We start from the raw sequence: 63,414 nt of genomic DNA on the forward strand, positions 1-63,414 counted from the left end.
CTGAAGAAAACATTTTGTTTGACCCTCCACTCCCCGCCTTCCCCTTCATAAAAAACATTTAAAAAAAGTTTTGGAAATGAATAATTATCCATGACACAGAAGCTCTGTGCTGGAATTCAGCCCAACATGGAAGCCAAATGATAATCTTTTTTGTTAAATCTCTGATGTAAAGTAGAAGTTCCTGGCTCTTGTTTTATTTAATAAAGACGTTTTTTGTCTCCCTGTGCCTGCCTTTTCTCCAGCTCTGGAGGACATTTGCTTTGCATGTACATCAGGCTATTGGCATCTTTATTGTGATCCCCCAAATTGCCATGATTATTAAGATTAGGCCTGATTCACTGTGACTCTGCACTCTGTCTAATCATCATTGACACCTGTGCAAAGTGAGTGCAATGCTGGTGCAAAACAGTTCTGATTTGGTAGCTTTTTACACCCAGTTTACAGCAGTGTAAAGGACACCACAAGGTGCAGGGCAACCATGCCTCAAGGCCATATTGTCTATGAGCCTGATTCTGCAAGCCAGGGCTCATGCAAGGAGTCCTTACTGATTCAAGTGGTCCCACTGGTTTCAGTGCAACCAGAAGTAAAGAACATCACTAACACAAGTTAGCATTTGCAGAACTGAGGAAAAGAATAGGCAAAAGGCTTGTAACACTGATGACCTAGCACTGCAATTTGTTTTTGTTTTTTAAATACCTTTTATGCATTCATGTGCGTTGTGATCTTGATTGTTATAATGGCCCTTGGGGGCCATTTGCAGCTGCTGTAAGTCAGAGGGACCTTCTTGCTGCTCTAACTTGCTCTGGGGTATCAGTCTGGTGCAGAATGGCCAGGAGCAGGGAAGTGCAAAGATGCTTTCAATCTTTATTTTTATCCTCCTCCACACATTGCTCCGAACACTCCCTAACCAGAGCCAAGAATCAGGCTCTGCATGCCCACCTAATGCTTGGTCTCTGCTGAAACTACCAATAAGGGATCTGAGTCTCAGATGGCTTGTACTTTGTGTGGTCATTTACCCCAGTGCAAAGTGGGTGTGAAATGTTACCAGATCAGAATGGTAGTGCTGCATACTCACTTTGCACAGGCATAAATGGTCTTGTCTACATTATGAAAATTCTCACTGGTGTAACTACCCAGGGGCACTTACACTAGTGCAAACCCCTAATGTAGGGGTGCTGAACCAGTGCAAATGGGGGCTTACAATGGGGCAGTTTAATTCAGCAAGTGATCAGTAATCAGTTTTACAGTCCTTTTTTTCTATTTTTTTCCTGGACCCTGCAAGCACTAATCCATGCTAATTGTTTTTACTCATGGTTGCAACTTGGTCAATGGAGCAACTTGAATCAGCGAGGACTATCTTTGTGAAAAAGGAATTGCAGGACATGCCAGTGGACAATGACCCTGTCTAAACTAGGACATGACACATTATGCTATCCTGGTTAAGCCCCACTTTGTGCCAATATATCATGTCTACATTAGGGCTTTGCACTGGTGTAGCTCCATTGACATAAATACACCAGTGCAACTTTTATTAATGTTGATAAACCCAATGTCTTCTAACAAAACAAAACTTCTATATTTAAATTTCTCACCTATCATATATATTTTTAATTTTGCATGTGTTAACTTGGAACAATGAAATGCTATCTGTTCGGCAACTCGCGCGTGTCCTTTTTATAGAAACTCAATGTTAGTCCTTAGAATTCAACCTACAGGCTAAGCCTGTACAGTAAATAGAATTAAGGCAGTATGGACTAGTGGATATGGCATTGGTTCTAGTTCTGGTTCTGCCACTGATCTTGGGTTTGCAGAGATTTGGAAAAATCTCTGGTCCTCTGTTTCCCCTCCCACCTTTAGTATCTCTAGATCCTAAGCTCCTTCGGGCAGGGACTGTCTCTTACTGTATGTATATACAGTGGTAAGAATTTCGGGTCCTCTAAGTGTTACCACAATATAAATAATAATAGTTGGTCTAGAGAAGGAGAGCTCCAGGACAGATAAACCAAGGAGCAAACAAATAATAAACCAAAGAAAGTAACTTTATCAAGAGATCTTCATCTACTTCAGACTTAGCAATACCAAACCAACAGATGTTTCATTAACTCTTCCAGCACTGGGATTGACAGCAAACTGCCCAGCTGTATCTTTTAGTTCTGTTTCATCCTCAGATTCTAGAGGAATAAAAACCAGGAGTGTAGGAAGGTTTAGTAAACTCTTTTTTAAAAAGTAGTCTGACTCTTTTGTACTTGGCGCCCGGTGGCCACTGACTAAGAGGACCTTTTCAGAGGTCAAGTCTGCTGATTCAGAGGGTCTTAACGTGAAAGCTCATGAAAGGCCCTGGAAAGTGTTTAAACCTGCCATATCAGCAGCATGATGGGAATAAGATGATGGGGATCAGGGATTAAAACACAAAAAGTTGTATTAAAATTATACAAAGCCCTAAACTGACAATAGAATTTAAGATTTTATAAGGTACACAATAAAGCTAAGCAAACTAGATGACATCTTCCATTATCAAGTCTTCCTTCCCTTAACTAAATATCCAACTATATCCAATTACACTTACTGGAGGGAATTTTATTCTCTTTTTTCTATTCGTTCAGTTTAATCTGAAGCAAAAGTCCTATTTTTATTCTGAATTCAAAATTGACGCCATCTAAGTTGTAATGTGAAATGAAAGTGATGCTTTCATCTCACCCAGAGAACCAACACTCATCAATTTGAAAAAATGGCTCTAACTTCAAAAGAGTCGAATAGTGCTAACGTTAGAATCTGAGGGCGACTGGTTCTTTGTAACTGTCTCACACAGCAGTGCAGCAAACTCTCCGAGAAATTCATCTCTCGTGTGACACTACTGAGTACACTGGTGGTGCACCAGGGAAGGATTTGGCCCTTCATTTTCCCGAGCTACCTTTACATTGGCTAGCTCTCTGGCATATTCTATATGTCATAATTGGCAGTTTGGGTTTGCAGAGGTTTGTGACAGAGTTTTTTGATTTTCTCACATTTAGGTTCACAGTCCTTAATGTTTTGCATCTCAATCCTGCAATGAGCTATATGCAGGCCCCCGAAAGACATGCTTGGGACAGGCTTTTGGGGTTGACCCTCTTGTTATGTTAAACTTTAAACAGACACCCTCACTTGCTGGGTTTAAGTAACTTTCAAAGGTATGTTTTATGAAGGTTTATCAATGTGAAAAGAACTGAAGTTGTGACCTACTTTCTTCTGATTCTGCAAGCATTACCAGGTATAGTGCTTGCTACCAGGAAATCATGAGATTCGTGCTGTCTTATAAGGAAATACTGTGCTTTTAATTAAACACACGTTTTAGTTATGCATCTTTTTGATCTGGAATGTGACATGCTGTATTGAGCACTTCTGTGATAGTTCCATGAATTTCTGAAGAATTTAAAGTGCAGTTCTTATACTGTGTCTATCATCTGTCTAATCCCATTGTCTTTGACAAATGGGCTTTCATTTTAGCTCTATGACAATTTTACCGGAATTCAGACTTAAATGATCAAAGATGAAAGAAAGATCAAAACTAAAGTGGGTCACATTTTTTCCTTTTTTTGGTCAAAAATGAAACCTGTTGCCAAAACTTGTCAACATTATGGTAATTTTCTATTTGTTTCAATATTTTCTGTGATTTTAACTGCATATTTTACAAGTATGTATATCAAAACCATATTAGAAAGTTCGTTTTAATCAAAACATGCTGTTCTTTTTTGGGTAAAAAATTGAAAATCTTGATAAAAATGAGGATTAAAATATGGAAAATGTCACAAAATGTGGAAAATGGATCCATTTTGAACACTGATAAATGGAAACAACTGCAAAATTTCAAAAAGAGTCTGCAAAATATTTCCCCCGTATTTCATTTAGCTCTAATCACAACTTATAGTGGAGGATTGTGACTGATATAATATATGTATTAGCCTTGAGTAAGAGATCTTCAAAGGAACAGGAACAGTGACAGATGCCTATATAGAAACCCCTGGAAAAGAACAATTCTTTAACCTGAAGTAATAAGTAGAGTTGGCTGGAATATTTTTTAAAAAGAACGAAATTTCAATGAAAACTGAAAAGAAAATGTTCAAAAACATTTACACACTTTCTTTTCCATGTTATGACCACCTTTCTTTATAAGTGTATTTCTCTGAAGATCTCTTTGCACTTCCATATGACTGGTTAATCCAAAGAGTGTTATAAATTTGAACTAGAAATCTGTCACCGATTATCCTAGTTGTTTCTTAGATGGAGAATGAGACAGGTCTTCCTTACATTTAGAATTAAGACATTTCATTGATTCCCAGGGACTACACAAGAGAGAAAGACTCACAGTAAAACACCTGCTGTCCTCTTCTACCCATTTGAAGCCTGATCCAAAGCTGTCTGAAGTCTAAGGCTTAACACAAATAAAATAAAGTTATTTTAAAATGCTTTCTCTGGACAGGTTTCACAGCACTCCAGGGTCTATCTAGCTTACTATGGGCACTCACTGGGTGCTGAGGGAGTATGGGTTTTATAATTTCCCACTGCAAGCAAAAGACACAGACTCACTGTAAATTAGTCCTGCTCTAATCTTCAAACAAATTGTCTGCCCAGGATGAAGCTGTAATTGAATGTGCTAACTCTCCTACCAGCCAATGTTTTTTAATAGTACCAGAGTTTGTCATCATTTCACTTAGCACTTCAATACTTTTCACTACTGTTTATTCATATACAACAGCTGTTTGCTCCTTAAATATTTTGTATATTTTTTTTTGCTATAACTACTTAAAAATATGCCTTAAACTTAGTTTTGATTTTAGATACCAGCTTTCTGGGTATTGGCAAGGAAATGAACTGGTAAAGTATCTCACTTTACATCAGAATCATGTAATGGTACAAAGTACTTTAAAGTCAGCCTTGCCCAATCCTGGCATATAAACAACCATTTTAACCTACCATAGATGAGAAGAATTGTAAGGAAATCTATTCTTCTGAAGACAAAGCTGAGTAGGTCCACTGCAGTCCACACTCATTACAGGAATGGAGGCTAAAAGTGGAGCAAACCGTTTCTCAGTTTTGGTTAGCAGAGCACCCAAAAAGTGACTCTGTGCATCCAAAACAGCAGCCAAACCTTTCCATTTTTTATTCTAGAGTTACGACACTACCATGAGAGCACTCTGACTTGGAAGAGCATTCTGGGTATTAACATGCAAATGATCACAAGAAGTGTACCCTCTTGCTACCCATTCCCACATCTGTACCATGAGTGTTCTGTTTCATGATTATCTCATAGCAGTGATATGACTTTGGTGGTTGCACTGAGCACTAAGAATGCTAGATATTCACACTGAATCTTCAGTGGATCAGGGGGTTGGTTCATTAAAGAGGACATGTCTTTATTTTGAATTATTTCTAAATATGACATTCCCAGGGAAAGGGTGGGGGGCAGGAGGAGACAATGTATAAAACAAGTTAAATGCACGCAAAGGGCTTCTCTGAATTGGAATCTAGTGGAGTGCAAATGTGAGCTACTTAACTGTTTTTGCACACTTGGAATACAGTATGTGAGACAATGGGGAGCTACAGAAAACACATGGAAAAAATAACTAATGTAAAAATATAGAACAAAACTGACCATCCAAAACCCCACACATCCACGTTTTGTGAACCAACCCCTTAAAGTTTGACCTGAAAAAGTAACCTTATTTTTTCATATTAACTTGTCAGTAAATGACAGACAAGTGATATGTAAGGAGTGTGTAAAATGCTTTTATTTTGTACATCAGCTACCTTCCTGATTTCCCAGTTTTTGCTATTTAAATAAAAAAACAAATTAGGCTGGGGAATGGGTTAGTTGGCTGTATGAAGTTAAGTGTGGGGGGGGGGGGGTTGGGGGAGATCAGGGCCTACATTTTTACTCAGAACTTAGAGGTCACCTACACAGGATTTTCTAAAAATCTGATTTGTGTCCCCTTCTTTTTCTTTATGGTGTAAAAAGAAAGCCTAAAAAGGTTTTCCATTCTGGATTTTACCTTAAAAATATTCTGAATGTCGAGCCTGGTTTTTCTGGCAGACTCTCACAATGTCTCAGGTCATGCATGGTAGCAGATAGAGCACTGGACTGGGACTCAGGAAACCTGCATTCTATCACTGGCTCTGTAGCTGGGTGATTTAGGGCAAATCAGGTCAATGCTCAGTACCTCAGTTTCCCTATCTGTAAAATGGGGATAGTGGCACTGACCTCCTTTGTAAAGTGCTTTGAGATCCACTGAGAAAAAGTGTTATAAAAGATTTTTTTTTTTACATTGTGATGTCTCACACTTCTATGGTAGAGTCTTACACAAAAATATTTAGGTCCACAATAAATATTTACTGTGGCATGCACAGTCTTCCCAACACGAACAGCAATAATGCTGTGGCATGTCAGTAGTGTTGTAATAATCGAGTCTACAAATTTACCCTAATTGTGCCCTCAACTGAAAAAGTATGCAAAATGTCATAAGATGTCACAATAACCTATAGTAACAAATGGGGATGGGAAAAGGTATGAAAGGGAGACAGAAAGACTGAATTAGTCCAAATAAAAAGGCCCACTGATATAACCGGGGACTGTGTTAAGTCAGTAAACAAAAGAGTAAAAAAGTGTGGAACCAGAAATCAGTGAACCAAAATTGGTGTGTCAGAAACTAGGCCTAACTGGTGGACAAAATAATCAGGGAATAGGCTATTCCATCCATCACTCCCTTTGTAGGTCATTAAAGAAACAGACTTTGGGGAGAAAAATTGGCTACTGGAGTGAGCTTTGCCATCATGGCTACAACCTCCACCATCTCCTGGGACCACAGACTTTCTTGATCCTGAGAGATGTCTTGACCAGACCTGGCCAGAGAGAAGGACCCAAATGACATTGCTATCTCCACCAGCGCCAGTTGAATCCCAAACACCAACTGGGATATGAGGCTTTGTTTCCCTCCCACCGTGTGTCCTTTTCAATCCTGCCTTATTTCTCCTTGCCCTGTTGTTTTCCTTCTGTCTAATAAGAGTCCGGCTTAGCCAGGCAGGATTACATATTTTGCTGTCTTGCTATAAGACTATGATCAGAGAGGGGCAAATGAAAGCAATGCCCTAAACAGCCCAATGCTGGTCCAAATTTGCCAAGTCTTAGAGTGGCTGATAAGACTGTGCCTTGCCTGTGTTTTTCCAGCAGTGAGGTTGCAAGTGTAAGTCAATACCAGAGACAGAAGCTGCATTTTCTATCTTTGCTGTTCTTTTCTCTCCTCACATATATGTGTTTGTCTTGTTTTATCTTCTTAGGAAATGGGGTGAGACGTAAACAACAACAGCAACAATAATAGATCCAGCCCATCTCAACTAACTTCTTTTTTCCTCACAGAGCACAGTTATTACCATCTTTGATACCATCTAAGATGGTCAAACAAGGGGCTTTTTCCTTCTAAAACTCTCCAGCTAAAGGGATGTTAAAATGTAAGCCTGATTTAATACTTTATTTTTCCAATGCTTTAACTCAGTGGTCCCCAAACTTGTTCCACCACTTGTGCAGGGAAAGCCCCTGGTGGGCCAGGCCAGTTTGTTCACCGGCCGCGTCCACAGATTCGGCCGATCGCGGCTCCCAGTGGCTGCGATTCGCTGCTCTAGGCCAATGGGAGCTGTTGGAAGCAGCTGCCAGTACGTCCCTCAGCCCATGCCGCTTCCAGCAGCTCCCATTGGCCGGGAGCAGCGAACCGCAGTACATCTATAAGATAATACTCGCTTCTCGCATCTAGAGGAGATCCTGGTAGTTTAAGATTGAGGCACACAAGCATGGAAACTTGTACAGATTCTGCCCATGCTGTAACTCTACAATAAATACTGGACTTCAGTCTTTAGGACTGTCAGTCAGGCAACTGTCACATGCATTAAATTCACACACACACAATTTAAGTGAAAGTAAAGTGTTACCTTAACATGAGAAGGGGAGACTAGAATTATTAGCAACGGATTGCTGTTCAAAATAGCTATCTAGAATCTATGTTGTGACACAGGAAATCTTGCTTTATTTTCATTGCTTTGTTTTCCTTCAACATATAACAACTCTGCCATCAGATTGTTTCTCCCCACCAGAGCAAGCTTTTCTCGCTATAATTTATGTAATGACCCATTACACAGTCATTAAGTGCAGTAGAGAATGGCAGAGATATATGAGCCATAGGGAGAGTCTTTCATTTTCATGTCAGCACCTGGTCACACCAAGTAAATGTATCAGAGGGAGCTAGTGCTACATTATTCCACTGTCTTAATGTAAATATGTTTTGGTTTGGGCAATGCAAAGCATTCTGATCTGAAATAATTTGTATGTTCTTTTGCAAGCAGCTGGTGTTTAAAATATATTTGTAAGCAAATTGCAACTGATTTCTTCCCTAGTAATTTGGTGTCCTGGGACAAGCTTGAAAATGAGTTCTAAGTATGACTAAGGAAAAACTGTAGCATAATGCAATTAGCTAAACAGAGATAGACTTTCATAAACGGACATTAAATGTACAAGGTGTCTCTCACAGGCCTTGAATCATACTGTTTGCATTATGATTCATGCTCTATAAAGCTACCTTATAGTCCCTTGGATGAGAGTTCGTCACTCACGTAGTTTATTGAAAAGGTGTTACTGCGACCTCTAGTGGAAAAAGAAAAAAATGAGCACAGAAATCCAGAGTTTCAACAAGTAACAACAATTATCATACTAAGCAGTTATATAGAAGGTTACAATATTCATTGCTCTTTCCATACAATAATCTATTAAGTAAAAACAACATAAAATAAAAGACAGTGCTCAAGACTTTGGCAATGCATGATGATAGGCACTTTTGAAATGCTTAAATGCAAAGGCAGACAGAAAATACAAATTACACGCTAAACTTGGTTAAGGGAATGATACACCAGTGTTTGGGGTAAATTCCCTGATTAGAAAATTACACAAAGGCAGTACGTTAACTTGAGGAGTCAAATGATTTGTTTTATCCTCTTCCTTAGTCCTATCAAAGGAAAATGATTTCTTCCTCACACTATAACTGATTGACTTGATCAAAGGGTACACACAAGTTCCCTTGATTTAAGTACTGTGATATAATAAGATATGAAAATTAGCCCTATCTAATAATCTATGCTCTAATTTAGTGATGATTCGAGCAGCTCAGAAAATGAACATTTTTCAATTAAAAGTTGAAAGCCAAAACATTTCAGGTCTGAACTGCTGCCTTGGTGTCTTGTGGGAATTATAGTTGGGGTGTCTTTATGCTCTCATTCTGCTCTGTATGATGGGCTTCCTGGGCAGACTACATCTCCCATCTTCACAGTCTCTCCTCCTGGTGGAGGGAAGTGGTTGCATCATGGGAGATTTGAACAAATAAAACTATGGAATTCTGAAAAAGGGGGACGAAGGTAGCAAATATGGTATAAACTGCAGTTTGCTAGGAAGAGCTCAGATCTTACACAAATCTTTCCCTCACAGACCTCCAGAAATATTGGCTGGTTAGTATTTCAGAAACATCATCTGAAATACATCATGTAGTATTCTTGAGGAAGCAGGCAATCTCAGGTGAATTACTTTTGTTTAACAATTACATCAACAGCATAATGAATGAATCTGAATTCAGTATGTTATTCTAAGAAGTGCTTATCTTAATCTGCCTCCATGGCTCTGTCCAGCCTACTTCCTCTTTCATAGCTGCGGTGTCCATAAGATGGCATTTTGATACAGAACATGTGTGCACAAGCTGGCTGTGGTTTGGACATCAGCTTACTTCCTCTTGCCCGCCTCCATATTTTTGTTATGAAATATTAAACTCCTATTATCCAACACAAAACTCACTCTTCCAAGAGTATATTTTAATGCACAGAATTATAAACGAGTATGTACCAATACAATGGAACTAAGAAAAATAAGTGAGAAAAACTTAAAATTTGTAACAAAAATATTGCAATCAGGCAACAATGTTGTCCTAAGAAATATACTAATACAGTAATCCTAGGAGGAACTATCTCTAACCATAAGAAAGCGTAATAAAGGCTCTATTGACTTCCAGAGAGCTATAGTTGACACCATCTTAGGACCCAAGCCTTTGCTTGTGCTGTGCCTTTTACTGCTTCTTTACGTGTAAAGACAGGATCAAAGATCCTCTGCTTATTTTGTTTTATGTTACAAATATCAGCTCTTGACTTTTCTGCCTTTGCTACAGTGCTCTCTGGTAGACTGGAGAACTACAAGAGAGGGATAATGATGAATTGAGTGACGTCTGAGCTGCTGTTTCTCCAACCTCAGCTAAGAGGAAAAAGGATGTGTATGTAGCCAGAATACACAAAACTAGGACTTCTGTTTGTTTTTGTAGAAACTGATTTAATTCAAACTCCTGAAAACAGCTGGAGAATCCCTCTGGGTTAGATTGAACAAACAGTGCACACTGGTTGTAGCCCATAGAGAGAAGCACCACCCTGGAGGGATTGTCAGGAGGCATTTTGTATCAGGAAAGCAGACTGTGTCCCTGAGCTTCTTCATGTGCAGAGAGAGTGCACACACACTATTATCCCCATCTGGGGTCCAGCAGACTCCCTTCCTTTGAGTGCAGATTGCAATTCTGCCAGACTCTTAAATAGCCCATGTGGTGATAGGAGAATCCTTTCTGCTTTTGAAACTTATTGGCTAAGGTTGCAGTATCACCTGATGCCTCTTTTACCCAAAGACTGAAGTGTCCCAGAAATAAAAGAAAACATTGTTGAAATTGTAAAATACTTTGGAATAACCAGTCTGCATCAGCTTCTATAAAACAGCCAGAGGGTCAAAAATTTCCTACCCCAAGATGTAGAGTGGAATCTGGTGGCTGTTTGTTTTGATCACTTTGTTAAGAACTGGCCTATCATGATGATACTTTGTGACTGAAATTATGACAAAACAGATAGCACCATCACTGCCAAGAAGTAAACAAAGCACTGGGAGAGAAATGTAGGAGACATGCTCAATTCATGGAAACCCATTTCAATTGCTTCCATCTAACTGCAACCAGACAAGCAGTTACATTGTTGCTGGGGCTGAAATTTGGAAGGAATTTTAGGAACCACTACAGAAAAGAATACATAAGGACAAAGTTACATTGCAAGCAGTGAAAAAACTGATCAGCAAGCACTTACTCCACCTCATATTTTACCCACATTCGCACCTCAAACACATGTTCAAGTACAAATAAGTTGGATGCTGCAATGACATGGGTAACTACAGATCAACCATCAGTCATGCCCACCATGATATGCTTCAGGGCTGGAGAATTATTCAAAAATATATTTGCTGCTGAAGATATCTGGAAAGGTAAACAGCACTGATGAAAATTGCTGATCAGCCCTATCAATATAGAGTTCCTAGAAATTAATAAACCAGCTAACTTCTGCAGTAACCTCTACTTCTAGTATAAAAAGAATACTTTCTAAAGTTGAACTAAGAAAAGGAGGACTTGTGGCACCTTAGAGACTAACAAATTTATTTGAGCATAAGCTTTCGTGAGCTACAGCTCACTTCATTGGATGCATTCCGATGAAGTGAGCTGTAGCTCACGAAAGCTTATGCTCAAATAAATTTGTTAGTCTCTAAGGTGCCACAAGTCCTCCTTTCCTTTTTGCAGATACAGACTAACACGGCTGCTACTCTGAAACCTAAAGTTGAACTATTTCATTCTAATTCAAGAAACTATGTAGGGAAAGCAGAAAACTAGTCTTCCTCTGTTAAGCAGTGAACAAAATTAAGGTAGCAAATGAAGATACTGTATCCTGGAAAAATCTCTCAATTACTTGCTTATTCAGTTTATTAGTGAAACGTACTTTACCAGCAACTTATTGACTTTTATTATACAGCACATCAACAAGTTTTGATTTCAATGTAGTATTTTACAAAAATCAGTGAAAGAAAGGAATATTCCAAGGAAGCAGAAACCATCTTCATGGGATAAAAAGTGTTTGCTGTTTGAAAAAAATCCATATGACGATGTAGCTATGTGGAATATTTTGTTATTGAGAGTATAAAACCCTAATAAAGGTAACTGTAAAAAAAAATCCACATCTTCTAACATGTGCCTTTTACAGATTTTGTTTGTTTTAACTTGTTTGTTTATTTAGGGCTATATATACATACTAAATAAGAATGTCTATCCATGTGCTATCCGTGCCCTTGACATAACTTAAAAGTACAACAGAATTAATACCTGAACATAAGTAAAGTGCATCGGTACAATTCAATATAACCCACTCCGAGCAACAAAGACGGCAAAAGCTCAACTCCTTTTCCCCTTCCATCAATTCCCCACCTTTATAAATTCCCCCTCCTTACCATTTTTAAGTGCCTTGTGGGGGCAGGGAAGAGCTTTTCTTCATACCCCACAGGCCATCTGATTCAGTCTATGTTGCACTGTGGGTGGGGACTGATTTCCAAACCTGAGAGCACATGCACATCACAGAGTCTGCCCAATCCACAGCACCTTTTTGTACATACCACGTGAGCCTTTGGTTCAAGTGTCTCTGCTGATTTCATCTATGGCAGTACGGCACAAAGAGAGAGGAACTCTGTCAGCCCTCCTTAGCCATTTAGGGCTTTTTCGGTCAAAACTAACACTTCCGACATCACTCAGAAACAGCCAGTGTAATGCTATTATATAGCTTACGTGAACGTTGAATGAGTGAAAGCCAAATAAAATAGAGATATTCAGTTGGACCCCAGGCCTGGCCAAGCTGCACTTGCTGTGGGACATGAAATGGGGCAGGGAAGGAGCCAGTTTGGCACACAGCATAAGATACAGCAGCCTAATGATCCTTCCCCCTGCTTGTCCCCAAACACCCACTGTGCAAAAGACGGTGAGCAGAGCTGGGTGAAATGTTTAGCCCCAAACTTTTGAATTTTACAACTTGTTTTGATAAAAAACGATCAAGCACAAATGTTAGAAAAATTGAAACATTTTGCTTTGACATTTCCAAATGAAACATTTTAATTTTTCTATTCAAAATGGATTTTGTTTTTAAATTTACTTCAGTTTTATCTTAAGGATGTTTTTAAAACCTCAAAAGCAAAATGAGCCATTTCATTTCAGACTGAAGAAAACATTTTGTTTGACCCTCCACTCCCCGCCTTCCCCTTCATAAAAAACATTTAAAAAAAGTTTTGGTTTGGTGAAAAATCAGTTCTTTGCACAACTCTAGTAGGGAGTCAGCCGTGTTGGGCCAATTCTTTATTATTCCCACGCCCTTCTGAGCTTTTCACTCCCTTTGTGTCTTCAGAGTGGTACAAAGGGCACAGAGCTGGGGGCCAGGACTTGGCCCATAACATTTAGTAACTTTTGTGGTAACAATGAAGTTTCTGAAGAAATTTAATTTTAGTAGAGCAAGTCACTGCTTGAATAAGATGCACACATTTTACCAAACAGCACTATTAGCCTTTTACGTAGGTAGCCTACAGCACTATTAGCCTTTTAGGTAGGTAGCCTACACTTTATCAAATAGAGATAACAAAACAGGATTGCCTCTGCTATCAACAGTTGAGAATGAACATTACTTTTGGAACCAAAGATTAAAATCAGAGCTTAAATTCAAGTTTGTTTGTTTGTTTGTTTGTTTTAGCTATTGATTTAAAATTAATACTCTGAACACTAATTTTTGACTGCAAAATCCATATCAAGTTAATGATCAGTTTCAATGCCATCAGTCTATATGCAAGGAAAATGGATTAAGAGATTCCTGATGATGCCAGCAAAAGGAAGTTTATGAAACTGACTTTGTGCAATGTTTCAAGAGCACCATCTTGTGGTTTTCCTTTTGCATGGCACATTTTAGCTTTAAGAATGCTTCAATATAGTATAATTGCCAGGAAGGGAAATTCTAGTCTTATCCGAGAGTTTCCTTTCTTGGACTCTTCATATCCCACAGTCTCACATGGGTTTCTTCTCCTGTTATGTGATTTGACAGGCAGACAAAACCTTTGGTCCTGATTGGAGCATACTGCCTTTGAACCTTTCCCAGAATGATAATTTCCAAAACTATGAAAGATTAATTTTTTTTTGTTAACCAAAATACTTCAGCATGTAAAATTTCAACCATTTGTAACTGAGCCTTCAGCTACTGGCATCATGACTGAAGTATAGCTTAATTCTGCAATTTCTTAGACAATCTACCAAGTGAGGGTCAGAATAGGTTGTGAAACATGAAGGGTCCAAAACCCAAATTGATCAGGTAAGATTTTCTCTTATGTTTCCTCCACTGCAGGAGAGGCCATTCCTCACAGGTGGATTACACTGATAGCTTAGATTCTGAGGCAATATGCTTTTGTTTGGAGTTTTTGTTTACCTCTGGCTGCTGAGGTTAGAGGTACAGGAGAAGTCTCCTGGAGTGTCATCTTCCTCAATCTCACTGGGACAGTTCCCTCTTCTTTTGGGAACAATAAACTAAGTGACAAAGCCTTTTCTTGCTTTTTGATTTCTGAGACTTGTCTTGAGGTAAGTGACTTCTTTGGATTGCAAAGGTCTAGGGATTAAAAACCCTTTCTAATTTTAAGAGGCTAGTCTGGGTCAAAAGCAGAATTAGGGCACAAGATTATCTGTCTATTCTTTTTATTCCTATTATTAGATCTTTAATGTTGGGGTGGGGTGAGTTCTGGGGATAAGTGAAACTCATGGGAGGCGTTTTTCTTTTTGGTTTACTTCTTTGGGACAGGCTGAACATCCATCTGACTGAGGATTGTGGTTCTCAGCCCTTTCAGGTCGATTCTGACAACTGGCAATCTGGGATTGAGGCTGGGAACCTTGGACGGCAATAGAAGCCATAGAAGCAACATCCCATGAATTGGGATGTAATGGTCTTTAGACTGGGGTTCCCAAACTTGGTTCGCAGCTTGCTCAGGGTAAGCCCCTGGCAGGCCGCGAGAAGCTTTGTTTACCTGAGCGTCCATAGGTACGGCCGCTCGCAGCTCCGAGTGGCCGCGGTTCGCCGTTCCCGGCCAATGGGAGCTGCGGGAAGTGGCGTGGCCCGCGCCACCACTTCCTGCAGCTCCCATTGGCTGGGAACAGCGAACCACGGTCCCTGGGAGCTGCAAGTGGCCGAACCTACGGATGCTCAGGTAAACATAACGTCTCGTGGCCTGCCAGGGGCTTACCCTGAGCAAGCTGCGAACCAAGTTTGGGAACCCCTGCTCTAGATATAGCGGTGCTGGAGAACAGAAGACACATTGGCCCAAATCCTCAAAGGTGCTTAGACCCGTGGTTTTCAAACTGTGGATCGTGACCCAGTACTGGGCTGCGGAATGTAAGGTGCTGGGTCGCAGTGGCTCTGGTCAGCACTGCCAACCAGGCCGTTAAAAGTCCCGTCGGCGGTGCTAAAGCAGGCTAGTCCCTACCTGTTCCGACACCACGCTGTGCTTTGGAAGCAGCCAGCAGCAGATCCAGGTCCTAGTTGGGGGGGAGGGGGGCACAGGGCTCCATGCGCTGCCCCTGCCCCGAGCACCGGCCCCGTACTCCTATTGGCTGGTTCCTGGCCAATAGTAGCTGGCGGGAGGCGCGGGACAGTGCCTGTGGGCAAGAGCCCTGCGCCTCTGCCTAGGAGTCGGTCCTGCTGCTGGCTGCTTCCAGGGTGCAGCAAGGTCCACGATGCCAGGACAGGCAGGAAGCCTGCCTTAGCACCCCTGCTGAGCCACTGACTAGGAGCCATTTGAGGTAAGCCTGTGCCCCAATCCCCTTCCCCAGCCTAAGCCCCCCCAAACCCAGAGCCCCTTCCTGCACACCCAGCCCAGAGCCCTGACTCCCTCCTGCACCTCAACACCCTGCCCCAGCCTTAAGCGCCCCCTGCACCCCTTATCCCCACCTGAGCCTGCACTCCCAGATCTGCCTGTCCCACACCCTGAGCCCCTCATTCCCGGCCCCAGCCCTGAGCCCCTCCCACACCCCAAACCCCTCATCTCCAGGTCTGTTGGGTCGAGGGCATCAATTTTCTTCAACTGGGTCACCAGAAAAAAATGTTTGAAAACCCGTGGCTTAGACATTGACCAGTTCAATGTTGCAATGCCTGCCTGCTACATGGCCTGTTGTCTAGTAGAATCCTCAGCCACAAGCTAGGCACTCATGCTTCCCAAACAATTCACGGTGAGGGTTAGGTCTCTAAGGACTTGTTTACATGATGCGTTAGTGCACACCAGCTGAGTGGTAAATTCTAGTGCACACCAGCATGTCGTACACTCACTTGTCCATATGGACCCTGCTGGCTCATATGAAAAGTTTCCCAGTGTGTACTGACCTAGCACTGTGAAACTGAACTACGTCAACACACACTAGGAACTTTTAATGGAAACCAGCAGGCTCCACATGGCCATATTGGCACACAACACGCTGGTATTCACTAGAATTCACACCCAAGTTGGTGGGCACTAACAGTGTAGACAAGCCCTAACAAAGGAATCCTCAGAAGCCAGCAAGCTGAGCAGGGAGCTGCCCAAACTAGCCATGAATAAAATGCTGAGAAGGGTGTAGGCACCTAAACAGCTGACTGACCTGGTTTGTGGGCTAGATAAGCACTGCACTCCACTTGGAATCCTCAGCTGTGAACTTCTCCTGGAATTAGACATCTGAGCCAGGTCAGCCGCTTAGGTAGCCCATGTCTAATAGCCAAAACTGCATGGCACCTGCTCATTCACAACACCTCATGATTGCCTATGTTTCCCTGTTTCCTGGCTGTCTTCTTGAGTGCTGTCCTGCACCCAGCCTATCAGTGGCCTGCATTAGAGCACATCTACAGATCTAGGTCCTGCTGGCAAGATAGGTGTTCCCCTACTTAGTCTGACCTGCTCCAAAAAAGCAAATTTGCTGGCTAAATAAACCTAAGTTCCAAAGCAGGCATAGAAAAGTTTTGAGTTAAGACATCTGAATGTTCTGCCAAAAAGGTCCGAGACTTAATGCTTGGCTCTGTTGGCAGAGATGTATAGAAGAAGGGGAAGTCCTACGGCCCCAACCAAAATGTCTGTTCCGCAGAAAGTGTTACAACTGTGAGACATGATGGATACAACAAAATATATTTTACAATCCATAAGCTTGTTAACCTATAAATCTTTGTAATGAGCTCAATGTATCACCTTACAACTATATGAAAAAGCAATCACTAAAGTAACCTTATCTTTTCCAGTTCCCGGCAAATGGCACTGGACACCATTTTCCCCATCCTCAGGGCCATCTCCCTTGCAAACACTATTCTTCCCCGGCCAGAAGAGCACGTCTGCATTAGACTTAGAAATAGTCTTACCATTATAGCGCCACTTGTTGGAGCACTAGTATAGACAAGGCTCAGGCACACACTGGCATTTTAACCACATTTAGGTCTGCACTAACCGATGTTAAGACAGTGATTAACATGATAGAGGTTGGTCTGCACTACTATTCCCAACTTGGTTGCAAAATTAAGAAAAAAGCTGAGCAGACAAAGCCAGGATGGAGCATTCTGACAGAATAATAAGAACAAGCACTAAGAACAGGAAGTCAATACGACCTACTGTGCTGCTCTCTCGTTGTCTGAAATCTACCTACCAAGGCTGTAGGGGCCACAGCGGTTGCCAATACTCAGGTAGTTACATCTGGCAGCAGTCGTTTCAGAGTCTTCTGTTTCAGAGCCTGCCTTTAAACACCACAGAACAGTAGTGACAAGTTGTCTGTGGACTGGATCCAGAAAATTAGAACCACAAACTACTGAGTCCACAGTAGATCTTCACTGATAATGGGCTTGTTCTTGGAGTGATGAGCACTCACCTCTCATTATCTTTCATGGGAATTGCAGATGGCCTGAACCTCAGGAACAGATTCAATGCGAGTTTTACACAAAAAGGGAAGGTAGAATTTTTTTTTTTATAATTAAACTTTTAGGGATTGGAAATCCCAAAAAATGTTAGATGTGGACTAATGTTAGAACTGATATTATGATGTAACAAAATCAAGAACTACAGAGCATCTACATTAAATTCTGTTGAAAACATTTTAATTTATTTTCACATTTACAGTATAAAAGTTAGACTGACAAATATTTAAAGTCATATTTACATATATACAAACATCTAAAATTTAACATACAATTTGAAGAAAAGTGACAAATCATTTCTTTAGCAATGTCACTATATACTTTTTTTTTTTTTTTTTTTTTACACACACTTTTTTGGAATGGAGTCAGTATGGCAAGAGTCCTAGGTCAGTTTGTAGCTCCTTGATCATACCAGCAAGGGAGGAATGAAGAAACACCAGTCAAATCCAAGATTAATTTCAGGTAAATCATCAGACCAGCTAGTGTTTTGAAAATTTAACTTAAAGTTCCAATTTTAGACTGATGAGGCTCAAATGCAAAGCATGTACTCTAAAACAAAGAGTCCCACAACTTTTTGTATATAAAAGGACCTCATTAATATGCACACTCCAATTCAAATTTCCACTGTAAACTCATTTAAAAGACTTTTCTGGAACAATAAAATCAAATATTACTTAATTAAAACAAAATTCAATCCTTAAAACAATTCTTCTTCCACCCCCCCATTGAAAAATGCTAGCTTCAGACACGTAGGAATACTTGCCAAAAATGATCATTTAACCTTGCTTTTTTTTTTAATTTAAGTTAATAGTTAAGAACATTCTTTAAAAGATACTGTAGAATTCGTATCCAAATTTTTCTTTTAAATTTTATAAATCAGTAAAAAAACATGTTTGGGTATGGACAAATTTCTGAAAATTCTCAAAAGTTTTTTAAAAATTGACTACAGCTGAGAAATGGATCTAGAATACATTCAACTTATTTTAAAAACAGATATTTACTAAGAACCACTCCCACATTCACTTTTCTTTAGGATAACTTTCATCTCTGAATTAACCTCTGTGATAGAATAGCAGGTGCTGACAGCACAACAGATCACAATCTCCGCAAATTCTGTTTGCTCTTTTTGGTGCCAGGAAGAAGTCCTAGCTGAGAGCTTGATTTCACAGGTTTGCCACTTGCACAGTCTCTGGAATTGTGGTAGCAGCACAGGCACTTGGTGCAAAAGTCAAAGCTACAGCTTTCACGGCTGCATGTTGCCCTCTGTAGATAGGAGTCATATTTTGCAGGTGAGCTGCAGCGACTACAAACCTTAAGATTTTCAGTGTTTTTCAAGGTCTTGGCAGCCTAGTGGGAAAATATACATTTATTTTTAGTGAAATAATCACTGGAACAAGTAAATACAAAAACACCAAGTCTTCCCCCTTGTTTTATAAGAGCCTGACTTTGTTAGTCTCCAGGGAATGTTGCAAGACTCTTCTTTTCACCCTTCTCTCTAAGGATGAGTGAAAGAGCTGGAGAGTGGTGGTATGGAACTCTGGTGGAGATTCTGTGGTGAGGTTAATCAACTTACTAGAGTTATACTGTTGATGAGCTATTGGATATGTACGGTTTTATGGAAACAGCTCTAAGACGCTTTCTAAAACATTGTCAAGGGTAACCAGAACATTGGACTAAGTCTCTCATTGCGGAGTAATAAATATGTAAGTAACTGCAAATAAGGCCTGGATCCCTCAGCCCTCATCTAAAGAACATATATGATGGACCTCAACTACATTTACTTTCATAAGGGACTACCATCCATTTAGAATTACATTCAACTTAAAACACTATAAATAGAACTAATTTTCAGAAGTGGTGAGCACCCACTCTCTGAAAATCAGCCCCCCTACTCTCCCCCCACCCCAAAAAAGACGCCTCAAGTTGGGCACTCAAACAGAGGCAGTCAAAAATCACTAATCAGTACACTCAGATTACATTTCCATTTTAGTCTTATGGATTTCATGGAAAACATACTAGAGTTTGATGTGGAATGGCTAAAAGCAGCAGCCAAAGAACAGCAATGAATGTGGGTTTACAGAAACTTTATACTTGTTTGTCTTCGTGAAGTCAGTATTGAATGTATTATCAGATGAAGTAACAGATCTGCCTAACCTGGATACTTTGCTGTGGACTGTAATATTTGTAACTTATTCCAACTATGAAGCACTTGTTTAACCTCATAATCATCTCTAAACAGGTAAAACACTGAATTTGCAGCAGCTATTAGCCAAGCAACACACCCAACTAAAATGAAGTCAGAAACTACTCTGATTTGAAAGACACCAGGCAAATGAACTGAACTGGAAAATTTGGAGGTTAGTAAATTGTTGAACAGCAAAAGCCATTGGTCCCAAAGTGCAGATTCAGCACATCAAGGACAACAGTCTTGTGGCCAAAGTAGGAAAAGATTAGTCTTAATTTTGAGGCAAACTATAAAGCCAAAGCAAGAGATACAATTTACCAAAGAAACCACACAAATCTGTGCTGAATGTTCCATACAATTTGATTGGGGGTGGGGATTCAGCACATGTATTTACAATTCATCTTTAATGTGTACAACAACAATACTTTCTAGATAAGCCCTATGACAGGCAAACAAGAGGGGTCCAAAACACAGAGTAATCAGAATTCTATCTTTTCACCATTTATGCTCCTTGGGAGATAGACTGGTCAGTTTAGTCAATTTCACCATCTGGTTGTCCAATGCTATTGTGTTAGGGAACAACATTTAAAACATTGTTGTCAAGAAGTTTCCTGAAAACACAGATTCAGCCTAGTTTTAGAGGCATGGCTATGATCCCTTCTATACAAGATGAACTGTTTTATGACAGGCTTCTTCAACGAAGGTTGCAGAGTATGTGAGGCCTTACTCTTGGGTGAGTAAAGGGGCTAAGAATACAAAACAAAACTTCAGCAGTCTCATTCTGAGGCGAGCTAGCATGTACATTTTTGGAAAAAGAGCCTTTTTTCAATGCCATACAACTTGAAGTAAGAGAAGCATAGCATGGGCAGGCAATATACAGATTTCCTTCCACAGTTGTGTTGATATGTGTCAATCTTTAAAAATAAGCTAGTACAGGCCTGTTAGTCATTGGCTTTTCTTGAGTAGACACTGCTAGTCATGTTATATTACAAAGTGAGACAGTTCTTTGAGGGCAGGGACTGTACGTTTGGAAAACTCACTGCACACAGATGGCAATCAGGGGGAAGCCACAAAATTACTTTTCACTTGTGCCCTGAGCTAAGATTTACACCCAAGTATTCTTCTCACAGCCTTATTCAATGAAGACCATCCCATTGTATCATATAACTCCCCACCCAGTTTTATACATACAGCAAAAATAGGTTCCATAATCTAAATTTGTCAGTTATGCTTGGAAAGTGTTACCAGTGGTTAAAATTGTGGTGTTCATTTTAGAAACATGAGTTACAAACTGTTCACGTGCTATTCTTGACAGCACATTAGTAGTTAAAGAGGAATAAAAACATCAATATTACCTCAGAAAACTCCATGTGTCGGCTGTAAGAACCATTCTGATTGCTCTGGTTGGATGATTTGGATCTGGATGCTTTTTTGGATGAGCTGTTTGGAGGGGCTGCTGTCTGAACAGAAGCTAAAGCTGCTCGATATAGAACATATTCCCTTGTTACAGTATGTCCTGAGGGCTGTACACTACCATCCTGTCAAGAGGTAAAATGAGGTTAAGATTTAACAAGGCTCCTCTAAGTAACTGTCAGTATAAAAATTTAACTTTGATGTAAAGTAGCTGTGTATCTTTAAAATAAAGTATTGAGGTTTTCTTTGTAAACTTTTCTTTGGCAAGGAAGTTTATGGTAATTTTTTCAAACCTTGATAGTAAGCTATGTGGCTTTCATTTTACCTGTACTTTTGGTGTAAGTAGCTATTCTCGTTACTATTTTAAAGGAGGGCTGTTAAACGATTAAAATATTAATTACAATTAATCGCAAGATTTAAAAAAGGTGATTAATCACACGGTTAAACAATAGAATACCAATTTAAATTTACTAGAAATATTTTTGGATGTTTTTCTACATTTTCAAATCTATTCATTTCAATTACAACGCAGAATACAAAGTGTAGAGTGCTCACTTTATATTATTTTTTATTACAAATATTTGCACTGAAAAAATGATAAACCAAAAAAAATAGTATTTTTCAGTTCACCTCATACTGTAGTACAATCTTTTTATCGTGAAAATGCAAAAGATAGTGCGATCTACAAATCGAAGCATGAAGGGGCATAGGAGTATTCAGCATATCTGGCACGTAAATATCTTGCAATGCCAGCTACAACAGTGCCATGCAAACACCTATTCTCACTTTCAGGTGACACTGTAAATAAGAAACGGACAGCACTACATCCCATAAATATAAACAAACTTGTTTGTCTTAGCAATTGGCTGAACAAGAAGTAGGACTGAGTGGACTTGTAGGCTCTAACGTTTCATTCTGCACTCAAAACAAAACAGTTATGTAAAAAAATAATTCTACATTTGTAAGTTGTACTTTCACAATAAAGAGATCGCACTGCAGAACTGAAAAATACTATTTCTTTCGTTTCTTTTTTACAGTGCAAGTGAGCACTGCACACTTTGTATTCTGTATTGTAAGTGAAATGAATATATTTGAAAATGTAGAAAAACATCCACAAACAATTATAAATTTACATTGGTATCTATTATTGTTTAACAGTGGGATTAAAACTGTGATTAATTTTTTTAATCGAGTTAATTTGTTTTGAGTTAATTGCTTGAGTTAAATGCAATTCATGGATAGCCCTCTTTTAAACATCTGTGGGACAACATGGTTTAGGCCACCATTAACTTCAATAATCTTCAATTATGCTGAACATTATTTCCAAGTTACCACAATTTTTAACCATTTAGACAAATCATGCAATTGAGTCAACAGCAAAATTTTAAAACAAAACAATTTTTTCATCAATATTTTGTCATGATGAATAGGAATGTTTGTCTCTTTTCCACCAAGAACTGAACTTTTAGTCCAGATTTTCCAGGTTTGCACTTCAGGTTAAAAAAAGGATGTCAAACTTAACAGGATTTAAACACCTCAGTTTAAATATCACAGGGCCCAGCTCAGAGAACATATTTTCAATATATAATCAAATAATTTTTTTGATCTTCATCCTCAAGAGCCACAGCTAGCCCTCAAGCAACAGGTTGTAGATCACTGATTCAAATTTAAAGTTATCAAATGCAGGAACTTACAGAAAGGCTTTTCACCGCTTTACTATACACTTTGAAAGCCCATTTGTCTTCCTTTAGAATTTTCTTCCATGTTGGACTCACTTTAGCCACACTGTAGTGAAAACACAAACACCTTAACAACTTCTGAAAGTAAAAAATAAACTTGTTGCTCAAAAATATGTCCAAGATCTAGTCCACTAGTGTAAGTGTCCTCAAGAGACTGAGTCCACACCCTCCCACCCCCTTCAAGAGGCAGGCTATTCCATCACCTCTTTTCTATTTATATCTGGCAGTACTCAAAATGTGCTAGACTTGTGCAAATATAAAACGTGAGAGGGTGCCTGTCCCAGTGAGCTTACCATATGAATGGACAAGAGAAATTTTTAAAATTTTGAACAGGCAAATAAACATTGTGTCATGGTAAGGGCAAATGAGTGAATTTTGGTAGATTTTCATGGTAGTTTTGTAGAACTGAAGTATTATACGTTTTCTATGAAAGATGCACATCACTCCTATATAGCAACATGCATCATGTTGAGTAATGCAACTTTTTAGGATACTTTTGAAGTTGTATCATAATACTAAACAATGTGCAGAAGTCAAGCTCATATGCACAGAGCAGCATCCCTTCTGGTTCCCACTAGCACTATCACTTTCCCAATGACAAACTCCCACAAGGTTAGTAAACTTACTTTATTAAGTCCATCTCATCAAGATGTCTTAAGATGTTTGCTAAAAGATGTCTGAGGTGCCTTTGGAAGAGTTCACCAAGAATGTCTATTCCATCTAATCCCATTTTTCTGCCAATTAGATTCCTAAGTCCAGCGCTTCCCCGGGAAACAATTCTGTCCACAATAGCCCATGATTTAAGATTTCTTTTACCACTTTTTTTCAAAGTTGAGCAAACCAGTTCTTCAAAATAGGTAACTGGTAACAAGGTTTTTTTGGAAAGCTGTGCTTGGCTTTGGTTCATGAGACAGTGATTTGGTGTGCCATATATATTTCCCGCCAGTAATATACTGTCCTCATGTTCTGTTGGATCATTGTACTCGCTGCTCAACATAGAGGAGTAACCACTCTCCTCATTAAACCTACTGTTTTCTAATGCCTCCATTTCACAGGCACCTTCACCAAATCTGTACAATACTTGCTGGTTTTCTTTGTTATGTACAAGCCTTCCTTCAGCTTTGGGGTCAAAATTCCTGGGGGTTGCATTCTGCAGTTCACTATGCAATAGCCTCTGATATTCTTTAACACAGTCTTTACAAGACCCTTCCTCATAATTCGAGGTAGAGGATTCTTCTAGTCTTGCCTTTACTGCATCAGTCTTTAATTGTGCGAGTCCAGAGCGGACATGGTTACAATTAAAATCACATTTCATTTTCGTGGAGTGGTTAAGGTTTGCTTTCATTATTTTCTGGTTTGTATCCTGCAACAAAACAACAAAGTATTAATCCAAAACAGCTCTAGCCAGAGCAAGTCAGTTGCACAGTTAAACCAAATTTCTCTATGGCAAACAAGTATTGTAGGTTTCCACTTAAGTGATGAGATTCCCTGTGAAAACAGGTTTCCCTGTGACTGTACTCTATGAACCAGGAGGTCCCTTCCAGTCGTATGTCCCTAATCCCTATGCTAAAAGCACACAATACCAAGAAGAAAATGTTTAAGTTGGAAGACATTTACCATCAGATACATACCAGGACAACCTGCCAAACTTCTGGGCTCACCTGTCCATTTAAAATTCATCCTATATGGAAATGCTCTAAGAACCCATCAATACAAGACTTTCGTCCTTTCCCAACAGACCTTTAATCTTAAAGAAAAACATTCAAATAAATGTTTGTATCAAACTGAATACTACAGAATAGATTATGGTGATCTTTTTAATGAAAGACCCAGTAAAAAAACCACATATTTTAATGTTTCACCATACGTCTTATACTAATGGACAATTTGTATAAATTTCCAGTTTTCCACAGAATACATGCCTATTCTTATACTTTCTGAGATGTCTGGGATGGAGAGTTCTACCTTCTCACTGGCTGCTAGATAGCGTAGGTGCGAGGGGGGAGCTTTCCTCTCTATTCTTACAAAAAAAAATGCTGTGAGGGAGGGAAAGGTATCACATAGCTCCGCTTCATTTCTTTTCATGGTGGATAAGCTCCATTTTATAGTTTCCCTATTTCTCTCCTGCTGACATGAAGCTCTAGGATATCTTGGACCAACTAGTCAGCCAGCTATCCTGCACTGATTGAGTGAGCATGTGTCCTGAGCTGAAGTTCTACTTATACTGTCTGAATTTAGTCAGAGCCAGTTCTTTCAATGGGGCTCCACAAAGACCCAAATTCTGTAACGGGGAATTCAGTCTATCATTTACAAAAGTAACATTCACAGCACATTTGAACGTCTCCTCCACTTAACTGCAGCCAACTTGAAATGAAATGCAAAAGCTGTTTTATACCAACTCCACTATACATTTTTCAGAACGAAACTGAGTAACTTCTCCAACTGAATATGTAGGAGGGTGGGTTAGTGGGCAGAATGCAATTTCCCAATTGTAATTTGGATACCATACAGGCATCACTTTTAAGTCTTGCAAGAAGTGCCATCAGATCTTATTATGAATAGGTAGCTCTTCTCCAAATCCACACAAAACAGTAGTTATTGAAAATAGTACTAAAAAAATGTATCTTGCCAGTTTTCAAAAGCCAAGCACAGTTCGGCCAAGTCAGTACTTGAAGGAGATCCTGGAAGCGGAAAACAACCCAGTGCTGTAGGAAGTCAAGTATTCAAAATGTGGCACTCTCTCCACAGAGATAGTCCTGAATCTATACTCCAGCATGGAGTTAGGGCACTCTACTACTTGAGTGCATGCCTTTCAGGTCCCAATCAGCGATCATTAAAATTCCAACAGCACCTTTTCATAAGAATAGAGTGTTACCCTGGATATAATTGTGCCAAAAATAATTCACTAACTTTTTTTTCTGCTTTTTATGATGGATATAATGGCATCCTCACTTCCTGTCTTAAACACCATAGTGCATTCAATGTATTTCCAAGTGGCCCCTAGAACAGTGCTTTTCAAACTGCGGGTGGCGACCCAGTACTGGGTCGCGGAATGTAAGGCACTGGGTCAGGGCAGCTGTGGTCAGCACCGCCAATCAGGCTGTTAAAAGTCCCATCAGCGGTGCTGCCTGGCTAGACTCTACCTATTCTGACACCTCGCTGTGCCCTGAAAGCAGCCAGCAGCAGGTCCGACTCCTAGGCGGGAGTGCCACTGGGCTCTGTGCGCTGCCCCCACCCCGAGCGCTGACTCCGCACTCCCATTGGCTGGTCCTCGGCCAATGGGAACAATGGGGGGCAGTGCTTGCAGGCAAGAGCCGGACCACTTCCGGGGCACAGCGCGCTTCCAGGACAATCAGGAAGCCTGCCTTAGCACCCCTGCTGCGCTGCTGACTGGGAGCTGCCCGAGGTAAGCCTGCACCCCAACCCCCTGCCCTGAGCCTCCCCCAACCCAGAGCCCCTTCCTGCACCCCAACCCCCTCATAGAATCATAGAATATCAGGGTTGGAAGGGATCTCAGGAGGTCATCTAGTCCAACCCCCTGCTCAAAGCAGGACCAATCCCCAATTTTTCCCCCGATCCCTAAATGGCCCCCTCAAGGATTGAACTCACAACCCTGGGTTTAGCAGGCCAATGCTCAAACCACTGAGCTATCCCTCCCCCGTCATCCCCAGCCCCACCTCAGTGCCTGCACCCACCAGGCCAAACTCCCTCCTGCACCCCAACCCCCTGCCCCAGCCCTGAGCCCCCCCCACACCCCCAAATCCCTCATCCCAGCTCCGCTAGGTCATGGGCATCAACAATTTTCTTCAACTGGGTCGCCAGAAAAAAGTTTGAAAACCACTGCTCTAGAAGGAACAGTGTTAGTGAGAGGGTTCCATGACTTAAGGAGGACAATTGGCGGGCAGTCACGGAACTGGACATGCTGCTTCTTGGATATTAATTTGCCACCAGGCAGAACCAGGATAGGGGCTCCTGCACAGGGTACCAGGCCAAAGTACACTTCAGAGGCAAGGCGGAGGTGTCCCAACCCCCACCACGAAGGGGAGGAAGTGGTGATTGGGGGGGGGAGAAGCCACCCCCAGGCACAATTTTGCTGACTCGGGGCAGGGCATGTTTGGAAAGCTAAGAAGTATCCCTTAATGTTAATGGAGATATCCCTTCACATATGTTAGTGGTGAAATAGGAGGGTACCCCATGTTTGCCCTGATGGATATTTCTCCTATGTGTTAATAGTGTGGGGAAGAGATGTGATCTCCTGCACACTGGGAATAGCCTGAGAAGTGTCCTTCCATGTGGTCATAGTACAAAGGCAAAACCAACTCCTGTGTTTGCGGAGACTGAGGAGTCCCCAGGATTTTTAAGGGGCTACAGTCATAGGCATTTCCAGGAGTTTGGGGAAAAGGGTGTTCCATAAATGTTTGAGGTGGAGGGAAGAAGTGTCCCCTGTATATTTAGGGTGATGCATATCTTTTTGGAGTGAAATAAAAATAATTGGTTCTCTCTGTGTACTGTGAATGGGGCAAAGATGTGGTTCTTGTATAGCTGAATCAGTGAAGGTGACCCCCTCTGGGCTGTGGTTAGAGAAGGTGCCCCTAATGGCCTTGTTTGCAGCACAAATAAGTTCCTGGCCTCCTTCTGCGGTCTCTAAAGCTACATCAGCTCCGTGCATCTGTTCCTAGCGTGGTTAGTACATTGCAGGATCTGAGAGCTGTCAGTGTATTTCCATTCCCAGCACCCAGTGCCTGAGCTGGGCCGCTGCCGACAGAAGAGCCCCCAGCTCTGCCATCCTCACACTGAGACAGGTCTTGCCTCCTCTTTCCCTCATTTTTAATCACCGCCCCCCCAAAGAGGGCCGCGGGGCCAATCTGCCGCCAGTTTAGGCGGTGTCCTCTCCCGGCGGCATGGCCTGGACGGGCGGGAGACGGGGCTGCGCGGCTGCTCCTCAGCCTTCCTCCCGCCCGCCAAGACCCCCGGGGCTGGCGCTTCCCTCGCTTGGGGGGAGCAGCCCGGGGCCCGCCATCCCGCCGCAGGGCGGGAGACCGAGAGGAGTGACCGGGGGGGGAAGTGGCTGCAAGGCCCTGGGGAGAGGGTGGGGGGGTGATGGGAGGCCGGCGGCCCCCGAGGGACCCCCGGGCTACCTGCCGGGTCTGAGCCACTCGGCGGCCGCCCTGGGGAAACCCCCGCCCCGAGGCACGTTCGGTTTCCCCAGCACAAGAACCGAGGCACGCAGCCAGAGCCCCGCTCCCGCCATCCACCCTCCAGAGCCCGGGGCCGGGGCGCCCCAGCCCGGGCACGGACGCCCGGGCACCGAGCCCGCCGTGACCCGGGACGCGTCACAGCCCCACCGCCTCTGAGACCGGGACAAGTCAAACCTCCCGCCGCTGCGGCGGCTCCTCAGCCCCGTCCCCCCCGCCCGGCCACAGTACCTGGGACGCTGCTCCCTCCGCGCGAACCGCGGCCGGTGAATGACTCTGGGCGGCTGCCGCGCTTGCCGGGTACTTTTAAAAACTTTGAATTTGGTATCCAAAATCCCGGCGGCCAATCAGGTGCCGCCCCACGAGCCCGGCCGCCAATGGCGGGGAGGTTGTAAACGGCAGCCAATCCCGGGCCTCGCGAGGAGGAGCCCCTCCTCCCTCGCATTTTCCCTCTTCTGAAGGAGAGGGGCGAGGCAAGCGCGAGCCCGCGCTCGCGCCCATGGGCGTGTCCAAAAGCAGGGAGGGAGGCTGGCAGCGCGCGCTCTCCGGGGTGGACACGTGGAGCGCGGGAGACAGAATGCGGCGCCGCCAGCAGAGGCGGCTTTTCTGAACGTCCTGATTGCCTCTCTGGGTCCCAGCGCTCGCGCCATCAGTAAGCGCTGCTTCATGCAGTCACCCCGCGCCTGGGTTCTCTACCCTGGCTGTGCCAGGCAGCTTAGATCCCTTTTTAAGGGAAAAGTATTTACTGCAGAGGACTGGGACATGTGGTAGCTACTGAGGTTTATTTGCTAAAAGAAAAGGAGGACTTGTGGCACCTTGGAGACTAACAAAGTTATTTGAGCATAGACTTTCGTGAGCTCACTTCATCCGACGCAGCCAACGAAGGGAGCTTGTAGCTCACGAAAGCTTCTGCTCAAATAAATTTGTTAGTCTCCAAGGTGCCACAAGTCCTCCTTTTCTTTTTTCTAATACAGACTAACGCAGCCGTTACTCTGAAACCTGAGGTTTATTTGTAAGTTCTCTGACCATGGGTAAATCATTCCCTCACCTTTGTGGCGCAGTTTCCCCAATCTGTTGTACCCCATTGGCAGCCTGGAGGGTGGCTTAACACCGATGTAAACTCCTTGGGATCATACCAAGGGAGACATGGAAATGCAGATCACTCCCATATGCTAACCAAAGTAGAACAGGCTCACGTTAACCATAAGCTGCAGAAGAGTCTGCTCCTGCTGGAATTCTGCACAATGCAGAATTAATATTCTCTGCAAAATTTTATTTTTTCCAGCAGAATTTATTTCCCCCCTCCCAGCACTCCCTAGCAAGGGCGACAGGTGCTCCTGCAGCCAGACAGCCTGGGGCTGACAGCTGGAGCATGATGATGTTGTGTTATTCTGACACATAAGATATGCTGAATTTTAGAATATTGTGTGCAGAATTCCCCCAGGAGTAATTGTCTCTGTAAATTAATGTCTCCTCCCCTTTTATATGTTATTGTACCATTTAATTATTCCCTTGAACTACAGGAGTTTCACTTACCTTCTGCTGCAGTTTGGTTTAGGCCTGGCTGTCAGAGTCCAACCTTCTCCCTCACCCCCAGTGGTTAGCTGACCAAAGTTCTTCAGTACCCCCAAATATTCAGTGTCACCTAGACAATAGTGGAACAGAGTTTAGCAGGCAGAATCCTATCTCAGCACTGGCGTGGCTGTGCAAAATGTTTAACAAGTATCCTCCATGTCAGCAACATGGGATTTACTTTATTTGGAGAAAGGAGAGGACGGAACAGGTTCCCCTGCTGCCCCCATAATAAAACCAACAATCCACTCACTTTAGACTCCGCTTGCCTGGCTACTAAATAAATTTCCAAGGCTATTAGAACAATGGCAATGCTTATTCCTTTAAATACTTCTTGTCTATAAGATGCTCAGTTGCAGTGAAGAGGGAATTCAGGATTAAGTCCACCATCTGCACAAGACAAGAATCCAGGTTTAGAAATAGGCAGCTATTTAGGTTTAAATAAGCCCTTCTCTTTCCAGCAGCCATTTTGTTCCCTAAGTGATCCTGTATTTTGGCCTTCGTACTAAGCTCCATTCTGTAGAGCAGTGATGCATGCTTAATTTCACCCATGAAAGTAGTTCCACTGAAGTCATGGGAGTACTTATACTCAAAGTTAGGTATATGGATCACTGTTTCCAAGAGTGGCGCCTTTACACTATAATTTTGGTATCATTTATATGCAAAATCAGAAGCTATTATGTGTCTGTTAGTGCAACCCCCATTCCTTCACGTTCTTAAAATCAGCTCCAGTGGGAGCACAATACAGTCATCTCACATCTCAGCGGAGTTGTATCAACACAGGAGTAGTGTCCCTGAAGCCCCAGAGTTGTTGAGAAAACAGTCCCTCCATCAAAACTAACATGGAACAGAGAGGTGATTTTAAGAACTCAAGAACTTGAAGGGAAGGGGGGTTGCACTTACAGATACACAATATGACCTTACGCTTCTGATTCTGCATATAAATATACCAAAATTGTGACGAGTAAGGCTCCATTCTTGCAAAAAGTGGTGCAGATACCTAACTTTGAGTGTAAGTACTCCCATCACTTCAAAGGAACTACTTTCATGGATAAAGTTAAGCTTGTGCATCACTGCTTTACAGAATAGAGCTTAGTACTAAGGCCAGCATACAGGATCATTTTAGGAAACAAAATAGCCTCTAGAAAGCCAAGCTTAAATGAGCACTTACTTGTATACAAAGGACTTGTATATTTCCTGGTTCAAACTAGAGAAGCGAGTAAATGTAAGATAATGGAATGTAGATATAAATTTTGTTTAGTTTTATAATTGCATTCCTTAATTGTTTACAACACATTACATTTTGTATGTACTTTACTGAAATTATGTTTATAAGCAAACTCCTGCAAAGTTTGTCACACATACTAACTTATTTTTATTCTAATATGTTTTGGTGATTTTGTTAAATAGAAATCAGAAGTAAACATTTTTACCCATAGCAAAATTTTTCCTCATTATATGAATCATTTGTTGCTCTACAGATTTTATTATATATGCAATATATTATAGTATGGTCTGGTATAAAGATTGTGCTCATCACTTTGTGTGTGTGGACAGTCACAATTGCTTTCAGTGTTTTGCATACCCAAATATAAATGTAATGTTTCTCATTTACCCTCTGTTTTAACCACACAAAAAAGATCACCAGCAGATCAGAGAGGCAGAATTTTCCTTTACATAAATCATGCTGATTTGTCCCTATTATCTGGTACTGAAATAAGATTCTCTGGTCTGTAATTTCCAGGATTACCTATACCACCTTTAGAAAGACAGATTCAAATATAATTGCTACCCTCCAGTACAGCAGCTGGAGAGAATAGGTATTTTTGTTATTAGCTAAGATACTTTATATTTAATTAGCGTTTGCCCTACTCCTGCAAGAACTGCCATCTTTAATGACACTGGCAGGACAATTTGCACTGCCATCCCCAGGCTGGACCATTCTGAGTAAAGGACTTCAGATCTCCAGGGCTGCTAATGCAACTCTTACACAGCCATGATTAGTCAATACAACAATGTATACAGACAATAAAAACTCCACCTTTACAGATGAGATTAGCATCTTGCTGAAGGTTACAGAAAATAGTCTAGTCACCACTAGTTTTCTAATAGCATATAACCTTGATATAACTGATAAAAAGAGGAAAGCAAGAAATAGAAGACCTGAAGTTCAGGCTTCAAGAGAGTACATCCAAAATCCACAAAGGAACTTGGGCATTGCAACGAGCCTAGCTTCAGATGCCTTGAAAATCACAGGAATCCACAAAGCCTATGTTAGATGCATAGGCTCCCTATACAATGCATGGGAACAGAGAGCGCACCGTAAAATGGGATACACAAAGATCAGCAAGTTAGGCATGCAGCTGCCTAAGCTAGCAGGTGGAAGATGCTGATGGGAAAGATGTGTCCTAAATCCCGGTCATCTCAGGTGTCTGTTAAAGTTCGGTGCCTAAATCTGGTCTGCAGGGAGGCACCTATTTCTGCTTGTGATCCACAACCAGGAACCCCTCTCTTGGAGTCAGGTGACTTAGGTGCCTAAGTCATTTTCACAAGAAACAAACAGTTTAGGTGTCTGTCTCACGCCACACAAAATGGCTGTGGGGAAGAGGGGGTCTCCCTTCTAATCTTTAGCTCAGTGCATGAGGTACTCAGCTGAGATATGGGAGATCCTAGTTTAAATTCCCCCCTTTGCCTGATGAGAAGGGATTTGAATAGGGGTGTGTAACCTCTAAGGTGAGTACCTTAGCCACGGGACTATGGGATATTCTGATGTAGGTCTCTCTCAATCTCTCTTGTTGAATTCATTCTACTTTAATAAGATAATTAAATATTAATTGGGCCAGAGACAGAAACAGAGTCATTGTGTAGTCAGGTGGCTAGGTCACTCACCTGAGAGGTAAGAGTAGCCCACTCACTGCTGAGCACCCTAACCACTAGCCTAAATGTTATAAAAGGGAGGCTCCCTGCATCGTTGGCTTTATACTGTATGGAACAGATTTTTAAGCTCAAATGAAGCCTAGAACTAGAAGCAACTCCGTTTTTCTGCATACCTTTTGAAAGTAGAGCAGCAATGTCCAGGTGAGAAAGTAAAAACTGCAATCACTTCAAACTCAATCATATTTACTTTAGATTTTCTACACTGTAGTCATCTCATACAAAAGTCAACAGTCTTCTACTCCAGCAAGTAGGAAAAAAAACTGTTTAGCAGTCATGAGGAGATAAATTAATTCTTTTTGGTGATTTGAAATGCAGTTTACACCTCCTGTGTGATGCTCCAGCAAACAGTCATGCAGCTAATTTGTGCCAGGGTAGCCATATCTGTCATTACAGGTCTTAGCAAAGAACAAAGTTCAGGTCAGATTTGTTTTTACATTTTCTGAAATAATTTCCATTAAAGTTTCATAATCAGCACATTCCATCAGGGATGTTATCATTTCATCTAACAGTTCTTCCCCTAACATAAAACTTTCAATATGATGCACAGTTCTGTTTATCCTGTGGTCAGTAACACGATCCTGTGGAAAGTTGTATGTTCTGATCTTCTCAGATCTTCCTTTGGTCCCAATCTATCACATAAGAAGAATCAGTTTATTATCATGGTATTCTTTTTAAGCATAGAATAATATACTGGTTAAGCATTTGAACGTCAGTTTTTTACTTCCTACTAGAAATACACAATATTCATGACAGAGATATAGTAATACTACTAACCTACAGACCTGTTCACTACAGCTATGGCTAAGAATAACAAGTTCCTAGAGTTCTTAGATCATATATATATGAAGAACTGTAGTGTTCTTTTAGTTATTACAAACCTATATGAAGTGCTAGAGTAGCAATCACTGGATAATAAATGTATATGTGAATTAAAAACTTGTACTGTCTCTAGTATTCTGGTTACTGTACTCAGCAGTTGTTTTGTTTCACCTGTCTCATTAGGTCTATAGATCTTGTATAGCACTGTGTATGAAATATAGCTAGAATACAAAGTTTGACACTGAACTAGAATACATGTTTTGTGTATGTCATTTCACACTTAAAGGTCAAATATTTAATAAATTATCAGGTTTAGAAACGTATGCTCTATCCTACTGCAAAGCCATAAGTCTTTCCTTTCTAATGGTACATAGTTTCTAGGAGGTTATCAGACATCAGCCCTTTACCCTGTCACTGACCCAGGACTGAATATTGTCCATCATGTACCCGAGATATTTTTCAGACAGGTTAATTTAAAAAACAAAGTCAGCGGTTTGAAAGCTATTCAGAGGCTTAATGTGGGTAGTACTATGTCCTGATGGAACTAGATAAGTAGTCAAAAGTGCAGAATGCGTGATCATGCTGCTATTGACATTACATGCATGGTAGATAAGTTTTTTTCAATCCCTGTGTATGACAGCTAGCTCAATGTGTAAGATTACTAGCCAGGGTGAAAAATAGCTGTGCCACCAAGCCCTACCCAAGCCTTATGCACTGCAATTTAATGGAATAAGACAGCGGTTCTCAAACTGTGGGTTGGGACCCCATTTTAATGCGGTCACCAGGGCTGGCTTAGACTTCTTGTGGCCGGGGCCAAAGCCCGAGCTCCACCACCCGGGACTAAAGCCAAAGCCCAAAGGCTTCAGCCCTGGGTGGGGGGCTCAGGTTACAGGCGAGACGGTGGGGCTTGGGCTTTGGCCCTGCTACCCGGGGCAGCTGAGCTTAAGTTTCAGTCCACCCTCCTGGTGTCACTTAATTTTTGTTGTCAGAAGGGGGTCGCTGTGCAATTAAGTTTGAGAACCCCTGGAATAAGACATTTGTGCACTGCATTTAACTTTAATATATCGCAATTAACTTTCTTTTTAATCTAATTTTAAAACGTAACTTGCTCTCAGCAGTCCCATACGCATAGAGCTATTCGTTTGCAAAGTAAATCCTACCTGAATCTTTCTGGCATTGTATCTCTTTCTTGTCTCTTCTTCTAGTTTGATGCTGTATAGTTTAGCACGAAGCATTTGCATAGCTTTCTCTTTATTTCTGATTTGAGATCTCTCTTGTTGACATTCAGACACTACACCTGATTACAGCAAAAATATAATCAGATTTAATGTTTAATAAGAATACGTACAAAAATATTGTTGTGATTCCATCTTCAATGGAGATTATTTTTATGTTAAAAGTAAAAACAAGCTACTACTTTCTTTACCACGTTAAGGGAGGCAAAAAAATAAAATCCAAAATCTGTAATAGTTAAGGATGCGATTTAATCACGGAGGTCACGGATTCTGTGATTTTAACAGAGTTCCGTGACTTCTTCGGCTTCAGATTCAGCCCCACTCCAGCTTAGGCTTCAGTCCCGCTGTAACCATACACTGATTTTTTTCCTTTTTGTACCAGGACAGTCCTGTGAATTTTGCTTAATTTTACCATACAAAATTGTATCCATAGTAAAAGTTTAGCCTGAAATTCTGGGTTGAATTGCACAGGTCCTTTACCACATACACAAGATGTTTACATTTATAATTGAATACGATACGCTACAGGGAGTCTGTGGAAGAAGAGATGAGTGATGTGATCTGATTCACAGGTGTGGAAGATAATCTTAGCATCTATGTTTTGCATGATCTTGATTAAAGAAATTTAGGAATTAGGGAGGCCAGAGAAGAGGAGCCTGCAGTAATCACTGTGGGAGAATCAGGGTGTGGACAATTATTATTATAGCACCACACAAACATGCGCTAAACTCTTCCGCTATAAAAAAAAATATGGTCACTACCCCAAAGAGCAAGAAGTGTGAGTAATGAATACCGGGAAGATAAACAAACTGATGGGAATACAGGGGTTACAAAGCAATTTCATATAATTTCTAGGATTTGTTTATATACCTTGCTGGCTCTATAAGGTTGTGTTTTTAATACTGATTGTTTATATAGTTTAAAAACTTTTTTTCCCTCTGTAACCATAAGGGAGTGTGAATGGAGCGGATACAATAGGAATAATGGAAGTGGGAGAACAGGAACGTAAAAGGAGGGGGTGTGATGGAGACAGGCACAAGAGGAAAGAAGAAATAAAATGGTATAGGAAAAGGTCAAGAGATGAAGCATGGCATAGTAGGCAGATCAGAGAACAGTTCATAAGCTCATATAGCAACAAATGTAATTGGTTGCTGAAGTCCACCATCTTGGAGTGTCCGTCTATCATTAAGAAAACTGTGATTATAAATATGTGCTGCTGCTGCCCTGGTTCCCAAGGGAGATGGGATATTTAATGCTCTGCGGGGACTTGGCTTCCTATGTGGGCGTTCCATCGTTCAGTGGAAGATGAAGGGAGGCTCAAGAAGATCTAAAATGCCCACTGCTAGATGGGACAAGTATTTTAGTAACCAGAACCGAGTAATAGTGATCATCTCTGTAAAATAAGTGGTAACATTCTGGATATGTTGGGAGAAGGCGGCATAAGAGATGACTCTGATGTTGCAAAACTAATGGCAATGGGAGAATAGAGTGAGCTCAAATAAAAGGGGATGCCAACATAATGAGAGAAGAATGGAGCCTTTGAAAGAGATATCTGAGAGGTCTGAGGAGAATCTGGACCTATCACGGCTATAAGAACCAAGGGAAAACAAGGTGTTGAACACTGGAGTGATCAGCAATACTGAGGCTGCAGAAAGAGATAATAGAGATTCTGGAATTTGGCTCTGATGATATGTCGGAAATGTTGATGACAGCAGTTTTGGTGGAGGTGAAGAGTGGAAGCTAAATAAGAAGGGGTCCAAAAGGAAGCTGGATGAGGGGAAGTCAAGGCAGCTGTTGTAGATGGCACACTGAAAGAGCTCAGAAGTGAGTAGAAAGAAGATTGTATGGCATTTGGAAGTGGGTGGCATTTAAGGGTTTTTTTTTTGTTTGTTTGTTTTTTTAATTTTTGAGGATGAAGAAATGAGAGTATGCTTGTATGCTATGAGGAAGGAGCCAGAAGACAGATGAAAGTCAAAGGCTGAGAATGGGATCAAGGAGACAGGTGGAGGAGTTGCAGTTACCTGCATTAAGGTAGCATCAATACACTTCAATTAGGAGCGGGGCCCCACAGCAATAAGAACCATGTTAAATTGAGAAAGACACTGCCTGCTTCAAAGAGCTAACATTGTAATGCTAAGTAGAAAAGGAGATACCCTGTTCTCCAGATGCTGTGGAGGAAAGGGGAGAACCACCAAACACAATTGTTCAGTGGGTCTCAAGCTGGCTCCTGAAGATCTGTCTGCTACTGCCTCTCGTCCTTTTTTCAGCTGCTAAATTGCATTAAAAAACTAAAAATATAAATCTTCCATCTATGCAACTGCTGTAGTTGTCTCAAGGATGTTATTGTGAATAAAAAGGGAGATGGTTTAATGAACTGGATTGTAAAAGGAGGTGGTCTGCAAAACTGTGAATGGGGGAAGAAGTGCTTGACAAGACATTAATGAGCTATGAAAACATTTGAGAATGGAACTTTATTGTCTTCAAGGTTTCAGAATAATCTAGAGTTGTATCAAAAGCAACAGAAATTGATTTGTGTGATAAAATCATCATTGCTAACTAAGAAGAGGCAAAACTCCAAGTATAGAGTACTTCCACGCTCAAGGAAATCATTGTCCTAATAGTCTGACCTGCTTTTAAGCACTACTTCTCTTTATATGTGAAATTTAACAAACATGGAAAGCGATAAATTGTAATCAAGAGGATTACAGGCTACCCCCTGAAAACAGACATGTATCCCAGTGCACCTCAATCTTCAGTTCCAACACTAATAATTTAGTACTGGACCCATGAAACAGAAGCCACCAGGTTTGCCAAGAGGGATAGTGGTTTTGTGATGTGGAGAACTGTCCACTGAGATCTAAATTTGGATGTAATTTTATAAAGTTTGTAGAAATGAATAGTTATTTCACTAACCCTTTCCAAAACCCTTATCCCATAAGGATTTTACAATATTAAATTACATGAATTTTTGTCTCCCAGTACTGACAATTGTTCTTACAAAGCGACTGAAGAAGAAGTAGAATTATTTAGCTTTTTGATCTTTCAACCTGATAAGATATCTGCATTTTAGTTATGCCAATAGTTTCACATTGTAGATCCTTTATTAAGAGTAACATTTAGGTACCTGTTGGAATATGAACTATCCGTACAGCGCTGTCTGTTGTATTTACATGCTGGCCCCCAGCTCCACTGGCTCGCTTAGTTTCAATTTGTAAATCTTTGGGATTAATTATCAGATTGATCTGTGATAGGGAAGATAGAACAAAAAAAACCAAACCAAACCAAAAAAAAACCCACACACATCTTTGTTTCTCCTTTCTATACAAATGACAGTTATTTTTAATACAAACGTTTGGATATTTTTTTAAACAGTATATTTCAGTAGGAGATCAAAACCATTTCAAGTTGATGAGGAGTGTGATGAAACAGCCAAACAGTTACAGAAAGCACAATACAGTCCTGTTGATCAGACTGCAGTGCAAGCTCCTCTGAGGCAAAGATCAATACAAAGCTTTAATTCTCAGCTAGTTCAAGGGTGTTAGCTCAGCAAATCCCTGATGAGAACAAAATTCTCAGCAAATCTTTTTAGGGGGAGAAAAATATGGAATTTATAGATAATGCATATGTAAACAAAAATCTCTAAATTCCACATTTTTTGGTCCCAGTTCTTTTGTCACTGTGTCAGGGATACAAGTCCCCCTTTGACATGCCTCTGGTGAAGTCCAGCTAAGAAGAGCCAATATTTGGATGAGGGATTCCTGAGACATTTTTCCCCCACACAAACACCTCCTGTGACCAATTTGTATTCCCACTTTCCATACACTAAAGCATTCCTCTGAAATTGTAAACAGACTTTGGTTCTAAAACGTTGTTTTTGAATGGAACATTTTTCATGCTTAGGAAACACTTTGTGTAAATAAAATATAGAAGCTAAAGAGATCTTACTCCATACAAAGTAATTCTCCACAAGCTATGTAAGGGAAAATCCTATTGAACTCACAACAGTTTGTTGGTGGGAAAACGTTGTGAGGCAGGAATGTGAAGAAATCCACAAACACACACACTTAAGTGTGCCAGTGCTCTCTAGCCTCTCCGGACATAAATATGGTCACTAGACACAACATGACTTGGGGTTTTTCAGGGAGCGGTCAAAAGATTGAAAAAGGAAAGATGTCTTCAAGACGGCAGGTAAGGGGGTTGTTCATGGGACGATTAGTTATATTTAAATACATCTTACTTCCATGGGTTGGGGTAATATTGCGATAGTCATTGTACTGGTGTGAACACGGCCTTGCTTTTCTGTCTTTGGCACTCGCTGAACACGATGCACTCCTCCTTCAAACTTCATGTGCTTGTATGCTTCAAGACCTGCTATACTGGCAGCTGCATGTCTCAGGCCACCTTAAAGACAAAGAGAAAACAGTCTTACTATAACTATCCTATTACAATTTGAAATATTTTATTTAGATGATACTGACACTTGTTGTTGGGAAGAAGTTAGGAATAATTTATCGAGTAACTTATGTGTAGTCTGAATCAGGCTTTACTTAATTATCAAGTACCTCCTCACCAGCCAACCTGTGTTCCATTCCTCAACATTCTGCAGCACTCTTGCTTTCTATATGTTTTCTCATGTAGCTTTTGGTGTTGGGGAAAATCAAGATTGCTGATTACACAATGAAGAGGCAGGCAGTGTCCCTTCTTGGCTAAGTGTTCCACTAGGAAATTTCCATAGGAATTATCTTCTATTTTTTTTTTTAAACAAGCAGTTAACAAGGAAAAATGTTTTAAACTAATATCTTTAGTCAGGTTTAATACCCAATGATGCAAAAAACCTCCAAGAACAGAAATTCCCTGCAGGTTGTTTGTTAAAGGGAGACGTGTCAAATTCATTCTGTGGAGGAGGCCAAATGCCATTTTAAATTACGTCTATGGGCCATGATATATATTTACAACTACGTAGCTCCCTCCATTCATGGAACTCCCACTGATGTCAATGAGAAGTTTACACAAAGATCATGAGCAGAATATGGTCTCTGTATAGTAACAAACTTACTTATTATTTGTTAGTATCTTGCCATATTCAGCATCACCCAATGGAAAAATTTGCTCAACTTTAGGACCACGACTATTTTTGTTCTTTGTGTCTCTTTCCCACCCACCTTTAGTCCCTTTCCCCTGTTTTTGTATTTCTCTTCCTTTCTTCTTTCTCTGCATTCCCTTTCCTGCTGAGAGGGAGGAAAAATCTTCAATTCCCAACCACCCCTTTCCAGTCACTAAAATTATCAGCAATGGAATAGTTAATGCTGACAAAAAGTGTCACACCTGGAATTTGGAGTTAAACCCAAAGAGATTAATAGGAGTGGGAAGGTTCAGATCACTAAAAGCCATTCCTGCAACAGTATACGTTAGAAGAAAAGGAGTACTTGTGGCACCTTAGAGACTAACAAATTTATTTGAGCATAAGCTTTCGTGAGCTACAGCTCACTTCACTGGATGCATTCAGTAGAAAATACAGTGGGGAGATTTATATACATAGAGAACATGAAACAATGGGTGTTACCATACACACTGTAAGGAGAGTGATCACTTAAGGTGAGCTATTACCAGCAGGAGGAGGGCGGGGGGAGTGGAGGGAACCTTTTATAGTGATAATCAAGGTGGTCATTTCCAGCAGTTGACAAGAACATCTGAGGAACAGCTGGGGGGGGGGGGGGGGGGGAATAAACATGGGGAAATAGTTTTACTTTGTGTAATGACCCATCCACTCCCAGTCTCTATTCAAGCCTAAGTTAACTGTATCCGGTTTGCAAATTAATTCCAATTCAGCAGTCTCTCGTTGGAGTCTGGTTTTGAAGTTTTTTTGTTGAAGAATTGCCACTTTTAGGTCTGTAATCGAGTGACCAAAGAGACTGAAGTGTTCTCCGACTGGTTTTTGAATGTTATAATTCTTGACGTCTGATTTGTGTCCATTTATTCTTTTACGTAGAGACTGTCCAGTTTGGCCAATGTCCATGGCAGAGGGGCATTGCTGGCACATGATGGCAAAAATCACTTTGGTAGATGTGCAGGTGAATAAGTCTCTGATAGTGTGGCTGATGTGATTAGGCCCTATGATGGTGTCCCCTGAATAGATATGTGGACACAGTTGGCAAAGGGGTTTGTTGCAAGGATAGGTTCCTGGGTTAGTGGTTCTGTTGTGTGGTTGCTGGTGAGTATTTGCTTCAGGTTGGGGGGGCTGACTGTAAGCAAGAACTGGCCTGTCTCCCAAGATCTGTGAGAGTGATGGGTCATCCTTCAGGATAGGTTGTAGATCCTTAATGATGCGTTGGAGAGGTTTTAGTTGGGGGCTGAAGGTGATAGGTAGTGGCATTCTGTTATTTTCTTTGCTGGGCCTGTCCTGTAATAGGTGACTTCTGGGTACTCTTCTGGCTCTGTCAATCTGTTTCTTCACTTCAGCAGGTGGGTATTGTAGTTTTAAGAACGCTTGATAGAGATCTTGTAGATGTTTGTCTCTGTCTGAGGGGTTGGAGCAAATGAGGTTGTATCGTAGAACTTGGCTGTAGACAATGGGTCGTGTGGTGTGGTCTGGATGAAAGCTGGAGGCATGTAGGTAGGAATAGCGGTCAGTAGGTTTCCAGTATAGGGTAGTGTTTATGTGGCCATCGCTTATTAGCACTGTAGTGTCCAGGAAGTGGATCTCTTGTGTGGACTGGTGCAGGCTGAGGTTGATGGTGGGATGGAAATGGTTGAAATCATGGTGGAATTCCTCAAAGGCTTTTTTTCCATGGGTCCAAATGATGAAGATGTCATCAATGTAGCGCAAGTAGAGTAGGGGCATTAGGGGACGAGAGCTGAGGAAGCATTGTTCTGAGTCAGGCATAGAAATGTTGGCATACTGTGGGGCCATGCGGGTATCCATAGCAGTGCCGCTGATCTGAAGGTATACATTGTCCCCAAATGTAAAATAGTTATGGGTTAGGACAAAGTCACAAAGTTCAGCCACCAGGTTTGCCGTGACATTATTGGGGATACCGTTTCTGACGGCTTGTAGTCCATCTTCGTGTGGAATGTTGATGTAGAGGGCTTCTACATCCATAGTGGCCAGGATGGTGTTTTCAGGAAGATCACCGATGGATTGCAGTTTCCTCAGGAAGTCAGTGGTGTCTCCAAGATAGCTGGGAGTACTGGTAGCATAGGGCCTGAGGAGGGAGTATACATAGCCAGATAATCCTGCTGTCAGGGTGCCAATGCCTGAGATGATGGGGCGTCCAGGATTTCCAGGTTTATGGATCTTGGGTAGCAGATAGAATACCCCAGGTCGGGGTTCCAGAGGTGTGTCTGTGTGGATTTGTTCTTGTGCTTTTTCAGGGAGTTTCTTGAGCAAATGCTGTAGTTTCTTTTGGTAACCCTCAGTGGGATCAGAGGGTAATGGCTTGTATAAATTGGTGTTGGAGAGCTTCCTAGCAGCCTCTTGTTCATATTCCGACCTATTCATGATGACAACAGCACCTCCTTTGTCAGCCTTTTTGATTATGATGTCAGAGTTGTTTCTGAGGCTGTGGATGGCATTGTGTTCTGCACGGCTGAGGTTATGGGGCAAGTGATGCTGCTTTTCCACAATTTCAGCCCGTGCACATCCAACGAGAGACTGCTGAATTGGAATTAATTTGCAAACTGGATACAATTAACTTAGGCTTGAATAGAGACTGGGAGTGAATGGGTCATTAAACAAAGTAAACAATTTCCCCATGTTTATTCCCCCCTCCACCCCCCCCCCCCAACTGTTCCTCAGACATTCTTGTCAACTGCTGGAAATGGCCCACCTTGATTATCACTACAAAAGGTTCCACCCTCCTCCCCCCACTCTCCTGCTGGTAATAGCTCACCTTAAGTGATCACACTCCTTACAGTGTGTATGGTAACACCCATTGTTTCATGTTCTCTATGTACATACATCTCCCCACTGTATTTTCTACTGAATGCATCCAATGAAGTGAGCTTTAGCTCACGAAAGCTTATGCTCAAATAAATTGGTTAGTCTCTAAGGTGCCACAAGTACTCCTTTTCTTTTTGCGAATACAGACTAACACGGCTGCTACTCTGACACCTGTCAGTATACGTTAGGTTGTCTCTTCAAGGTCTAGATAGAAGCTTTCTAAAATGAAAGCCAAAACAGTGTAGAAATCTGACTATGCAATCTAGGCCACCAAAAATACATCTAGCAGGCCGGATCCACACTGTGGGACTGGTGTTTGACAACTGTAATTAAGGGTTTTGCAAATATTGCTGTTCTCCGCAGACTCTTAATATTCTATTAACATTTTCTCACAAAAAAGAAGTAAGTTTTGATTCCATTAAGTCAGTCTGTAGGGACACCAAATTTTTTTTTAGAAAGTCTGTATGCCAACCTTATCATTTCCCTCCCTGCTCCCTTACAAAGCCATTTGACCTATCCTGGTGATTTTTTAAAAATGTTGCCCATACTTGTCAATAAAATAGGGTTTTATATGAATTTGTAAGTGTATCACTTTGTTACCTCAATGCATAATTAAACAAACTTTATAGCTTAAGTGATTTGTCAGCATGTATCAGTTTATTATGTTAATGCTATACATTAAATCCACCACTTAACACTAATAAATACAGCTCTTCCAAGATACAATTTGGATATGTCTGTTAAATAAGAATGGCTGCCAAAGAAATCTGACAGTTTAACATATGCTCTCCATGCTAACAATTCTTGTGAAATCTTTCAATTGTATAAATATGGCCATCATCAGACTGAGCTAAAGATTTATTGCTGTATATTCAAGGATTCTTGCTCAATTACATAGAATTTAGGCTTACTATAATATTAATGCTTAAGCACGTTTATTCTAATTAAAAAGCTAACTAAAGTATCTCTTCTACTTAGCTAGTTGAAGAGGAAGCTGGCTGATGATCACAGTAAAAATACTTTGAAAAGGCACAGTGCTATGGTATTAGTGATTATTAAGTCAGTTTCTAGTGGATTCTAGTGATTCAGCTTTTCCCCTACATTTCCCATGCCTTGTCCCAAAAGTTTTTATGTTTCCAAAATAGATGTAAGAGCTATACAGGTCAAACATCTTATTTGTTTACCATTTGGTGAACCTACATTTATGTCTTTTGTGAAATGTTTTAGGGAGTTAATCTGCTTTAGTAAACCATTTGTATTTAATCAGAAGCTACCACAGCAAGTGGAAATAAAACAAACAAAAACAAGAATGGACATTAATTAACTTGATTAAGAGACAAAGTACTACCACCACACCTAAGGCACACCCACAGGAACGCCTGATACCAGCTGTACTGTGACTTGGCAAGCTAATTTACTGGCAAACTGGGTATGCTTGACCATAACAATCAGTTTACTTGTGATAGAGTTAGTCTACCTGATGGATGTCCTTGAACTATAAATCTTGGCATGTTTAAGAATTAGCACATGGGGAATTGATTAATCCAGTTAACAATAACATCTCTAGAAGGAAATTCTGAAATAATAGAAAATTTGAGCTCATCATGGTCATTAGCAACTAGCAGTCCAAATTGGTCAGCTGATGAGAAAAGAACTGAAGAAGACTGTAGCATAGACCAGTTTTACATATTTGAATTTTTCTGCTTTAAAAAAAAATCCTGTTACACAATTTAAACTTTACTAGATTGAATAAAAGATACAAATGAATAAAGCCTATCTTCATTAAGATGGAGTCACAAGGATCATTTTATGATAGTCAGAAAGTGACCACCAGTCTAGCTTACCAAGAGGATGGGTTTCACAAAGGAACCAGATCTATATTTTCAGAAGTACAAATGCATGCAACAACCAATATATGTGTACTTGTAAGGTTTGCCCATTAAGATATGGCCCTATAATTCCCAAAGGGTAATATTCATTTCAGTGAAGAGTGCCAGGGCAAGGTCTTTCACACTATTTAAGCCTTTATCATAAGAGTTATATGGTTATATGGAGATCATCAGGTTTATGGAATGGTTCAACCTTTAAACTTACTGTCCAGGTGAATTTACAATTGAGCACGTGTGTGATATTGAGAAATATCACATTTTTGGTGCAGACTAGTGAGGTTTTATTGAACATTTTTACTGAAACAAAAAACTTAAAATGGATGAGAAAATATTTGGCAGAAGACAACATTTCAGATAAATTCAAGATATTTCAGCTTAGTCACTGAACATAATTTTAATTAAATAGCGCCCCTCTCTGTGTCAAAGCACCCAGAGCAATGAACAAACATTCAGAATACAACAGAATGAAGGTATTATAAAAACAAGAATATTAAACAGCTATATAAAACAACTGTGTCCAAATCAATAAAAAATATACTTGAGAATATATAAATGTACCACTGTGCAGATATCTTCACCCCAAACACGTAACGTCAATTAATATTTATTTTTCTCAAGCTACGCCAACTACATTGTGTGAAGCTATAGATCTTCATTCTTTGTGAAACATTAGAAATGCCATTTCATTCTCACAGTGAAAATTGAGTAAAATCTTGTTTATATATTAAAACAGCTTCACTGATTCTGTTTAAATTTGGAAGTGAAGTTGTAGGTAGGCAAGCAACAAAACCCTCATATAAGTAAATTGCTTTTAACTATATAACTTTTCTATTCTAGTTATTAGAGCATTAATTACTAACCTATTTCACTCGGAAAATATTCCAGTATTTCAAATCTCCAGTTTTTATATGCAGCATATTGTTGATACATATCAAATATCTCTGCAGTGAACAGCATGGCTTCCTGTCCACCAACGCCAGCAGTTACTTCCATGACCAAATCACTCTTGTCTGTTTCTTCTGAAGGAATCAAATACAATACTATCTGTAAATACAAAAAGTAACACACATTTTTACCTGTTTAAGGGCTTGTCTAGACTGGCAAGTTTCTGCGCAGTAAAGGAGCTTTTTGGACTCAAACTGCAGACATTTACACACTGTCAAGCCACTTTGTGCGCAGAAACTCCTCAGTTGCAGCACTGCAAAAAACCACCACCAGGAGAGTCGTAAGGCTATTTGCACAGAGGCTCCAGTGCTCTATTGCCAGTGTGAACGCTAGATTGCTTTCTGCCCTGTAATTGGCCTCCAGAGCTGTCCCATAATGCCTCAAGTGACCACTCTGCTCATTGTTTTGAACTCGGCTGCCCTGGAGACACGCGCCCCTCGCCTTTCAAAGCACTGTTTCTGACACCCCTTGCGTGCTGTGCTGATCTGCTCTGGGACACAAAGCAAACCATTAATGTGGAATGCTCCTGCTGTTGAACACAGAGGGGGTGTGTGTGTGAGCCCAGGGAGAAGGCAAGGGCTGCTGTTGGGGTTTCCCTCTCCTCCTGCCTCAGGACTGGTTGCTTCCTGCTGCTGTCTGAACTTACAAGACAGCATGCTGATACATTCTCTGTCCCCCAAAACACAGTCTCTCCCCCACCACCCCATACACTCACACATACTCACTCTCTTCCGCTACCCCCTCACTTCAGTTGAAAAGCAGCTGGCAATGGAGTAGGAAGCCCATGGAACAATGGGATTGGGAAACCTGCATCGTGTGCCTGCCCCATGAGGCATTGCAAACCCTCCCCAAAGCACCCTGTGGCCAGCTGCACAGTGGGATAGATACCACAATGCACTGCTGTCTTTGCCGTTGCAAGAGCTGCTAATGTGGATGTGCTCCAGTATCACAAGGAGCACCGTGTGGACACCCAACAGCGGTTTAATTCCAGTGTTTTAATAAAAGTGGTATAACTTGTGGTGCAGAAACTTGCCAGTGTAGACATACCCTAAGATTTTCTTCCCCTGACATCTCAATGCATACTTGAAATATTTCAGGTTTTAGAGTAACAGCCATGTTAGTCTGTATTCGCAAAAAGAAAAGGAGTACTTGTGGCACCTTAGAGACTAACCAATTTATTTGAGCATAAGCTTTTGTGAGCTACAGTTCGCTTCATCTGATGAATGCATCCGATGAAGCGAGCTGTAGCTCACGAAAGCTTATGCTCAAATAAATTGGTTAGTCTCTAAGGTGCCACAAGTACTCCTTTTCTTTTTGAAATATTTCAGTATGTTCAGATGGTATGAAAATGTCATGCAAGCTGGCAATCGTTTTATTTTGCAGTCTGTTACAGTAGCTCCTTGACATTCTCCAAGTAGGTAGTTTTCTTAATGCTCTTTCTCCATACTCAGCGTTTTAAGCTCAGCCTACATTTTTGTACTATAATTTTCCCCAGGCAACTCCCATTAATACATGAATATATAGTACTTACTAGCATTTATCAGTAGACTTCAAGGAAGGTAAGTATCATTATGCTCATTGTATAGGCGAAATAACCTGCCCAAAGTCATACAGCAGGTCAATGGAAGTCCTAGGAATAGAACCCAAATCTCCTGACTTCCAGTCTAATGCCCTTTTTGTTAATACACTACCTCCCTGAAGACTAACTGGAGTCAAGTGTGCGTTTGTTGAGAAAAGGCTTTTTTGTGTTTGTGATGGTGAAAGGCTCCCTTCAAGATGACCAACAAAACCTTGCGCAGATTTCCATCAGCCAGAAGAGGCCTCTGCTTCTGGAGACTACAGAAATCATTGACCAACATCTGGAAATGGAAAGTCTTTTTTAAACAGATCTTCTTTTAACTCAGTACTAGCTTATCAGCTAAGTAGCTCTATGACTGAAAAAGTTCGGAAGTGCGTCATGGAGCTGTTGAGGATTTTTGTTTTGTTTTGTTTTATTTTATTTCTTTTAAATCAGGAGAGATGTGAATTTGTATTGAGTCACAAATTAAAAATGCCCTGAAATTAAAACCTGAAAATACATCATTAATAGCCTTTATAAAACAATTTTACACATTGGACCAAGCTTGCTTCAAACACTTCCCTGTAATGTTTTCACCCATTACTGCTTGCTTGTACTGAGTAAAGTTTCTCTATATCAATATCTTTGTCCTATCTATTCTTCCTGTAAATCTATACATTTTTGTATGTTTACAAAAAAATAAGCATATAAACCAACTGTCATTTTGGTGCTGGATGAGCATGTGGCAAAATTAATCAATTTTCTTTAACAGATCAGATTTAGAAAAAAGCAATAACTTTTTTAACTTGTTATCATGCACATTCCAGAGGGAATGATTTTGATGAAAGTTACTACTATGCAGATGGGGACTAGTTACATAGTTACTAGCACAAGTGGGAACTAATTACATAGTTTACAAATGTCTTTTGTAAAAGCAATAGCCTGCTCTCACAGTGATCCTATGTGTATTTGCCCTTATCAGTTGATAAAGGCCCTGGGCACATATATAAGCAGTAAAACTAATTAACTGTTTCTCTTGCAGACAGAGAAAGGAGGAAGCCTTATTAGCATTTATAGTTTGACATTCTTGAGAAGTGCTCACATAGTTGCTCTATAAATACAAATAAATGCTTTTCAGGTTTCAGGAATGGTCTAAGGATATTTGGTCCATGGAGGGATGGACTAGATTACCTCTCAAGGTCCCTTCCCCAGCCCTGTATTTCTGTGATTTTATAATATGTCAACTTTGCAGTTCTTCACTTCAAACATGGGATGGTGTTTCACTCTATCAACTATAAAAAATGAAAAACTAATTTGAATGAAGTTGTATGGTTATAAATAAGGACAGGATTTGGCTAGTGCTCATTTAACTTTGGATAGTAGACGGACATATGACGTTACTTTACAAAGGACTATACCTGGCGTTTCAATTCAGTTATCTCTTCCTGACAGGAAACTATTTCTTCTTCTGCAAGCTTCTGCAAATCTTCATTCTCATCTGCAATATCGGAGTGTGTTAATCCTCAAGAGCTATGATTTACACAGTCTCATTAATCCTCCCTCCACAATAGCTATATGATAAACCACACTTCTTACTGAATAAAAATATATTTTGCATGTCATTAAAAGTTGAAAAATATGATATGCAATTACCTTAGACCATCCCGTGCTTTGCTGCACATTGGGCTACCCTAACATTTGCCATGATACATGATAGAGTTGAATAATTATTTTTAATAGTATTTTCTAGTATTGTCTAGATTAGATATGGGGAGATCCACTCTATTCAATATCTCTTTATTCTATCCAGAAAGAAATATGAAAACTAACTAGGGGCATGGCTACACTGGAAACTTCAAAATGCTCCCACGGCAGTCCTTTGAAGTGCAAGTGTGGTCGTGTGCAAGCACTGGGAGAGAGCTCTCCCAGCGCTCCTGGTAATCCACCTCCATGAGGGGATTAGCTCTAAGTGCTGGGAGCACAGCCTGTCTACACTAGCGCTTTAAAGTGCTCAGACTTGCTGCGCTCAGGGGGGTGATTTTTCACACCCCTGAGCCAGCAAGTTAGAGCGCTATACAATGTAAGTGTAGACAAGCCCTAGGAGTTAATCTTAAAATTCTCTATTTACCTAAGGGTTTGGCTGTATCACAACATTCTCACCTCTACCCCACCCCTCAGCACAGATAACATTTCTTGAATATTACAAGCAATTCTTAAAATAAATTAATCCAGCCCAGACAGACTTTTAAACAACCTGCAGTTATCACTTCTAGCAATGAAGGGGACTGTTATATTTGTCATGCCCATTCAATCCTTGATCGTTCTTCTGCAATTATCAAGAATGGTGCCAATGTGGTGGTAGTTTTTGTGAAGCTTACACCAGTCCACGGGACACTGAACTAAAAATACTACGTATATTTATCTAGCACACAGGCCAAACCGGTCATCATATTGCAGTAATTCTTGGCCACTTCTGACCTTGACTGGATTCTGAATGGTAACCCAGAAGTTGAAGGCCTTATATCCCATTATCAGTCACCTCATAAAAATGTTTTCAAAGCATAGAGTTCTAAACAATAGGTTTTTTTTTCAATGTAAAATCAAACACTTTTGATGTAGAATAGCTGAAAAAAATTACATTTAATGTTGAAAGTTGAAAACTATTGCGTACCTATCATTAAAAAGTTTACTGGAATAGTGTTTCACTGAAAAATTCCTGACCATGCTTGATTTTAGATACTACCAATATTTGTACACAAGCTTATTTTAGGACCAGTCTACACTAGAAAGGCTTTGCCGATACAGCTATATTGGTATAGCTATATCAGCAGAGCCCCAATTGGAGATGCAATTTATACGGGCATAAGGAGGTCTCTGCAGGTATAGTTAAACAACTTCCCAAATGACAAAAGCTATTCCAGCAAAAGGACTCTTTTGCTGATATCACTATGTCTACACAGGATTTTGCCAGTATTGCTGGGCTGGTCAGAGCTATGCCAGCAAGACGTTGTTACCTAGTCTTAAGCCTTGCCTACATTGGCAAGTTTCTCTCCAGTAAAGCAGCTTTCTGTGCTATAACTCCCAAGGTGTACACACTGCCAGGCCACGTAGTGTGCAGAAACTGTGCATCTGTAGCGATTTAATTAAACAAAACAAAAAACCACACCCCGACAAGAGGCGTACAGCTTTCTGCGCTGGGGCTACAGCGCTGCAATGCCAGTGTTGACACCGTGGCGATTACAGCGCTGCGATTGGCCTCCGGGAGCTGTCCCACGATGCCTGTTCTCGCCTCTCTGGTCATCGGTTTGAACTCTTCTGCCCTGCCCTCAGGTGACCAACCGTCATCCCCACCCCGTAAATTCCTTTGGAAATTTGAAAGTCTCCTTCCTGTTTGCTTGGTGATGTGTGCAATAGCGTCCGCGCATCTTTCCAGGTGGCCATGTCTGCTCCATGCACCAGGCGATCCCCCGCTTGGAGCAATGCCAAGCTACTGGACCTCATCAGTATTTGGGGAGAGGAGGCTGTCCAGTCCCAGCTGCTCTCCATCGGTAGGAAGAATGATACCGACTGAGAGATTTCACGATGCATGACAGAAAGGGGCCATGACCAGGATACATTACAATGTAAGGTCAAAGTGAAGGAGCTGCGGAATGCCTACCACAAGGCGCGGGAAGCAAACAGCCACTTCAGTGCTGTCCCCACAAGCTGCCGGTTCTACAAAGAGCTGGACACGAAACTCGGCAGTGATCCCACCTCCACTGCGAAGGCCTCTGTGGATACTTTGTTGGCTCGCGTGCTAGTTGAGAGGGTACTGAGCCAGAAGGACGTAATCTTGGATGAGGAAGTGGTGGGGGACCCAGAAGCAGAGGATGACTCAGAGGCCAGAGATGCATGCAGCCATTCTTTTCTACCCTGAAGGAGCCTAGCCAGTCACAGCTGTCGGAGACTGGTGAAGCGCAAACAGGAGAGGAAGCCCCTGGTAAGTGGATTTGATTTTGGGAATTGCTGAAACGAGTTGTTGGGGGCAGGAGGGTGGCAGAAAGCAGGCTTGTCTCCCACCGCATGCCTACTCTGAGCGGCGGAACAGGCTGTTGATTGACTCCCTCACTTCACAGGAATCTCCCTCAGAGATCTCCAGGAAACTCTTGTGGAGATACTGGGCAATCCACTGTTGCAGGTTCTTCGGCAGAGCTGCTTTGTTTCTTGCCCCATTAACGGTAACTTTCCCATACCACTGTGCTATCATGGGGGGGGAAGAGGGGGAACATTGCTGCACACAGGTGAGCCACATAGGGGCCAGGATGGAAGCCAAAGGCTTGGAGAAGACCCTCCCCTGATTCCCTGCTCACCCTCAGCAGCAAGATATCTTCCATAATGATCACATCCTGTGGAAAGTGTGGGGACAGGAATGATTATCAGGCCCCCCCAACAGTGCTGGCTCTCGCAAAGAGCCATGTCCCCACTGTACAGCAGGGTCCAGGAAGAGTGATTTACCCTGCCCCTGAGGCTACTCACCATTTTGGGGGTCTTGTGGCTCATGTGTGCTTGCCTGGGATCAGCCAGTTAGTGACAGGTGTGAGAGTACTGGCTGTGTTTTAAAGCACTGAATCAGTGTTGTCTGTGTTGCAAAGAATACTGCTTCTGTAAAACGTTGCATTTAAACTTCACAGAGATGACCTTGGGAGCCCAGCCTCCCTCTTTGTTATCGGCGGCTGAACGGCTGCGCAGAATTAGAAAGTGGCCAAGAAGAACTAAGGAGGACTTTCTGCGTGGGGTTATGATGTACTCCGCTGCCGAGAAACAGGAATTGAAGGAGTGGAGGGACAGCGAGAAGAGGGACCGAAAGGAGAACACAGCACGTGAGAACGAAGCCACAGAGCAGCTCTTAAACGTTATGGAGTGCCAAGCAGACACGATCCAGGTGATACTAGCTCTTCAAACTGAGCAGCTCTGTGCCCGCCCTCCCCCTGCAGCTGCTGTCGCAAAACTCTTTCCCATGCATATCCCTCCCCCCTCCCCCCCCCCCACATTCTTATCAACCTCCTGGCTCCAGTCTCTACCCGCAGCATTCCACTCCTCCCTCCTCACAGTCCAGCACTATGGACTCCCACTGCACTCAACACCATTCCCTCAGCAGTTTGGCCCTGCTGAAGTACAGTACCCGCATTATACACCAAAGCAGAAGGTTGGATATGATCCCTGGACATACACAAATCTTTAGGCATCCCGGGACCCCTCCTCCCCCTGAGATCTTCCCATCCCCCTCCCTGAGGATGTATTTTTTTGTTTGACTCTCTCCTCTGATTGTTGTCTTTTAATAAAAGAATTGTGTTGATTTGAAAGCAATCTTTATTCTATCAATTGAAAGCAAAAAGAGCACTGCAAAGCAACATACAATTATGTTAAACCCCTTTATTGCATCATGTGCACCAATCACCTCCCAGCATTACAAACGCTGCACTCCCGAGCATAGCAACAAATATTAGTGGCTTTCAGCTTCAAATTGCTGCCTCAAGGCATCCCTCATCCTTATGGCCCCGGGCTGTGCCCTTCTAATAGCCCTGGTCTCTGGCTGTTCAAACTCAGCCTCTAGGTGCTGAGCCTCTACGGTTCAGCCCTGAGTGAAGCTTTCACCCTTCCCTTCACAAATACTATGGGGCGTACAGCACGTGGCCCCATGTATGGCTTCATAAGCCACGGCATTAAGGGGTAGGTGGGGTCTCCCAGGATCACAATGGGCATTTCAACTTCCCCTACAATGATCTTCTGGTCCGGGAAGAAAGTCCCTGCTTGCAGCTTAGCTTCTTGAACAGGCCAGAGTTCCCAAAAGATGTGTGAGTCATGCACCTTTCTGGACCAGCCTGCCTTAATGTCTGTGAAATGCCCACGGTGGTCCACAAGTGCCTGGAGAACCATTGAGAAATACCCCTTGCAATTAATGTACTCAGTGGCTAGGTGGTCGGGTGCCAGAATTGGAATATGCGTGCCAACTATCGCCTCTCCGCACTTAGGGAAGCCCATTTCTGCAAAGCCATCCACAATGTCACGCACGTTGCCCAGAGTCACGGTCTTTTGGAGCAGGATGCGATTAATGGCCCTGCACACTTCCATCAACACGAGTCCAACAGTCGACCTTCCGACTCCAAACTGGTTAGTGGCTGATCGGTGGCAGTCTGGAGTAGCCAACTTCCACAGTGCAATCGCCCCACACTTCTCCAATGGCAGGGCAGCTGAGCTCTCATTCTCGTGTCCTTGCACCACAGGGCTGGGGTGAGCTCATCACACAGTCCCATGAATGTGGCTTTCCTCATCCGAAAGTTCTGCAGCCACTGCTCGTCATCCCAGACGTGCATGACGGTGTGATCCCACCACTCAGTGATTGTTTCCCGAGCCCAAAAGCGGCATTCCACCGTGGTCAGCACCTCTGCGAATGCCACAAGCAATCTTGTGTCGTAGCTTCTACGTGTGGCGAGATCAATGTCGCACTCCTCTTGCCTTTGTAGTTTAAGGAATAACTCCACTGCCACTCATGACGTGTTGTCAGAGCAAGCAGCATACTAGTGAGCAGGTTTCAGAGTAACAGCCGTGTTAGTCTGTATTTGCAAAAAGAAAAGGAGTACTTGTGGCACCTTAGAGACTAACCAATTTATTTGAGCATAAGCTTTTGTGAGCTACAGCTTACTTCATCGGATGCATACTGTGGAAAGTGTAGAAGATCTTTTTATACACACAAAGCATGAAAAAATACCTCCCCCTACCCCACTCTCCTGCTGGTAATAGCTTATCTAAAGTGAACACTCTCCTTACAATGTGTATGATAATCAAGGTGGGCCATTTCCAGCACAAATCCAGGGTTTAACAAGAACGTCTGGGGGAGGGGGAGTAGGAAAAAACAAGGGGAAATAGGTTACCTTGCATAATGACTTAGCCACTCCCAGTCTCTATTCAAGCCTAAGTTAATTGTATCCAATTTGCAAATGAATTCCAATTCAACAGTCTCTCGCTGGAGTCTGGATTTGAAGTTTTTTTGTTGTAATATCACAACTTTCATGTCTGTAATCGCGTGACCAGAGAGATTGAAGTGTTCTCCGACTGGTTTATGAATGTTATAATTCTTGACATCTGATTTGTGTCCATTTATTCTTTTACGTAGAGACTGTCCAGTTTGACCAATGTACATGGCAGAGGGGCATTGCTGGCACATGATTTCATGTATCACATTGGTGGATGTGCAGGTGAACGAGTCTCTGACAGTGTGGCTGACGTTATTAGGCCCTGTGATGGTGTCCCTACTAGTGAGCAGTTCAGGATCCATTCCTGCAGCCCGAAGAGGCAGGGCACGCAGTACAGAAACCACTGAAAGATTGCGCCAAAGGTGGCCAGAAGCTCAGGGATTTCTGGGATGCGAAGCAATGCATCACGATGCATTGGGACAGGACCCAGGATGCCCCGCAACCCCCTCTGCCTTCCCACAAGTCTTAGCAGCAGAAGAGGTGCTCTGTGGGATAGCTGCCCAGAGTGCACTGCTCCGAATACCGCTGCAAGTGTGAACACACTATTGCACAGGCAGTTGACGGTGTGAAAACACAAGAGCAGTTTCCTTTCAGCGCTCTCTGAGCAGAGCTGTAACTACCGGCGCTGTAACTTTGTCAGTGTAGACATGCCCTTAGGCTACCAAATATAATTTTACCTACAACAAAACACCACACCCAAGACAATCTCTTAAGAAAACACTATGACCCCACTGAAAGGCAAAGGCTCCTTGTGTACAGTCTACTCAGAAAATGAAGGTGTGACTGGAGTGCAGGTAGGCATATCCACCTAGCTTTAATCCAGCTAGCACAGATAACAATAGTAGTGAAGACATGGCAGCAAGGACTTCAGTGTAGGTTAGCTCAAGTATGTAGCCAGGGTCCTTGGTGGGCTTGTTCTCAGGTGAGTAGCCTGCACTGAAGTCCATGTCACCACATCTTCATTACTGTTGTTATCCATGCTAGGTAGATTAGCGTGGGTATGCCTGCCTGGGCTACAATTACACCTGTGTAAATATACCCTCAAGTGTCTGCTGCTTGAATGCAGTGAGGGATAAGGAAACAGTATCAGCATGGATTAAGCAGGTGTGCGTTACACACACACACACGCCTTCCCTCCCAGTTCAGTTAGTAGATATAGAGCAGCTCTTTCAATGAGTCTGCTCTCTACACTTCATTGCTTGGGCTGCACTGGTACTCTTTGCTGAGAGCCTTTCACTCCCCTGCTACTTCTGTTGGTTTCCAAATTTAAGTCTGAATTAAACTTTTGACACAACAAGCCTAGAGCAACATAAAAAAGATGCTCTGCTACATTGCCAGCCTCAGGCAAATAAAAATATCCTCCGAGGGAACACTGGTAAAGAGTGCAGAAGGTGGTGTTTGCCTATTTGCTATATATGCTAATACATGTTAGAAGCATAAATTGTCATGCACACTCAAAAGACCAGATGATGCTCTAAATAAGGATGGGTGGACTCAAAACTGATTTGCAATACATGATTTTTTATTGTGATTAAGACAGTAGCTGTACTGTATCTCATTTTTCCTCCTCTATCTAGAAGGAAAATGCTGTGCACTGTCCAGTTACTGGGGCTGCATTATTTCCCACACACGCTCAATTCTAAATTGACCTGCAAGTATGTTTATGGGCAGATCATTAAATAAAGCTGGTGATCTGCATTTACAGACAGGCTCTCAGCACCATGTAAGCCTCATGTTAGAGGCTTGAGAAGTGTGTAAAACCTTGATTGGGCACTCTTCACTAAATTCAATATTACCCATTAGATGTAGCGTAGTAGCCGTGTCAGTCCCAGGCTATTAGAGAGCCAGTGTGGGTAATGTAATAGCTTCATGGTCTCGGACACCATCCGATGGTCCGAGGACATCTACATCGAACACATCACCGGCCACGGACAGTACCAGGAGGTGTAAGCCAGTGCAACATCATGCATCAACTATGGGAAAGGGACTGAGAGACTTTTTCCGTTGGATCATATGAACTGGAACCATAAACTCACTGAACATTAAATCCCACCAAATGAGGATAGATCCATCCTCATCATTGTATCCGCTCATTATACTCCACACCTGAATATAGCCATTAAATGGACAACACCCCCCCATAATTCAATGTCTGTACTTTGACCCGTTAAACTTTTACCCCAAATGGGGGAAATTGCAGATTATGTATTCCTTACGCCACCCGCTCCTAAACCGAATTTCGCATCCCTTGATAATCTGTACCTTATTCCCCGATAACCAGAAACTTCTATGCCTAAACTCTGTACCGTTTTCTTTTTACTTCAACATTATCTTAATAAAATTAATAAATCTATTACCCGTTGTAAATTATAGGGCCATATCTTAATGGGAAAAAAAAAGGTGAAGTTTTGAATTAAGTTAGCTTAATCAAGTTAGCTTAGAACATCCAAAAGCCCTGTTAGGCCTTACCATCACTAGGAAAGAAGGTATGCTTTTAACAAATTAATTTAATATGTGTTAAAACCCTGGTGTAGTCAAAATTATTTTTAGTTTTAAAATCTTAGCTGGTCAAGTAAACTGTAGGCTCCCCACTATGGTTTACCTCAATCAGCTAATGTGTTAAAAGTACAACTGCTTGTCTACACTAGGATTTTAACATGTTAATATACATCTTTTTCCTAGTGACAATGAGGTCTAAGGCTATATCTTCACTGCAGTGAAATAACTAATGCAACCAAAACAATCTGAGAACAACAACAACAAAAAACAATCTAAGGCCTGAGCTACACTAAAACTTATTTCTACATAGTTACAGAGCTCAGGGCTGTGAAATATCCACACAACTGAGCACTGTCGTTATGCCAACCTAATCCCCCGTCTAGACGCAGCTAGGTTGATGGAAAAATACTTGTGTCGATCTAGCAATTGTTGCTTGGGAAGGAAGTGTTTCTGCAGCAACTGAAAAAACCTGTTCCATCACTGTAGGCTGTGTCTACACACTGTGAGGTTATACAGGCATAGCTATTGTGCCCGAACTATGCCACTATAGTCCCCATAGCATAGACATAGCTGATGAGTAAAAAGTCAAATGATTGCCAGGTGGAAGTGGTAGAATTATTTCTATTTCAATCTTTTCATCTGTAATTGTTCCATGAAGAGCCTATACAAGCAAATTTTAGTCCGTCATCTATTTCCAAAGTGACAGTTATGATCTTTTATGGTCTGGGGAAAATATACCATGTTAGAAAATATTAATTTTGGGCCTGCGCACACTAGGATAAGATAAGTGTTTTTAGAATGCATTGGCTAACACATATTAACACAAAACTTCAATACTGCCAACATGCAAACATTAAAAAATCATGAGTCAGGCCCCTCAAAAACATGACAGGTTTCAGAGTAGCAGCCGTGTTAGTCTGTATTCGCAAAAAGAAAAGGAGGAGTACTTGTGGCACCTTAGAGACTAACAAATTTATTTGAACATAAGCTTTCATGAGCTACAGTTCACTTCATCGGATGCATTCAGTGGAAAATACAGTGGGGAGATTTATATACATAGAGAACATGAAACAATGGGTGTTACCATACACACTTAAGGTGAGCTATTACCAGCAGGAGAGCGGGGGGGGAGGGGGGGGACGACCTTTTGTAGTGATAATCAAGGTGGGCCATTTTCAGCAGTTGACAAGAACATCTGAGGAACAGTGGGGGGTGGGGGAATAAACATGGGAAAATAGTTTTACTTTGTGTAATGACCCATCCACTCCCAGTCTCTATTCAAGCCTAAAGTTCACTGTATCCAGTTTGCAAATTAATTCCAATTCAGCAGTCTCTCGGTGGAGTCCGTTTTTGAAGTTTTTTATTGAAGAATTGCCACTTTTAGGTCTCAGAGTAGCAGCCGTGTTAGTCTGTATTTGCAAAAAGAAAAGGTGGACTTGTGGCACCTTAGAGACTAACAAATTTATTTGAGCATAAGCTTTCGTGAGCTACAGCTCAACTTCTGGGTACTCTTCTGGCTCTGTCAATCTGTTTCTTCACTTTAGCAGGTGGGTATTATAGTTGTAAGAATGCTCTCCTGCTGGTAATAGCTCACCTTAAGTGTATACGGTAACACCCATTGTTTCATGTTCTCTATGTATATAAATCTCCCCACTGTATTTTCCACTGAATGCATCCGATGAAGTGAGCTGTAGGTCACGAAAGCTTATGCTCAAATAAATTTGTTAGTCTCTAAGGTGCCACAAGTACTCCTTTTCTTTTTTCGAGAACATGAGTTTTTCTAAAAGTAATCTTTTTTTTTTTTTCTGGTTATAGAGCCTGTAGGGTTCACATTTGCAATTTTTTCTCTGCATCCCTGAAGGCTGGAAACTTTTTTCAAAAATGAAACCTGTGATTCTCACTCTAAAAAATAACAATTGCAGGAACTATGGCCCAGATCCCCAAGGGGATTTAAATCCTAGCCTAGACAGGACGGTCAGGGGCACAAGCCCAATTAACACTCACTGATACTGGGGAAATTATTTCAGGTTAAGGTAAAGTGTGAATTTAAAGCAGAACAGCTATTGCTGATTAACTCCTTGTGTGCACGCTCTTATTCTGCAACAGGAGCACCTTAATCTGAATTGTATTAAACTAAAATGCAATAAAGCACCGAGCACTCTTAATTCCAGATTTAATCAGGAATTAACTCCCCGTGTAGACAAACCCAGAGTTAGCTGCCACGGGCACGCACACTGCGCAGGCGCGCACACACAGCAAGCTCAGTCACAGCACCTGGGGTTGCGCGTCCGCGCGGGCGGTATCCCACGGGGCGGGTGGGCGGCGCCAGAAAGAGGGGGCGGGGCCATTCGCGCTCTGCTGTTAGTGGGGGTTGGGCGGTCTCTCACCTCCTCGTGCCAGCTCTTGCGTGTCCCGCAACTCCTGCTCCTTGGCCCACAGCCGCTGGATCCGCGCTCCCAGCTCGGGGCCGGCTCGGCCCTGCGCCTGCTCCTCCAGGAAGCGGCGCAGCCCGGGCGCGGCGAACAGCGCCTCCAGCCCAGGCCAGGAGCTCAGCGGGCGCCGCGGCGGCTGCGCGGCACGTCCCCCGCCCAGACAGGCCCCGGCGGCGGCCCCGCGGCAGCTCCGAGCCGGGGGCGGGGCCGCGCGCAGCCATTGCCCCGCGAGGAGAGTCCGCGCGAGCAGCCGCATGTCCCACGCGAGCGACCCGCGGCGGAAAGGAGCGAAGAGGCTCGAGTCTGTCTCCGGCCGCGGCCTCTTCGGGAATGGCCGGAAACGTTCGGGTGGCTCCCCTTGAATCCCGGAAACTGCCGAAGGCGCTCGGCTCCCCACCAGCTTCGGAAACAGCCGACAAGGGATCGGACTGGACGGCCAGGAGAAGGGGGCGGGGCGGAGACAGACCCAGGCCCCGCCACTGACGCGGCGTGTCTGAGCCGCCGGGTCCTAGCTCGCCCCAGCAGGCGGCGGCCGGAGCCTTCGCCAGAGGCTGGGCAAGACCCAGGGAAGGTCCCAGCCAGCCAGAGCCACCCGTGATCATCACCCTGCGTCTCTACGGCCTCTGCACCCCTCCTACCTACACGTCCCCCCAGCCCCTCCCAGCCACGCAGCCCCTCCTACCTATACATCCCCCCAGCCACGCAGCCCCTCCTTCCTCTACATCCCCACAGCCCCTCCCAGCCCCACAGCCCTTCCTACCTCTACATCCCCCCAGCCACAGAGCCCTCCTTCCTATACATCCCCACAGGCCCTCCCAGCCCCACAGCCCCCTCCTTCCTCTACATCCCCACAGCCCCTCCCAGCCCCACAGCCCTTCCTACCTCTACATCCCCCCAGCCACAGAGCCCTCCTTCCTATACATCCCCACAGCCCCTCCCAGCCCCACAGCCCTTCCTACCTATACATCCCCCCAGCCCCTCCCGGCCACGCAGCCCCTCCTTCCTATACATCCCCACAGCCCCTCCCAGCCACACAGCCCCTCCTACCTATACATCCCCACAGCCCCTCCCAGCTACACAGCCCCTCCTTCCTCTACATCCCCACAGCCCCTCCCAGCCACACAGCCCTTCCTACCTCTACATCCCCCCAGCCCCTCCCAGCTACACAGCCCTCCTTCCTATACATCCCCCCAGCCCCTCCCAGCCACACAGCCCCTCCCAGCTACACAGTCCCCCTTCCTATACATCCCCACAGCCCCTCCCAGCCCCACAGCCCTTCCTACCTCTACATCCCCCCAGCCCCTCCCAGCCACACAGCCCTCCTTCCTCTACATCCCCCCAGCCCCTCCCAGCTACACAGCCCCCCCTTCCTATACATCCCCACAACCCCTCCTACCTATACAGCCCCCCAGCCCCTCCCAGCCACACAGCCCCTCCTTCCTATACATCCCCACAGCCCCTCCCAGCCCCACAGCCCTTCCTACCTCTGCATCCCCCCAGCCACAGAGCCCTCCTTCCTATACATCCCCCCAGCCCCTCCCAGCCACACAGCCCCTCCTACCTATACATCCCCACAGCCCCTCCCAGCTACACAGCCCTTCCTACCTCTACATCCCCCCAGCTTCACAGCCCCTCCTTCCTATACATCCCCCCAGCCCCTCCCAGCCACACAGCCCTCCTTCCTCTACATCCCCCCAGCCCCTCCCAGCTACACAGCCCCCCCTTCCTATACATCCCCACAGCCCCTCCTACCTATACAGCCCCCCAGCCCCTCCCAGCCACGCAGCCCCTCCTACCTATACATCCCCACAGCCCCTCCCAGCCCCCCAGCCCCTCCCAGCCACGCAGCCCCCTCCTTCCTCTACATCCCCACAGCCCCTCCCAGCCCCACAGCCCTTCCTACCTCTACATCCCCCCAGCCCCTCCCAGCCACACAGCCCCTCCTACCTCTACATCCCCCCAGCCCCTCCCAGCCACACAGCCCTCCTTCCTCTACATCCCCCCAGCCCCTCCCAGCCACACAGCCCCTCCTACCTATACATCCCCCCAGCCCCTCCCAGCCACGCAGCCCCTCCTTCCTATACATCCCCCCAGCCCCTCCCAGCTTCACAGCCCCTCCTTCCTATACATCCCCCCAGCCCCTCCCAGCCACACAGCCCTCCTTCCTCTACATCCCCACAGCCCCTCCCAGCCCCACAGCCCCCTCCTTCCTCTACATCCCCACAGCCCCTCCCAGCCCCACAGCCCTTCCTACCTCTACATCCCCCAGCCCCTCCCAGCCACACAGCCCTCCTTCCTATACATCCCCACAGCCCCTCCCAGCTACACAGGCCCCCCTTCCTATACATCCCCACAGCCCCTCCTACCTATACATCCCCACAGCCCCTCCCAGCCCCACAGCCCCTCCTACCTATACATCCCCACAGCCCCTCCCAGCCCCACAGCCCTTCCTACCTCTACATCCCCCCAGCCCCTCCCAGCCACACAGCCCTCCTTCCTCTACATCCCCCCAGCCACACAGCCCTTCCTACCTATACATCCCCCCAGCCCCTCCCAGCCACACAGCCCCTCCTACCTATACATCCCCACAGCCCTTCCTACCTCTACATCCCCCCAGCCCCTCCCAGCCACACAGCCCCTCCTTCCTCTACATCCCCACAGCCCCTCCCAGCCACACAGCCCTTCCTACCTCTACATCCCCCCAGCCCCTCCCAGCTACACAGCCCTCCTTCCTCTACATCCCCACAGCCCTTCCTACCTCTACATCCCCCAGCCCCTCCCAGCCACACAGCCCCTCCTACCTATACATCCCCACAGCCCCTCCCAGCCACACAGCCCCTCCTACCTATACATCCCCACAGCCCCTCCCAGCCCCACAGCCCTTCCTACCTCTACATCCCCCCAGCTTCACAGCCCCTCCTTCCTATACATCCCCACAGCCCCTCCCAGCTACACAGCCCCTCCTACCTATACATCCCCACAGCCCCTCCCAGCCACACAGCCCCTCCTACCTATACATCCCCACAGCCCCTCCCAGCCCCACAGCCCTTCCTACCTCTACATCCCCCCAGCTTCACAGCCCCTCCTTCCTATACATCCCCACAGCCCCTCCCAGCTACACAGCCCCTCCTACCTATACATCCCCACAGCCCCTCCCAGGTACACAGCCCCTCCTACCTATACATCCCCACAGCCCCTCCCAGGTACACAGCCCCTCCTTCCTCTACATCCCCACAGCCCCTCCTACCTATACAATCCCACAGCCCCTCTCAGCTACACAGCCGCTCCTTCCTATACATCCCCACAGCCCCTGCCTCCCTCCTAGCTACACAGCCCTGCAGCCGCCTATACATTCCTACAGCCCCTGCGCCCTTCCCAGCTACCGAGCCCTATAGCCCCTGCGCCCCTTCTAGCTACACAGCCCCATGCCCCTCCCAGCTACACAGCCCCTCCTTCCTATACATCCCCCCAGCCCCTCCCAGCCACACAGCCCCTCCTTCCTATACATCCCCCCAGCCCCTCCCAGCCACACAGCCCCTCCTACCTATACATCCCCACAGCCCCTCCCAGCTACACAGCCCCTCCTTCCTCTACATCCCCACAGCCCCTCCCAGCCACACAGCCCCCCCTTCCTATACATCCCCACAGCCCCTCCCAGCTACACAGCCCCTCCTTCCTCTACATCCCCCCAGCCCCTCCCAGCCACACAGCCCCTCCTACCTATACATCCCCCGAGCCCCTCCCAGCCACACAGCCCCTCCCAGCTACACAGTCCCTACTTCCTCTAGATCCCCCCAGCCCCTCCCAGCCACACAGTCCCTCCTACCTATACATCCCCGCAGCCCCTCCCAGCTACACAGCCCCTCCTTCCGATACATCCCCCCAGCTCCTCCCAGCTACACAGCCCCTCCTTCCTATACATCCCCACAGCCCCTCCCAGCTACACAGCCCCTCCTACCTATACATCCCCACAGCCTTCTAGCTACACAGCCCCATGCCCCTCCCAGCTATGCAACCCTACAGCCCTTGCAGTACTCCTAGCTATACATCCCTACAGCCCCTGCACCCCTCCCAGCTATACAGTCCTACTGCCCTTGTACATCCCTACAGTCCCTGCGTTCCTCCTGGCTATATAGCCCTATAGCCCCTATACAGCCCCTGCGCCCCTCCCAGCTATACAGCCCTACAGCCCCTATACAGCCC

General features: G+C 43.3%; 2 protein-coding genes across 8 annotated transcripts; both read right to left on the reverse strand.

Annotated features, from left to right (window-relative positions):
* Positions 1–18,141: 18,141 nt before the first annotated feature.
* Positions 18,142–33,128, reverse strand: FBXO5 (F-box protein 5). 6 transcript variants are annotated; one of them, XM_007060340.3, is made up of 6 exons: positions 32,996–33,128; positions 29,910–30,018; positions 23,805–24,541; positions 23,134–23,224; positions 21,382–21,564; positions 18,142–19,188 (listed from the first exon to the last, which is right to left on the reverse strand). In XM_007060340.3, exons 3-6 carry the CDS (start codon positions 24,521–24,523, stop codon positions 18,937–18,939), a joined length of 1,245 nt encoding a protein of 414 aa, XP_007060402.2. In that variant the 5' UTR covers positions 24,524–24,541; positions 29,910–30,018; positions 32,996–33,128; the 3' UTR covers positions 18,142–18,936. The 6 variants fall into 6 exon arrangements, with proteins under 6 accessions (XP_007060402.2, XP_027678570.2, XP_037750939.1 ...); XM_027822769.2 differs by lacking the exon at positions 32,996–33,128 and adding an exon at positions 30,199–30,333; XM_037895011.2 differs by lacking the exons at positions 29,910–30,018; positions 32,996–33,128 and adding an exon at positions 28,605–29,234.
* On the reverse strand, positions 33,045–59,844 carry MTRF1L (mitochondrial translation release factor 1 like). 2 transcript variants are annotated; one of them, XM_043543172.1, is made up of 8 exons: positions 59,520–59,844; positions 59,167–59,487; positions 48,686–48,765; positions 45,625–45,808; positions 39,174–39,337; positions 38,061–38,178; positions 34,862–34,998; positions 33,045–33,511 (listed from the first exon to the last, which is right to left on the reverse strand). In XM_043543172.1, the coding sequence occupies exons 2-8, from the start codon at positions 59,465–59,467 to the stop codon at positions 33,296–33,298; spliced, it is 1,200 nt and encodes a 399-aa protein (XP_043399107.1). In that variant the 5' UTR covers positions 59,468–59,487; positions 59,520–59,844; the 3' UTR covers positions 33,045–33,295. The 2 variants fall into 2 exon arrangements, with proteins under 2 accessions (XP_043399107.1, XP_037750941.1); XM_037895013.2 differs by lacking the exons at positions 48,686–48,765; positions 59,520–59,844 and having other exon boundaries at positions 59,167–59,328.
* Between the last annotated feature and the right edge of the window lie 3,570 nt (positions 59,845–63,414).

This window comes from Chelonia mydas, chromosome 3 (assembly GCF_015237465.2).
Source record: "Chelonia mydas isolate rCheMyd1 chromosome 3, rCheMyd1.pri.v2, whole genome shotgun sequence".
In the NCBI taxonomy this organism is placed as follows: domain Eukaryota; kingdom Metazoa; phylum Chordata; order Testudines; family Cheloniidae; genus Chelonia; species Chelonia mydas.

Excerpts from the sequence above, each read along its gene's own strand:
- FBXO5 (XM_043543169.1), bottom strand. The coding sequence starts at position 24,858 with ATGAATTTTAAATGGACAGGTGAGCCCAGAAGTTTGGCAGGTTGTCCT. Across the intron at positions 23,225-23,804 it reads GATGAGATGGACTTAATAAA|TGTGGCTAAAGTGAGTCCAA; the intron begins GTAAGTTTACTA and ends TTTTCACTACAG. Across the intron at positions 21,565-23,133 it reads AAGCGGTGAAAAGCCTTTCT|GATGGTAGTGTACAGCCCTC; the intron begins GTAAGTTCCTGC and ends ACCTCTTGACAG.
- MTRF1L (XM_043543172.1), bottom strand. The coding sequence starts at position 59,467 with ATGCGGCTGCTCGCGCGGACTCTCCTCGCGGGGCAATGGCTGCGCGCG. Across the intron at positions 39,338-45,624 it reads ATATTTTCCGAGTGAAATAG|GTGGCCTGAGACATGCAGCT; the intron begins GTTAGTAATTAA and ends TTTGTCTTTAAG. Across the intron at positions 38,179-39,173 it reads TATTACCCCAACCCATGGAA|ATCAATCTGATAATTAATCC; the intron begins GTAAGATGTATT and ends TCCCTATCACAG.